Source organism: Papaver somniferum, chromosome 1 (assembly GCF_003573695.1).
Source record: "Papaver somniferum cultivar HN1 chromosome 1, ASM357369v1, whole genome shotgun sequence".
Taxonomy (NCBI): Eukaryota; Viridiplantae; Streptophyta; class Magnoliopsida; order Ranunculales; family Papaveraceae; genus Papaver; species Papaver somniferum.
In genome coordinates, this window is record NC_039358.1 from 63058483 (window position 1) to 63130571 (window position 72089).

At 37.1% G+C, this 72089-nt stretch overlaps 3 protein-coding genes, 1 long non-coding RNA gene and 3 pseudogenes across 6 annotated transcripts; 3 read left to right on the forward strand and 4 right to left on the reverse strand.

Moving 5' to 3' along the window:
• LOC113323204 overlaps positions 1-3197 on the forward strand; it is a 7492-nt pseudogene extending 4295 nt beyond the window's left edge.
• Positions 3198-30166: 26969 nt separating this feature from the next.
• LOC113323377 (CTD small phosphatase-like protein 2-A) lies at positions 30167-34988 on the reverse strand. Its single transcript, XM_026571701.1, has 2 exons — positions 34936-34988; positions 30167-30707 (listed from the first exon to the last, which is right to left on the reverse strand). The coding sequence occupies exons 1-2, from the start codon at positions 34986-34988 to the stop codon at positions 30167-30169; spliced, it is 594 nt and encodes a 197-aa protein (XP_026427486.1).
• A 92-nt stretch (positions 34989-35080) lies between these two features.
• On the reverse strand, positions 35081-37874 carry LOC113289205. 3 transcript variants are annotated; one of them, XR_003330920.1, is made up of 4 exons: positions 37747-37874; positions 36259-36388; positions 35710-36175; positions 35081-35403 (listed from the first exon to the last, which is right to left on the reverse strand). It is a non-coding gene; the product is annotated as an uncharacterized LOC113289205 (long non-coding RNA). The 3 variants fall into 3 exon arrangements; XR_003330917.1 differs by having other exon boundaries at positions 35700-36175; positions 37747-37873; XR_003330919.1 differs by lacking the exon at positions 37747-37874 and adding an exon at positions 36919-37101 and having other exon boundaries at positions 35700-36175.
• Positions 37875-37914: 40 nt separating this feature from the next.
• Positions 37915-40760, forward strand: LOC113323451 (annotated as a pseudogene).
• A 482-nt stretch (positions 40761-41242) lies between these two features.
• Positions 41243-43081, reverse strand: LOC113323531 (UDP-glycosyltransferase 91C1-like). The gene has a single exon (XM_026571881.1). It carries the CDS (start codon positions 42890-42892, stop codon positions 41243-41245), a length of 1650 nt encoding a protein of 549 aa, XP_026427666.1. The 5' UTR covers positions 42893-43081.
• A 9314-nt stretch (positions 43082-52395) lies between these two features.
• Positions 52396-52481, forward strand: LOC113341321 (annotated as a pseudogene).
• An 8079-nt stretch (positions 52482-60560) lies between these two features.
• Positions 60561-66781, reverse strand: LOC113289217 (V-type proton ATPase subunit a3-like). The gene is made up of 18 exons (XM_026538419.1): positions 66456-66781; positions 65855-65899; positions 65469-65591; positions 65281-65388; positions 64686-64796; positions 64418-64591; positions 64131-64268; positions 63802-63909; positions 63612-63719; positions 63343-63491; positions 62874-63027; positions 62581-62741; positions 62213-62419; positions 61935-62118; positions 61759-61842; positions 61463-61662; positions 61190-61249; positions 60561-61072 (listed from the first exon to the last, which is right to left on the reverse strand). The coding sequence occupies exons 1-18, from the start codon at positions 66594-66596 to the stop codon at positions 60868-60870; spliced, it is 2460 nt and encodes an 819-aa protein (XP_026394204.1). The 5' UTR covers positions 66597-66781; the 3' UTR covers positions 60561-60867.
• Positions 66782-72089: the final 5308 nt, after the last annotated feature.

The following is a 72089-nucleotide window of genomic DNA, read 5'->3' on the forward strand; positions in this document are numbered from 1 at the left end:
GGACTTAAAGTTTCAAAGGCACAAGAAGAAGCTGAGATTGATCCAACGAGTTATAGAAGAAATGTTGGATGCCTTAGATACTTGTTACACACAAGACCAGACTTGGCTTTCTCTGTGGGAATAGAAAGCCGTTATATGCAGAGTCCACGCAAGTCTCATGGTGATGTAATAAAGCAGATATTGAGATATCTAAGAGGAACAATCAGATGTGGATTGAAGTATGGTCGAGGAGGATCAAAAGGAATTGTTGGGTATAGTGACAGCAGTCATAACATTGACCAAGATGATGGAAAAGGTACAACCGGTCATATATTTTATCTAGGTGAAGCACCTATTACATGGTGTTCACAGAAGCAAGACATTGTAGCCCTCTCATCCTGTGAAGCTGAGTTTATGGCCACAACAGAAGCAGCTAAACAATCAATATGGCTTCAAGAACTGTTGGGTGAAATCAAAGGAAAAGAACCTGAAAAAGTTCTCATCAAGATTGATAATAAGTCTGCAATTGCACTTACTAAAAATCCAGTGTTTCATGGGAAGACGAAACACATTCATAAAAGGTATCATTTCATACGAGAATGCATCGAGAAGGAGGTCATTAATGTAGAACACATACCTGGAACTGAGCAGAAGGAAGATATATTAACAAAGGCATTGGCTCGGATCAAGTTCTATATATATATGATCACCAAAGTTGTGGTTGATCATATGAGCAAGATTAGAGCTTTGTGTTTAGTTTTGAGTGATTTTCTAAACATCAATAAAGAGAGTTGTCTTTATATAAGCTAAGTTTCATCTTGCAGTTGCCATTAATTGGTATCAGAGCTTGTATACACCGAGCCATGGGAGACGAGAGCACCATCATACGTGCAAAAGATTTTTCACAAGCACAGTTGAAGCTTAAGGTGGAGAATGTTGGTTAAACTTCAACATAGAAGTCACTAACAAGCTGGTTAGGACAAGATTACGAAATTGATGTAATCCTAAGGGAATTAGAAGTCATCTAGTTCTAAGAAAAGGGAAGACATGTAATAAGGTAATAGGACTAGGAAAAGGAATTGTTGGGTATAGTGACAACAGTCATAATATTGACCAAGATGACAGAAAAGGTACAACTGGTCATATATTTTATCTAGGTGAAGCACCTATTACATGGTGTTCACAGAAGCAAGACAATATAGCCCTCTCATCTTGTGAAACTGAGTTTATGGCCGCAACAGAAGCAGATAAACAATCAATATGGCTTCAAGAACTGTTGAGTGAAATCAAAGGAAGAGAACCTGAAAAGTTCTCATCAAGATTGATAATAAGTCTGCAATTGCACTCACTAAAAATCCAGTGTTTCATGGGAAGACGAAACACATTCACAAAAAGTATCATTTCATACGAGAATGCATCGAGAAGGAGGTCATTAACGTAGAACACATACCTGGAACTGAGCAGAAGGCAGATATATTAACAAAGGCATTGGCTCGGATCAAGTTTGAAGGGATGAGGAAATTAATAGGAGTACAAGATTTTTCTCAAGCACAGTTGAAGCTTAAGGGGGAGAATGTTGGATAAACTTCAACATTAAGCCTAAGATAATCTCTAACAAGTTGGTTAGGATAAGAAAACGCAATTGATGTAATCCTAAGGGAATTAGAAGTCATCTAAGAAAAGGAAAGGCATGTAATAAGGTAATAGGACTAGGAAAAGGAATTCATAGTTCTATATATATATGATCACCAAAGTTGTGGTTGATCATATGAGCAAGATTAGAGCTTTGTGTTTAGTTTTGAGTGATTTTCTAAACATCAATAAAGAGAGTTGTCTTTATATAAGCTAAGTTTCATCTTGCAGTTGCCATTAGTTGTTTCCGATTTAAAATGGGTTCTTATTAGTAATTACTGCCAAAAATATTCTTCAATTTGGTACAATATTAGTTCGATTGCTCTGTTTTATGTACAAAAATCGGAATCCAAAGAGAAAACCGGTTGTCCATAATTGAATTAGAAGCAGTGAGCAATGACGAATCTGTTTAGGCTTTCAATTATAGAAAGAACAATGGGTTTTCAGTATTAACTATTAATTTCTTACGGCGAGAGGTGTTTGTAGTTTTTCAAAGTAATCTGTGAGTGTCACAGAGTTTCTAACTTTGTTTTAATGATGCATTGGTTTGGATAGTTGCCAAGGTCTATTGTAACTTCAAGAATTTCCACATTTGCTTGTTGTCTTAATTTGATTGTAATTCTTGAACATGTTCTTTAGATGCATTAACCGAACGGTAGGGTCTGAGTGTTACTTCTGCATGTTGTTGGCGTATAGCTTCTTACCCATGATATATATATGCCGGTGTATCATGAAAAATGAATGACTTAAAAGTTTACTCTTATAGCCACCAGCATTTATTGCTTAGCAAGTTAGCATGGGCTCTGCTGCCTGACAATACCATTTCGAAGGAGTTTCTCTTTTTTAACTTAGGTTTTTATGAAGTCCAAGATTGGTAATCTCTCCTTTGATGGTAAATTCAAGCTTCGTTTCTTTTTTTTTGTTGGCTAGTGTGATCCAGCAGAAGCCGGTTCATGTGATTCAGGATGCAAAGGCGGGTTGATGAACAGTGCATTTGAATATATGGTGGACTTCAATGCGAGGAAGACTATCCTTACACTGGAAATGATCGCGGTCAATGCAAATTTGACAAGAGCAAATTGCTGCATCAGTAGCGAATTTCAGTGTTGTTTTTATAGATGAAGATCAAATTGCTGCCAATCTAGTGAAAATCGGTCCTCTTGCAGGTAAGTTTAATTATAAGATCAAGCTTATAGGCTCATACTATTAGTTCAATGAATACCAATATAAGCAAAATCATTACACTCATAAACCATAATAACCCCATTGGTGTGTGTATGCAGTGGCTATCAATAAAGTTTACATGCAAACCTACATTGGAGGTGTTTCATGTCCTTACATATGCTCGAAAAATCTGGATCACGGTGTATTGTTGATGGGATATGGTTCTGGATCTTATTCTCCCATCCGCTTGAAGGAGAAACCATACTGGATCATTAATAATTCATGGGGACCAACCTGGGGAGAGAGAGGATACTACAAGATCTGCAGAGGTCCTAGTGTTTGTGGAGTTGAGACCATGGTCTCAACTGTGGCAGCTGTTCATGTGAATCATTAGTAAATCTCAAGTCACAGTTCCCTGACATTCGTTGGTGGCACATCTAGCTTTCTTGTAAATAATAAAAATGTTGATGTGTATGTATATCACAAGTACCATCTCAGAGTCTTATCCTTGTTGGTTAAACTTCAGCATAGAAGTCACTAACAAGCTGGTTAGGACAAGATTAGTAAATTAATGTAATCCTAAGGGAATTAGAAGTCATCTAGTTCTAAGAAAAGGAAATACATGTAATAAGGTAATAGGACTAGGAAAAGGAATTCATAGTTCTATATATATATGATCACCAAAGTTGTAATTGATCATATGAGCAAGATTAGAGCTTGTGTTTAGTTTTGAGAGATTTTATAAACATCAATAAAGAGAGTTGTCTTTATATAAGTTAAGTTTCATCTTGCAGTTGCCATTAATTGGTATCAGAGCGTGTTTCTGAGCCATGGAAAACGAAACCACCATTGTGGGTGCAAAACAGTTCAGCCACCATCAATACAAGTTCCAATCCTCAACGCCACAAACTACACAGTATGGGCCATGAGAATGAAGGTACTGATGAAAATCTACAAAGTTTGGGAAACAATTGATCCTGGTACATTGGACCCAGACAAAAACAATGTTTCCATTGGATTACTCTTTCAAGCAATACAAGAATGTCTTGTTCTACAAGTTGGTGAACAGGAAACTTCAAATAAAATTTGGGATGCAATAAAGGAACGTAATCTCGGAGATGATCGAGTTAAAGAAGCCCGTCTGCAAACCTTAATGTCTGAATTTGAAAGAGTGAAGATGAAAGACACTGATACTATTGATAGATTTGCAGGAAAGCTATCAGAGATAGCCTCAAAAGTTGCGTCACTTGGACAATCCATTGATGAAGATAAACTGGTAAAGAAGTTTCTCAATAGTTTACCAAGATCCAAGTATATTCATATCATAGCTTCTCTCGAACAAGTCTTAGATTTAAAGAAGACTAGCTATGAAGATATAATTGGAAGATTGAAAGCATATGAAGAGAGAATCCTTGATGAAGAAAACAATGAGAAACTCAAGGAAAACTCTTGTACACAAACTCTTACCAACAAAACTCTGCGACAAGAGGAAGAGGTCGTGGAAGAGGTGGTAGAGGAAACAGAGGCTGAGGAAGGGGAGGAAGGTTTAACTCACAAGATAGAACAACAAGTCAGAATGATCAAAACCAAGGGAAAGAAAAGAAGGATAGATCAAACATTATTTGTTACAGATGTGATAAACCAGGACACTTCTCCTCTGAATGCCCTGAAAGAATACAAAAGATGGAAGAAACAAACAAGAATGAAACAAGGGAAGCAGATACAACTCTTTTCATGCACGAAGTTGTATTCTTAAACGAAGGGAAACTAATACCAAAGAACTACGAATCAAAGGATGGAGAAGAAGGAATCATGTATTTAGATAATGAAGCCAGCAATCACATGACTGGTAAGAGACACTACTTTTCTGAACTCAATGAGAAAATCAAAGGACAAGTGAAGTTTGGGGATGGATCTTCTGTAGAAATTGAAGGGAAAGGATCAATTCTATTTCAGAGCAAGACCGGAGAACAGAAGCTTGTCACAAACATCTACTTCATCCCAAACTTACAAAGCAACATTCTAAGTTTAGGACAAGCTACAGAAGTTGGATGTGATGTTAGAATGCGACAAGATTATCTAACAGTTCATGACCCAAGTGGAAGACTTTTAGTTAGAGTCTCACGCTCACAGAATAGACTCTACAAGATAAGTCTCATGATTGGAAGGCCACTGTGTCTGAATATGAGACTGGAAGATCAGACATGGAAGTGGCACGCAAGGTTAGGACACATAAGCTTTAGAACTTTAAAGGCAATGTCTCAGAACAAGATGGTTCGAGGACTACCACAGATAAATGATGAAGCAAAAATATGTGAATCATGTTTAGTTGGGAAACAAACTCGTCAAGGTTTCCAAAAGGCAACAACATTCAGAGCCTCAAATCCATTAGAGCTTCTTCATGTTGATTTATGTGGTCATATTACACCACAAACCCTTGCAAATAACAAATACATACTTGTTATTATAGATGACTTCTCAAGATATATGTGGTCTATTTTTATGAAAGAAAAGAGTGAAGCATTTGACAGATTCAAAGCTTTCAGAAATCTGATAGAAAAAGAGTTAAAAGAGGAGGTCAAATGCTTAGAACTGATAGAGGAGGATAGTTCACTTCCTTAGAGTTCAACAAGTTCTGTGAGTCAAATGGAATCAAAAGGCAACTCACAGCACCATATACACCACAACAAAACGGAGTGGTGGAGAGGAGAAACAGGACTCTAATGGAGATGACAAGAAGTTCTTTAAAGGCTATGCAGGTACCTAATTATCTATGGGGAGAAGATGTACGACACTCCACATACCTAATAAACAGGATACCTACGAAAGCTCTGAAAGACATGACTCCATATGAAAGTTTGCGAAAGAGAAAACCAAACATAGATCATTTAAGAGTGTTTGGTTGCAAAGCATACGCAAAAGTTGATTCTGCAACTCTTAAAAAACTGGATGATGAATCTCAGACTCTTGTGCATCTAGGAATTGAGCCTGGATCCAGAGCTTACAGATTATTCAATCCAACAACGAAAAGAGTGATAGTAAGTCGATATGTGGTATTCGATGAAAAAGCAAACTGGAACTGGAAAGAAACTAATGATGGACCAAGTAGGGATCCAGGAATGTTTCACATGAGATGGGGTCAAGTAATTGATGAAGGCGAAGGACCCATAATCATCAATACCAATGGAAACAATGATGTTAATCAAGAAGAAGAAGAGAATAATGAAAACACTGAGAATAACGAAGAAGTAGAAGAAGAAGAAGAGATCGATGAAATAGCTCAACTCATTCCACTGCGAATATCAACAAGAGACAGATACAAAAGCCACAGTATCTGGAGGATTATGTTCTTCAAGCTGTAGAAGAATGTGAGATTATGCTACTTTCTGTTAATGATGAACCAAGGAATTTTCAGGAAGCAAAGGTCTCGACTAAATGGACACAAGCATGTAGAGAAGAAATTATTTCAATCAACAGAAACAAGACTTGGTTTCTAGTTGATAAGCCAGGTGGGGTAAAAGTGATTGGTCTTAAGTGGATCTTCAAAATAAAACGGAATGTTGTTGGTACTGTCAATAAATACAAAGCAAGGCTTGTAGCTAAAGGATATGTACAATAATCAAGCATAGATTTTGATGAAGTTTTCGCACCAGTTGCTAGACTAGAGACAATTCGTCTCTTAATAGCAGAAGCTGCATCAAACTCTTGGGAAATACATCATTTAGACGTAAAGACGGCATTCTTGCATGGCGAACTAAGTGAAGATGTGTATGTTGAACAACCAGAAGGTTTCGAAGTAAAGGGACAAGAACATAGAGTTTACAAGTTGACAAAAGCTCTCTATGGTCTAAGACAAGCCCCTCGAGTGTGGAATACAAAGTTAGATCAAATCTTAAAGGGAATGAGATTCATAAAGTGTTCTAAAGAAACTTCTGTATACAAAAAAGAAGAAAAGGGGACACTACTAGTAATTGCAGTCTATGTAGATGATCTATTTGTGACTGGCAATTCTCTCAAGGTGATCTGTGAGTTCAAGAGAGAAATGTCATCAAAGTTTGAGATGTCAGACCTCGGAAAACTCGCTTATTACCTTGGCATAGAAGTTCATCAATGGATAGATGGAATTCAGATCAAACAATAAAGCTATGCAAAGAAAATTCTACAGGAAGCAGGACTTGAAACTTGTAATCCAACAAGAATTCCAATGGAATTTGGACTGAAATTTTCAAAAGCACAAGAGGAGCCTGAGATTGATCCAACGAGTTATAGAAGAAATGTTGGATGCCTAAGATACTTATTACACACAAGACCAGATTTGGCTTTCTCTGTGGGAGTAGCAATCCGTTATATGCAGAGTCCACGCAAGTCTCATGGTGATGTAATAAGGCAGATATTGAGATATCTAAGAGGAACAATCAGTTGTGGATTGAAGTATGGTCGAGGAGGATCAAAAGGAATTGTTGGGTATAGTGACAGCAGTCATAATATTGACCAAGATGATGGAAAAGGTACAACTGGTCATATATTTTATCTAGGTGAAGCACCTATTACATGGTGTTCACAGAAGCAAGACATTGTAGCCCTCTCATCCTGTGAAGCTGAGTTTATGGCTGCAACAGAAGCAGCTAAACAGTCAATATGGCTTCAAGAACTGTTGGGTGAAATCAAAGGAAGAGAACCTGAAAAAGTTCTCATCAAGATTGATAATAAGTCTGCAATTGCACTTACTAAAAATCCAGTGTTTCATGGGAAGACGAAACACATTCACAAAAGGTATCATTTCATACGAGAATATATCGAGAAGGAGATCATCAACGTTGAACACATACCAGGAACTGAGCAGAAAGCAGATATATTGATAAAGGCATTAGCTCGGATCAAGTTTGAAGAAATGAGACAACTGATTGGAGTACAAGATATGTCACAGGTAAGGTTGAAGCTTAACGGGGAGAATGTTGGTTAAACTTCAACATAGAAGTCACTAACAAGCTGGTTAGGACAAGATTAGGAAATTGATGTAATCCTAAGGGTATTAGAAGTCATCTAGTTCTAAGAAAAGGAAAGACATGTAATAAGGTAATAGGACTAGGAAAAGGAATTCATAGTTCTATATATATATGATCACCAAAGTTGTGGTTGATTATATGAGGAAGATTAGAGCTTGTGTTTAGTTTTGAGAGATTTTCTAAACATCAATAAAGAGAGTTGTCTTTATATAAACTAAGTTTCAGGCAAAGGGAGTGCAACTAGAGTGTATTGATGAGATAAATGTGAAGGAGTTTTAGAAAGTCTTTGAAGATTTCTAGGTGTAGAAATGAACGAAAGGAATATATCTATGACCTCTTTGAGCTAAACATTTTGAGAGCTCAAGGAAAGGAATGATATGACCAAAAGCTAACCATGGAAACATAACAATGTTAAGAGGTTTCTTATTGAGATCAGCCATTATGGAAAGCTCCGAAAAGACTAGGGATGAAGAGATATGAAATGATGCTTACAAATTTTTGTTGAGTGATATGTTAGATGCACCAAATGCGCATATATATATACATACAAGATTATTATTTTAGAGGGAGAAAAATAGGGTTTAGTCCAAAATCCAATCCGAATATACTATTTAGTCCTAACCCATTCAATTAGGTATAAATTAGTCCTTTTTTATGGAAATTACACAAATAACCTTTCTGGTTTACAATTTAGTCCAAATATTTGCAGTTTCGTTCAAAGTGACTCATGACGATGTCAGCCGTTTTAAATAATATAAAAAAAATTAAAATCAATTTATCTTTCGAACCGTTTGTCCAAAATTCGCAAATTTTATATATTCGGAAAGCTCTTTCCGACAGCTATAAAAAGAGTACTCATATAATTATATAATTCTCATTTTTGAAAAATCTTTGTTTATGCTGGTGTGCAAATATGTACACATCTATAAAAATCCAAGATTTTTGTAAGAGGGAGAGCAAAAACGGATTTATGGAGTGCAAAAATCGTAGTTGACTCGATGATCAGATCGATTTCTATATATACGTATGAATCGGACAGATTTACCCTTAATAACCATACAAACGCTCACCCTAACAACATCAAAAGAAGACTTAAACTGTGTCGCTAAATCCTAATCCTCTCTACCATTAACTAAAAAACATAAACCACATTGCCAACCCCCAACGTTCTCTGCCATTAACAAATGTCTTATTTAAACACATATCTGCTTTGACCCTTTATAAAAATGCGTGTGATGCATCACTGAGAAGGGATTTCCTATTATTCATATTGATGTTGTTGTATTATAATGAATGAGGATTTATTTTTTGTTTTCCTAATGTGATTGAAACTGTTAGTAGTAAATTGAAACTGTTAGTAGTAAAAATTGTTACATCCAATCTGGCATCTGCCCAAGTGAAGGTTTGGTCTCGATTAAGTTGCAGATGAGATAGTCTCAAATTTAAAAATAACTTACTCAATCAATCTCTGCAATTAGTCGTGATACTCATCATTTTCCTATTCGTTACCAAAGATTTCTTCGGTACTTCTAAAATGATTACGCATATCATCTCTAGGTTCTGTTTTTAGATTAGACTGACGAAACAATGCAAGAATAAGACTCGTCGCCATTAGCGGAAGTTTCAGTTTTGATGGAATGTTTATGGTTAACCAGTTTGGATTTTGGAAACAAGTGCGTGTTTTTGAAAATTGTGACTGCCAAATGAGGATAATTGTGTCTGATTTATACAAATATATAAAAACGGTTGTGAGTACCGAGTCGACTTTGATTTCTGCATTCCTCGAATCCGTTTTTGCTCTCCCTCTAACAAAAATCAAATTCAAAGACAAGACAAGACGAGGTGCACCAGTTTGTACAACACATACAGCTTGAATCGTCCACATAAGCACTAACAAGCATGCTATTAGAATCTTACACATAGCAAGTACCTAATAACATAGCAAGCATGCTATTAAAATCAGAAAATCCAGAAAAGCGTCCATCTACAAAACCTGTCCATTGTTCTTCTCCACTTTCTTAAGCTCCTTCGAAAAGTACCCAAACACATAACAAGCATGTTATTAAAATCATCTCACGATATAGAAAAAAACAACTTATGATTTCATCGAGAATTAGTTTTTTCTTTTATATTTTTGAGAGAGCACAATGTTGTGCAATTTTGTACACTCCTACAAAAATCTAATATCCATACCCACAAAACAGACCATATATTATTGAGATAGCACTATGGTGTACAATTATGTACACACCTAAAAAATCCAACTAATCCAACATCCATACACACAAAACAGGTCATATATATTATTGAGATCGTACAATGGTGTCCAATGGTGCACACACGCACAAAAATCATAGATATTAACGGTGTTCTACCGGTAACTTAGTCTTTAGAGAAGTATTCAAGGAAGACTCACACTACAGTTCAGTTATACTTCTGTCATCAAAATTAAAATGCATCCAAAAGTCCTAATGTCCACTAGCCGGTCGTCATTGTCGACACACTCCAGCAGCTAGACAGAGGTTCGAATGATTCAAGAATGAAAATAACCTTCAAATTAAACAACAAACTTGATCTGAAAATGAAACGAGGCTGCTCTAAACCAAAAAAATATACGTGCACACATTCTATAAAAATGGAAATACAACTATTAACATGAGTCTGTTCAAGTGAACTATGTGTTGATATGAAATGTAATGAGGTGAGAAGTTAAATTGAAACAACTTTGTGCACATCATAGTCTTTTGCTCATGAAGGCAGGAGGCACCTGCAATAATGGAATTTGCAGCAAAGATGCATCTGTGTAGCAATGTCATTAATCAACAGGTGTACAATTACGTACACATTGAAAATGAACAGGTGTACAATTATGTACACATTGAAAATCCAACCCATCATATGCTAAATCAGAAAACTTATTTGCCTTTGGATCTCTATTCAATACACTTTTATTGAAAGAGATGGGAACTCCACTTCCCATATATATAAAAAATAAATTCGGGTTAAAATTAGGCTGCAAGTCATTTTAAGAAATGACATCGTACACAACAAATCTTACCTAAAATGAATCTTTGGAAGAATAGGATGCACACAACTAATAAGTTTTCTTTTTTTATTTACTATAAAGGTTTTAGATCGTGTTGACGGTAGTTTTATGACCAAACATAAAATGAACAACAGTGGACCAAGCATATACCACAGCTCAAAAATAAAATCTTTCGTGTACAAACATGCATTCATAGATTCTGTGTTATACACCATATCTTTCAAGACACTACCAAGCCTCTAACTTAATAAAAGGCATATGTCACTTCATCTTAAGGTTCTTGCAGTCGGGAATATAAAATAATCTACCAATAATAAAGCAGCAGAGCATCTTTTCAAGAGAAAGAGATAGCTCTTGATACTCTTAGTAAGTTCTCAAGTTCACCTTCCAAGATAAGGGGCACCATCCATGTTGACCCTGGCATAAAAAGTAACGGAGGGAGTAGTTTTTTAGCGTTGAGTAAATTGAGGTGCTGGTAAGCTTCATTTTGGAGACGCAATACAAAAATCCTTGTAACCGCTACAAGACCCCTAATTTGTTCTCTTTGGTGTATCCTGATGTCATGCTTCATACATGCTCTAAACATAGATTTTGACCGCTATTAATACTCCAAATGCATCAAATGAATATTGAATATGAGCTTTTTTACTTCATATCTCTTGAGGGAAATTTGGTTATTTCTATGTAGGTCATCAGAGTCTTGATCCTCCTGCTGTACATGGAGTTACACAGTTTTCTGATTTAACACCAACTGAATTTAGGAAATCTGTGTTAGGGTTGAGGAGTTTGAAACTTCCTACTGATGCTCAGCAAGATCCGATTCTTCCGACTAATGATCTTCCTACGGATTTTGATTGGAGAGATCATGGGGCTGTTACTGATGTTAAGAATCAGGTATGGTTGAAATGGGATGCCCCTAATTTGTTTTGATTGGGTTAGAATTTCTAGTGTTCGATTTAATTGGTTGTTTGTTTTGGTGATTTTTAAGGTACTTGTGGGTCTTGCTGTTCATTCAGTACAACTAGAGCATCAGAAGGAGCTAATTTTCTTGCTAAAGGGAAACTTGTTAGCCTTAGTGAGCAACAACTTGTTGATTGTGATCATGAGGTTTGCATTTTTGTTTTGGTTAATTCATTTTTATGCTGTTGTTTCCGATTTAAAATGGGTTCTTATTAGTAATTACTGTCAAAAATATTCTTCAATTTGGTAAAATATTAGTTCGATTGCTCTGTTTTATGTACACAAATCGGAATCCAAAGAGAAAACCGGTTGTCCATAATTGAATTAGCAGCAGTGAACAATGACGAATCTGTTTAGGTTTCCAATTATAGAAAGAACAATGGGTTTTCACTTCAGTATTAAGCTATTAAAACTCTTTCTTATGGCAAGAGGTGTTGGTAGTTTTTCAAGCTATGGGTCTTTGTGTTGGCCAAAGTAATTTGTGAGTGTCACAGAGTTTCTAAGATTTTCCCTTCCTTTGAATGCTGCATTGGTTTGAATTCGATTGTAACTTCAACAATTCCTGCATTTTCTTGTTGTCTTAATTTTAATTTGATTGTAAATCTTCAACATGTTCTTTAGATGCATTAACCGAACGCTAGGGTTTGAGTGTTATTTCTGCATGTCGTTGGCCTGTAGCTTCTTACCAACGATATATATGTGCCGGTGTAAACGCTAGGGATAAGTTTACTTTTATAGCCACCGGCATTTATTACTTAGAAAGTTAGCATGGGCTCTGCTGCCTGACAATACCATCGAAGGAGTTCTTTTTTTTTTAACTTAGGTTTTTATGAAGCCAAGATTGGTAATCTCTCCTTTGATGGTAAATTCAAGCTTTGTTTTTTTTTTTCCTGTTGGCCAGTGTGATCCAACAGAATCCTGTTTGATGCAGGGGCATAATATGTCTCTGCAGAGTTTTTTTTATTTTAGGATACTTTTGCTAGTTTGTCTCTCAAGAAACGGCATCTCTGTCCGAGTATTAGTTTTCCTTATTTAGGTTTATTTCTAGTGCTTTCTTTCTAGTATAAATAGGTTGCTAGATCGTCCAAAGAGGACAACTTTTTATATACTTTTACTACGTTTTATAATATATTGATTATATCAGAGAATTAGGTTTTATCCCTAAACTCAATTTATCTGCGTTCTTATTGATTCAACCTAGGGTTCTAAGCGTTTATTGTTGTTCAATTACCTTAATTTATTGTTTTGATCTCTAGTTGTGCATTAATTGGCGCTAGAACAAAACAAACCCAAACCCTAACTAAAAGTAATGGCAGGAAGAGGTAGAGATAGAGGTAGAGGTGGAAACAATGATTATACTGAGTTACGATCCTTGATTGAAGGCATGTCGCTGCGGTTGCAAAACCTAGAGCGACAAGAATGTGCTGACGCCCATATGGAGAAACTGGAGGGCAGACGCAACCCTTTGGATTCACTAGAAGGAGAATCTGAAGATGATTAACTTAACGAAGATGAAAATTCTTTTCATGATCGTGTTGTTCATGGTCCACAACATGACAGATTGGAAGACAGGTTGATTAAGGCCCTGGATTTGAATTCTGGTGGCGTGAAGGTTGAAGTGAGTGATATGTCTGGAAGGATGAATGCTGAAGATTTCCTAGATTGGGAGACTAGCATAGAGAATTATTTCGAGTAGAAGCCTATGGCTGAAGCTCGTAAGGCGTTGTTTGTGAAGTTGAAATTGAAGGGAATGGCTTTGCAGTGGTGGAGAAAGATGGAAGAACAGCGTACAAGGCAAGGCAAAGAGAAGATCATGACATGGGATCACATGAAACAGAAGTTGCGAAAGCAATTTCTTCCACCTGATTATATGATGACGTTGTATGAGAATTTTTACAACTTTCTTCAGCGTGAACTCAGTGTTGAGGAGTATACAACAGAGTTCTATAATATGTTTTTAAGAGTTGGCTTGACTGAAACACCCGAGTAACTCGCAGCTAGATATATTATGGGTCTAAACATAGTCATTCGAGAACAGTTTGGTCTCCTAAGGATTACCAACATTGAGGATGCTTATCAATGTGCATTGAAAGTTGAGGATAGGGTGAATCGCCACTCTAAGATCAGGAGCTCTGCGAGCCGAGTGAAAACTACACCCAACTGGGGAAGATCTACATCAAAGGCAGCAACTTGGAGTAACAAGAGCAAAGAAGGCACCGACACCTCAACAGCAACTCCAAATGCAAGCGGAGTGCAAAAGGTCAGTACTCGTTTGGCAGCCAAGTATTACACATGTGGTGGAGACGATCACCTGACATACACTTGTCCAAAGCGGGTTAACCTAATTGAAGATGGTAGTGATGAAGAAAACTTTGGGGATCCAAAGTATGATGAATCAGAAGGTGAAGAAGAATACTTGTTGCCCGTAAAATGAGAGAATCTGGTGGTACGAAGAAATTCTTACATTCCCTAGTGTTGAAGACGAGGAGGAAGACTGGCTTCGGAAGAGTATCTTTCGCACACAAGTTTTCTATGGAGGTAAAGTTTGCAAACTGATTTTAGATGGTGGAAGTTGTGAGAGTATAGTATCTCAAGAAGTTGTAGATAAGTTAAGTTTGTTAACCAAAAAACACCCTCACCCATATAAGATTGCTTGGTTTAAGAAGCGAAACGCAGTACCAATCACGAAAAGGTGCTTAGTTAAGTTTTCTATCGGCAATTTTGAAGATGAAGTGTGGTGTGATATTGCACCTATGGATGCTTGTCATATATTGTGGGGCAGACCTTGGTTGTTCGACAAGAAGATGACACACTTGACTGAAGCTAATACTTACAGTTTTGTGAGTAACGGTAAGAAGATGACGTTGCATACTATGAAATAAGACGTGCAAGGAGGGAAAGAAGATAAGGGACAGTCAGCAAGTTTTTTTTAACTTGTAAACAGTTTCAGAATGAATGCAAGGAAACTGGTGTGATCTATGCGCTAATGTGTAAATCAACATCCAATGTTGTCCTGGACAGTCAGGAACAACCTTCTGAAATCACTGACTTGTTGAAACTTTTCGAAGAACTTGCACCTACAGAGCTACCTAATATGCTTCCTCCTATGAGAGACATACAACACGCCATTGATTTGGTGCCAGGGAGTGCGTTTCCTAACTTGGCAGCATATAGGATGCCCCCTGCACATCGATTGGAGATGCGAAGGCAAGTAGAGGAGCTATTGCAGAAGGGTTTTGTCAAGGAGAGCAAAAGTACGTGTTTTGTACCTGCCTTATTGACTCCCAAGAAAGATGGTTCTTGGCGAATGTGCGTCGACAGCCGAGCAATCAACAAGATCACTATCAAGTACAGGTTTCCTATACCCAGATTAGAGGATATGCTAGACATGTTGGCTGGTGCTAAGTTTTTCTCGAAGTTAGACTTGCGAAGTGGATACCATCAAATACGTTCGCGTTGGGGATGGATGGAAAACAATGTTCAAAACGCCGGATGGCCTCTATGAATGGCCTGTAATTACTTTCGGCCTTTCCAATGATCCCAGTACGTTCATGCGCATGATGACTGAGGTACTACGTCCTTTTATTGGTTCATTTGTAGTAGTATACTTCGATGATATTATGGTATATAGTCGTACCAAGGAAGAACACCTAGTTCATCTCAAACAGTTGATGGAGGTTCTTTTGAAGGAAAAATTGTATCTCAATCTTAAGAAGTGCTCTTTTTTGCGGGAAGAAGTAGAATTTTTGGGATATATTGTTTCAGATAGTGGTTTAAAGGATGATCCTATGAAGGTGAAAGCGATTGTGGACTGGCCTGTTCCTGAATGTGTAACTGATGTGCGTAGTTTTCATGGATTAGCTACCTTCTACCGGAGATTTATAAAGGGGTTTAGTACTATTATGATCCCTATAACTAAATGTCTTAAAGGGACAACTTTTCGGTGGACAAAAGACGCATCATTTGCATTCGAGAAGATCAAGAAGTTAATGACTGAGGCCCCAGTTTTGGTTCTTCCTGATTTTGAAGTTATTTGTGATGGAATGTGACGCTTCTCATGTGGGAGTTGGAGCTGTCTTGAGCCAAGAAGGAAGACCTGTGGAATTCTTTAGTGAGAGAAGCTCATTGAAGCGAAACGTAAGTACTCCACTTATGACCTACCGTTTTATGCTTTAGTTCGTTCTTTACAACAGTGGAGAAATTATCTTGTTCACAAATATTTTGTGGTTTATTCGGATCATGAAGCTTTGCGCTACTTACAATCTCAAAAGAAACCGAAACCTCGACATGCAAAGTGGATCGACTATCTTGAAGAGTTTACTTTTTCCCTAAAACATAAATCTGGAGCAACAAACAAGGTAGTTGATGCTCTTAGTCGTCGACATGTGCTGGTGACAACAATGCAAGCTCGTGTAGTCGGTTTTGAGGTGATTAAGGACCACTTTACTGATGACCCTTATTTTGGTCTAGTAGTACAACAACTAAGTATGTCTCCAACAGCATCAGGTATATCTTTTGTACTTCATGATGGTTATATCTTTCGTGGAAACCGTTTATGCATTCCTGTTGTCTTCTTAAGAGAGATTATTGTCCGAGAGCTTCATGGTGGAGGGTTAGCAGGACATTGGGGACGAGACAAGACCCTAAAAGCGGTAAAGAGCCGTTATTATTGGCCTTCAATGGAAAAGGATGTTGAGAGATTGGTCAAGAGGTGTCGAGTGTGCCAATTACCAAAGGGACAATCCCAAAATATTGGATTGTATACTCCATTGCCAGTTCCACATTCTCACCGGGTACACCTCAGTATGGATTTTTTGTTAGGATTGCCGAAAACTGCAAGACAACATGATTCAATCTTCATTGTGGTAGATAGGTTCTCTAAGATGACTCACTTTATTCCTTGCTCTAATACTGTTGATGCTTCCAATATTACGTCTCTTTTCTTTAACGAGGTGGTACGTTTACATGGAGTCCCTTCTTCTATCGTGTTTGATCGTGATGTCAATTTTTTGGGGAATTTTTGGAGGACTCTATGGAAGAAGTTAGAAACTGATTTATGCTATTCTACAACTGCCCACCCTCAAACTGATGGACAGACGGAAGTAGTGAACCGGACTTTGGGAAATTTACTAAGAAGCTTAGTGGGAGATCATATTAAGAGTTGGGATCAGGTTTTATCTCAAGATGAGTTTGCATATAACAACTCAGTTAGTCGTACGACTAAGAGAACACCTTTTGAGGTAGCATATAGTTTTCATCGGCAACATGTTGTAGAATTGGTACCTCTTCCGTTGAATACCCAAATCTGCAGCGAAGGTGAAGCTTATGCTGACCATATAAAGAGTATACACCAAGATGTGCGAGCAACTATTAACAAGAGTAATGAACACTATATGAATGCAGCTAATGCTAATCACAAGCATAAAGAATTTCAGGAGGGTGAGACGGTGATGGTGTTCATGCGAAAAGAAAGGTTCCCTAGGGGCAGATATCATAAGTTGGCTTCAAGGAAGATGGGTCCATATAAGATATTGAAGAAGATCAGTTCCAATGCTTATGTTCTTGAGTTACCTGATGACTTACAAATAAGTCCCGTTTTCAATGTTGTTAATTTGTATACCTTCTATGGGTTCGATGGAGATGATGATGGTGATACACCAGGTGATCAGCAGAAATTGACCAACAACCCACCTGATGTGATCCAAGAGGTACTTGACGTAAAGAAAACTAGATCCCAACGTGGAAATCCATATCAACAGTTCTTAGTAATATGGCTTGGAAAGACAGCTAAGAGTAGTACATGTGTAGATGGGGAAAAACGATTTGCTGGTTTTTAAGGAATTGAGGAGACGAACGTACGGAGGAGACTCCTCGAACCGAGCGAAATGGTAAACCTCACGCAGATGCACCGCTGCAAAGGGGGTGCTTTAGATTCGAGAGATCAATCTGTAGTACTCCGGCCTAAATCAAGACAATGACCATTCCAGAGTAAATTCGGTCACAAGAGAGGATGGGTTGATCTGTAGGAGGGAAGCTGGGAAATGTGTGGAATCAATGGTAATCAAAGATTGTGGGTGTGTGAATTATGAATATGATAAGCTCTGAATGATTGAAATTGCTCAATTGAGAGTAGTTGCTCAATTGATGAGTTGATGATCTCGTGTTGTCGATGAGACGTGAGATTGATGATACTGTTGATGCTCATCCCTCAATCATGATTCAGAGACTTATTTATATTGCTGGAATTTTAGACACCATGACCCCATGAAGTGTGACAGTTGATGGAATCAAGGAGTGGGGAAGTGGAGATCGTGTTTGAAACCAGTTGCTCAACGTGTATAGACTTGGTCGATTTTCCACCCACTACCTCGTGAATTCCTTCAACTGATTGCACGACTTGCTCACATTCCATCGTGTGTTTGAACACACGTGCCATAGACCTCCAGACCAAAACCCTAAGTGATATCCCCCAAAGTGACACGATTGACGTCTCGTGGTATGTTAGTCAATTGATGACTTCGTGGTTTGATGGGACAATGATCCCATGTAGTTGCTGAGTTGAACATGATGTTCTGAAACTCATGAGTTGAACATGTCATGAGACAGAGGTATAGTTCTTACGATGAAGCGAGCAAGTATTGCTCATTCGATGGATCGTTGAATATTGATTGTTGAACCAATACTCCTTGGTTTGAGAAAATTTATCATCTGAGCAAGTGTTGCTCATGGGATGAATTGTTGAATATTTGATCGTCTGAGCATGTGTTGCTCATCTGATGGATTATTGGCAGCGTACCAAAAATATTAATTAGAATATTGGTCGTTGAACCGAGCATAATTAATAAAATTCATGACCATGAGGTCGTCGTAAAATTATTAAGGTTGGAATCTGGAATGATGATCCTTGGATTCAGAAACCCTAATTTGATCAATTGATGATTAATTCATGGTTCGTCAGAATTTTAACCATGGGACGAAAGAGGGAGCGACTACATAGGACCGTGGATCAACCATGTAGTGTCCATATGCTCACGTAAGAAAATACAAAGAACTCCTGAAGATTTGACGATTTGTTGGTGAAAGAATGATTAAATGCTGGTTTAATCATTTATTTGAAAATGCTCATCTGAGCCTTTGGTGAGAAAACCTAACTAATTATGACGGAGTGAGGGACCGACCATGGGGTCGTGAAACCGTCCCTGGGTAGTCACGTGACCGCCCGATGATCACTTCATGAAAACCCAAAGTGTTTGGAAGAGTCTTGGACCTAATACGTGCAATTGTGCAAATTAGGTCAAAACTGTGAAACTTGATGGGACCGGCTTCTGTAAGCCAAAGATCCAATCTTGGTAGATCAAGATAGCGTGCTCGTGTCCCCAAGGCGTCCGCGTCTCAGTCCTGAGAATTTTGATATTTTCTGGCGTGCAATTGAGCATCCATTCGAGAAAATATGCCAAAATTAGGGTTTCGACGAAACTGAGGAAAACACCATGAGATGATGGAAAATAATTACAAAATAAGGAATAAGGAGGCGTGGGACCGCCGAGGCCAAGGCATGGCCGGCCGGTCGTGACCACGGTCCCGTGGTGCCATTTTCTTTAATTTTATAATATTTTTGATGATTTTATGAAGAATTCATGAATTTTAAGAAATTTGATGAATTTAGGGAGTTTCCATGAATTGAAGGAGTTTTCATGAGTTCAAGGAAGCAAAAAATATTAAAATAATAAAAAAACGGGCGTGAAGGACCGTGGGGGCATGGTCGGCCGGTTAGGGGCCCAGTCCCACGAGTTTTCATGATTTTTTATATTTTTTAAGTATTTTTCATGATTTGAGGGAATTTTTCCTAATTTGAGAGAAATACCATGAAATCAAGGAATTTGATGAATTCAAGGAAAAATAAAATAAAATAATAATAAAACAAGGGACGTGGGGACCGGCTAGGGCATGGCCGGCCGACCGGCTAGTGGCCCGGTCCCACAAGTTTTCATAATTTTATTTATTATTTGATGATTTGTGCAAAATACCATGAAATCAAGGAGTTTTTTCATGAAATTAGAGAAATAATAATAATAATAAAATAATAAGGAACAGTGAGGTGTGGGGCCGGCTGGGACCAAGGCATGGTCGGTTGGCCAACGGTCACGCCCCACACTTCTTTCCTTAATTTTATATTATTTTTTACGAATTTATGAAAATACCATGAAACCGAGGAGTTTCCTCAAGACGAAGGAGATTTGATAAAATGAGAGAATTTTCATCAAATCATGGAAAATAATAAAAATGCATTAAAAATATAAAACTGGCGTGGGATTGACCACGACACGGTCGGTCGGTCGTGTGTTCGTGCTCCCAGCACCCTGGTCAATATTTTTAATTATTTATTATTTTCCTATCTATTTTGCATAGGTTCATCGTTTCGTTGTATTTTGAAATACTCACTCGTGCGGTGACTGTTAGTGTATCGTCATTGAATACACCTTCACCATTTGAATCGGGGCTTACTTAGAGGTAGCTCAGACACCCGGTTGTTAATTATTTATTACTAATTGTGGAATTCGGTGGTAAATGATTCACAAAACTGAGTAATAAGATGTTTATTATTAATTCATAAGATCAGCTGAGGATTCGACTACGAATTCAGAATAATAAAGTGAGCATTACCATTCCATGGGATCGTAGATTCGACCATAGAATCAGAGTAATTCAGATTTATCTATTACCATTTATGAGACCAGTTGTGGATTCGATCATGAAATCGGAGTAATGAGATAATATAGTTATTGCTATTCTATGAGATCAAGTCGTGGATTCGATCATAGAATCAGAACAATTGTTTATTGCCATTCCATGGGACCAGTCGTGGATTCGAGCATGGAATAGGAGCAATTGTTATTTCCATTCCATGGGACCAGATGTGGATTCGACCATGGAATAGGAGCAATAATAGATTATTCTGGGAATTCAGTAGTGAATGTCACGGCAGAATTAATCTTAATTAGGAATAATCAACTTTGTGCCTTTATACTAGTAGAGCAAGCTGTCTAGGAGCATTAATTATCCCGATATGAGCTTGTCGGTAAGTCATATCCTTTATATAGTCAGGGTAAGCTCATTGTTTGTTCCTGAAGACGTTATCGCTCTATACTTGCAGAGCAAGTTGTCTAGGAGCCGTCCATATCGTGATACTATATAGAAATAATCACTGAAAGTGTTCAGTATTCATGAGATATGTCGTTGTCCAGTCGTGAGACTACTTATCTACATGTACTCTGAGAGAAAGTACTCCCCGTTGAGAATTCCATGAGAGACCCATGTCTCAATACTCACGTCTGATTGTTGGATCAGAGCTTTGTATAATTATGAGTTTACGATTTTAGCCCTTGTCGAAAATCCACCATCTACATGAAGTCCCCTGCTTACTGAGGAAAGTTGTGTTCCTCAGTCAGCACTAAATGGTGATTTTCCGGCCATAAATAATAATACCAGTAATTGAACTTAGTCGTAAGTTGAGACGTTTCCGGATTTAGAGAGCATGAGAAAACCATGACTCGATGAAGGCTTCAATGTCATGATTGGAGCATTGTTTGATGAGCATAAATTGGTGTTGAACCGCTGGTTTGGACGACATGACCTTGGTCGTTTTAGGATTCGCGGGTGGGCCCATGAAAACAAATCCTTGTTTTATGAATAGACGCTCGTTCGTTCGTTAGTTTAAGGAACAAACAAAATAGACCTGAGTCTAATGATATAAAATTAGTCTATGAGATTTCACGAAAACCAGAATTTTATATTTTAAATATGTGAGATTTCACAAAGTGGAATAAACTCTCGTTTCAAATGTGGATGCTCGTACGAGAGAAAAGTTTGTTTTTTTTTGATAGACGTGCGTCTATTAGTAATAAAATTTTGTTTATGAGCCTTCATGAAAATGTTTATCTTCGAGCTTTCGGAAATATTTGAAAATATACTCTCGCTTCAAAGACAGATGCTCGTGCGAGGGAGCAAAAATATATAGATATATTTTTCAAATTTACGTGAGTTTCACGTTGAATATATATATTTTGTAAAATCAATGTTTTGATTTTGAACAACTGTTGAAAGTAGACAATTATACATGGTGAAATAATGTCTATATGTGAGTTTTCACAATTGTAGAATGGACGTCTGTACAATTTTTGAAGATCAGTGAGTGTTCACATAGTAAAAATTTACGTGGGTTGTTCACGGCTTTATGAAAATCAAGTCATGATTTTTGAGCAATTGCTGAAAGTAAGCAATTGTATACGTGAAATAATGTATGTATGAGTTTTGCGATTTTATAGTGTATGCACACATGTAGAAAATCAGCGAATGTTCACATGAAAGGTTATGTGAATTATTCATAGTTTCACGCAAAGTCAGGTGTTGACTTTAAATAATGAATTTTGCTCGTCTTGGCAAGTTTGAAGAAGCGAGCAAGTTTTTCGAGGTTTTTACGTTATTATCACTAGGTTCTTGAAACCGTAAATAAGTAAGAGTTGAGGATTACCATTTTTGTTGCGTGTTTGTTATTGGTATATCCATGACTCCATGCCTTGCGCCTCAGATAGTGGTGACTTCTGGTTACAGCCACTCTTCGGGATCTTCCGTGGAGCGCTCCAAAAATATCAAGTCAAAGATGAAGACTTCTGCGGATGCTCATACTGAGGAAAATCAACCTTTCAGAGACACTGGAAGCTGACATATTGTATGTCTCTCGATCATCCGAGAGTCGTCCCTCATTAGCAGAAGCACCGCCGACTTCAGCAAGTGAGACTATCGGCTGAAGATGAAGTTCGGCTTTGTGTTGATGGTGTAGCTCCTGATTGGATGAATGAAGAATTTCGTCATCAGAAAATTCAGAAGTTAGGTCTTCGTTGAAATTGTTGTAGAATCTTCGTCCGATGTCGGATTTTCGCGGTCGACCCATGTATCCTCATGCCCAGGAAATTTCCAAACTTTCTCAAAGAAGCCTTTTGAGTTCCGAGCATGTTTAGGATGTGAAATCGACGAAACAGTAAACTTCCAGGAGACCTTCAGAAAATTTTCAGCTGGCATGTGGTCCAATGTTTTGGCCACAACTCTTTGCTCGTTTCTCCAATTTTTTGAATTTTGGATATGTTGTAGAGGACCTTCATACGAAGAGAATGGTATATGACCCATCCCTCGTTTCACCAATTGCTCCCAGCTCGTCGGTTTGTACAGGACAGTGTAAAATCATCTCAGCCGAGCTTGCTGTAAAACACTCATGTTGTGTTCTTAGACCATTCGCTTGTGTCTTGAACGGTTGGTGAAGGATTTTAATGTCGTTGATTCGTTTGAGATCAGGACCCCTTGATTGATACATGATCATGGTGCTTGCAGCGCCATCTTGCTTCTGTCAGTCGTAGAAACATCGCTTCTGAAACCCTGGTCATGGGACCATAGCTGAGGTTGCTCTTGAGAGGGGATGATGTAATGACCACCCGATGGTAGCATTACTTTTATGATGAATGATTAGCACATGAGAGTCTGGTGCCACGAGTCTTGGACTGTGAAACTGGTCGTCATGATCAGTGGATCGTCAGTCCCCAGTTTTGGTTAGATCTCTCCTCTTCGTTTTCTCTTCTTCTGGCAAGACTTGGATAGAGGACCCAGGTAGAAAAATTGATGTAAAGACCTAGATGGTCGAAGTTGGAGGTACCTTGATGAAGTACTTAGTGGAAAGACCTGGTGGACACCGATCGACTGTGGAAGTCATGAATACCGTCTAAGAATTGCTGCTTGCATATTGTACGCTCTGGAAGATGTAGGAACCTCATACGACGTCGGAATTTGATGCTTGACCCCAACTTTTGAAGCTAAGAGACTGAGTTATCCCATGAGACAAGAATCACTCAATTTGGAGTTGTAGAGGTCATCCAACGAAGCGTGCACATTTGTAATTTTTAATCCCGTACAAATTTTTCAGATTTCGTAGACCTGACGGTAAAGGCCATATCTTTCAGCTCGTACGTCCGATTGATGCGCCCTTTTGGTAGGTTGTATAAGAGACATAGACGAACATCTTTTGTTGAGGAAGTATTGTCTCATTCCTCACTCGTTGGTACGTTTTTGTAAACCCATTTGCTGAAGTATGTTGTATCTCATTTGTAGAGGTGATGAGAACATCTTGTAGAAGACTTTGGTGTTGTGCCCGCCCATCGTGCAATCTTCAGAAAGACTTTCATGTGAGCATATTTCATGTCTACACGCCTTGATATGAATAATTAGTGCTTCGAGAAGTCCGTTTCCTCGAGCAATACTTCAGAGAATGGTTAGTTGATGGAGCCTTGTCATGAGGATGTTGCTCCTGAGACCGTTGTTGGTGCTGAGACCATGAATTATTATGCTCCAGATATCCTTATCGATGCTAAGATCATGGATAGTGTTCCTCTAGAGATTATTGTTGATGTTGATACCATGGTTGAAGTTGCTCTAAAGACCGAAAAGGATTATAGATATAATTTTTGTTCCTTCATCCAGTGAGCCTTTTACGTTCACGAACTAGTTAGTGAGTTGAGAATCCGGTATACTGGGAGTTCAACCTGAGTGCTCTTGAAAGCATGACTGTATCATGAAGCGTCTTTGTAAGTGAATCCACGTTGTTGTGGAAGATAGCAGCAGAAATCTCCGTTCTAGATCGGTGAAGGGAACAAGTTCCTCAGTCATGTAGGGTTTTGTGATGTAGAGAAGTCCCGTCGATGAAGTTTCACGGAATCACCTCAGGTTTCCCAGTGTATGTTGAAGGAGTTGGTAACATTCATGTGTGAATGATGTTGCATCTGCTTCAGAAGTCTTATAATGAGATAATGAAGACTTATCGAATGTAGTGCCGTGCTGGTGTTGAATCAGTGTCGAGATATTTGTGTTGAAGCCAGAGGCGCCATTATCGAAGGTGTACTCTTTGATTGGGAGTACAATTTTGAAGGCTTCTTAGATGATTGAGCGTTGAAGCGTCATACCCCTTGAGCATGTCTTAGGTTTGATCGTCTGGGCCCCGACTTTCTTCTGTTGATTCAGCATTCCTTTCGTTGCAGCAGTGGGATTCAACACTTGTGCAGAAGTCAGAGCTTTCTAATTTTGTGGCACACATGGACGCTCCTGCAAGGCTATGTAGAAACTCCCAAAGTGTTCTTTGCCATGTTTGGACATCATCTCAGCAATGAACGTCTCAGTGATCGATTCAGAGAAATGTCAGATTCAACCACTTGGTAAAATACTAATGCGGTGAAGTTACCATTCATAACGTCTTGCAGATTCCGACGTGGAAATCCCACCTGATGTGATCCAAGAGGTACTTGACGTAAAGGAAACTAGATCCCGACGTGGAAATCCATATCAACAGTTCTTAGTAATATGGCTTGGAAAGACAACTAAGAGTAGTACATGTGTAGATGGGGGAAAACGATTTGCTGGTTTTCAAGGAATTGAGGAGACGACCGTACGGAGGAGACTTCTCGAACCGAGCGAAATGGTAAACCTCACGCAGATGCACCGCTGCAAAGGGAGTGCTTTAGATTCGAGAGATCAATCTGTAGTACTCCGGCCTAAATCAAGACAATGACCGTTCCAGAGTAAATTCGGTCACAAGATAGGATGGGTTGATCTGTAGGAGGGAAGCTGGGAAATGTGTGGAATCAATGGTAATCAAAGATTGTGGGTGTGTGAATTCTGAATATGATAAGCTCTGAATGATTGAAATTGCTCAATTGAGAGTAGTTGCTCAATTAATGAGTTGATGATCTCGTGTTGTCGATGAGACGTGAGATTGATGATACTGTTGATGCTCATACCTCAATCATGATTCAGAGACTTATTTATATTTCTCATGACCCCATGAAGTGTGACAGTTGATGGAATCAAGGAGCGGGGAAGTGGAGATCGTGTTTGAAACCAGTTGCTCAACGTGTAGAGACTTGGTCGATTTTCCACCCACTACCTCGTGAATTCCTCAACTGATTGCACGACTTGCTCACATTCCATCGTGTGTTTGAACACACGTGCCATAGACCGCCAGACCAAAACCCTAAGTGATATCCCCCAAAGTGACACGATTGACGTCTCGTGGTATGTTAGTCAATTGATGACTTCGTGGTTTGATGGGACAATGAGTCCATGTAGTTGCTGAGTTGAACATGATGTTCTGAAACTCATGAGTTGAACATGTCATGAGACAGAGGTATAGTTCTTACGATGAAGCGAGCAAGTATTGCTCATTCGATGGATCGTTGAATATTGATTGTTGAACAAATATTCCTTGGTTTGAGCAAATTTATCATCTGAGCAAGTGTTGCTCATGGGATGAATTGTTGAATATTTGATCGTCTGAGCATGTGTTGCTCATCTGATGGATTATTGGCAGCGTACCAAAAATATTAATTAGAATACTGGTCGTTGAACCGAGCATAATTAATGAAATTAATGACCATGAGGTCGTCGTAAAATTATTAAGGTTGGAATCTGGAATGATGATCCTTGGATTCAGAAACCCTAATTTGATCAATTGATGATTAATTCATGGTTCGTCAGAATTTTAACCATGTGACGAAGAAGGGAGCGACTACATAGGAGAAATACCATGAAATCAAGGAAAAATAAAATAAAATAATAATAAAACAAGGGACGTGGGACCGGCTAGGGCATGGCCGGCCGACCGGCTAGTGGTTCGGTCCCACAAGTTTTCATATTTTTATTTATTATTTGATGATTTGTGCAAAATACCATGAAATCAAGGAGTTTTTCATGAAATTAGAGAAATAATAAAATAATAATAAGGAACAGTGAGGTGTGGGGCCGGCTGGGACCAAGGCATGGCCGGTTGGCCAACAGTCACGCCCCACACTTCTTTCCTTAATTTATATTATTTTTTACGAATTTATGAAAACCATGAAACTGAGGAGTTTCCTCGAGACGAAGGAGATTTGATAAAATGAGAGAATTTTCATCAAATCGTGGAAAATAATAAAAATGCATTAAAAATATAAAACTGGCGTGGAATTGACCACGACACGGTCGGTCGTATGTCCGTGATCCCAGCACCCTGGTCAATATTTTTTAATTTTTATTATTTTCTTCCCTATTTTGCATTGGTTCATCGTTTCGTTGTATTTTGAAATACTCGTTCGTGCGGTGACTGTTAGTGTATCGTTATTGAATACACCTTCACCATTTGAATCGGGGCTTACTTAGAGGTAGCTCAGACGCCCAGTTGTTGATTATTTATTACTAATTGTGGAATTCGGTGGTGATAATTCACAAAACTGAGTAATAAGATGTTATTATTATTCATAAGATCAGCTGAGGATTCGACTACGAATTCAGAATAAAAGTGAGCTTTACCATTCCATGGGATCGTAGATTCGACCATAGAATCAGAGTAAGTAAGTTTTATCTATTACCATTTATGAGACCAGTTGTGGCTTCGATCATGAAATCGGAGTAATGAGATAATATAGTTATTGCTATCCTATGAGATCAAGCCGTGGATTCGATCATAGAATCAGAACAATTGTTTATTTCCATTCTATGGGACCAGTCGTGGATTCGACCATGGAATATGAGCAATTGTTATTGCCATTCCATGGGACCAGTCGTGGATTCAACCATGGAATAGGAGCAATAATAGATTATTCTGGGAATTCAGTAGTGAATGTCACGGCAGAATTAATCTTAATTAGGAATAATTAACTTTGCGCCTCTATACTAGCAGAGCAAGCTGTCTAGGAGCATTAATTATCCCGATATGAGCTTGTCGGTAAGTCATATCCTTTATATAGTCAGGGTAAACTCGTTGTTTGTTCCTGAAGACGTTATCGCTCTATACTAGCAGAGCAAGCTGTCTAGGAGCCGTCCATCTCGTGATACTATATAGAAATAATCATTGAAAGTGTTCAGTATTCATGAGATATGTCGTTGTCCAGTCGTGAGCCTACATATCTACATGTACTCTGAGAGAAAGTACTCTCCGTTGAGAATTCGATGAGAGACCCGTGTCTCAATACTCACGTCTTATTGCTGGATCAGATCTTCATATAATTATAAGTTTACGATTTTAGCCCTTGTCGAAAATCCACCATCTACACATGGATAACAGAAGAAGAGTTGAAACGGCGTCACCCACAAGTATATGTTGCAGCCGCCGCAGCAATCTCGTCAGAGCCGAGTTTTTTTCAAGCTGGGGTGGTTGATGCAGGGGAATAATATGTCTCTGCAGAGTTTTTTATTTTAGGATACTTTTGCTAGTTTGTCTCTTAAGAAAGGGAATCTCTGTCCGAGTATTAGTTTTCCTTATTTAGGTTTCTTTCTAGTACTTTCTTTCTAGTATAAATAGGTTGCTATATCGTCCAAAGAGGGCATACTTTTATATACTTTTACTACGTTTTATAATCTATTGATTATATCAGAGAATCAGGTTTTATCCCTAAACTCAATTTATCCGCGTTCTTATTGATTCAACCTAGGGTTCTAATCGTTTATCGTTGTTCAATTACCTTAGTTTATTGTTATGATCTCTAGATGTGCATTACAGTTCATGTGATTCCAAGTCTATACCAAATGATACACAATCCATGTAAGATGTTACTCGGCGATTTTCACATGATCATCTTTTGACTTTCGTCAAGAATATAAGATGAACTTGGTTGAAGCAAAAGCTTACCAACACATATTTCGAGAAATATGTAAGCGAGATAAACTCAGCTTGAAATCTCAAATGTGTATAATCGACAACAATATAGTAATACGACTTTTGTCTCAATATAGGAGATAGAGTAGAAATATATTTTCCAAGTGATAGATGAGCTTTAGTCTCCACATACCTTTTGTTGATGAAATTACACAAGCTCTTCTTAGTAGTTCTTCGTCTTCAATTGATAAACGCCGTGAAGTCAAAGGCTCAACTAAACAATCTATCCTAGTCCGAGACATCATTATAAGCAGACTAGAAATCAAGACTTATAGTTTTGATCACTAACATTGACAAACAAGCTTGAGATAGCAACGCTTGCGAGTTCGACCGAGCAGTGCTCTAACAACGAGCATACAAATTTTTCCGACACTTGAAGAAGCTTATTATTAATAGGAAAACAAAATAACAACAAAAGCGTGGAATAGTGGTCTAGTAAATCCTGAAGTCAAGGGTTCAACTTCGACCATTCCTGTTTGTAATTTTTCTTTATTTAAATTTTTTGTATAATGCACCTGGGAATACCACACCTGGACAGATGTGGGACTCATATGGTTTTTGCAGATGTCACTGTGGTACAGTGGTAAAGTCGTTGGATGATGATACCAGCGACCTGAGATCGAAACTCGTCAGTATCGGGGGTGAGGTTGGGGGTGGGGGATTTTTCCTTTTTTCTTTTCCTAGCTACATGTGCTTGTAGGTAGTAAACCTATTTCGGGTTTAAACTTTAATATAACCTTTGGCATTTGACCCAATTTTATTTTTATTTTAAAATAGGAAAACATAATGCTGCAGTTTTTTTAGACCCAGTTTGTGCCAAGGTAGTCAATATTGGTTGTACAGGCCGATATTAGAGGTTTTTATCGGGTATTGGAAAATACCTATATGATATTGAAAATATCGGCGATACAAAGACGGAGCGATAATTATCGGTTGTACATGCCGATATAGACGATATATCGGTTTTACTTATACACTGATAATATCGTTTTTCATCAATATGCATTTAGTTTTTACAAACAAATACAACGTCAATTGGAGAAGGTAAAAAGTCTTAATATATTTACGATATAAAATCAATGACTATATGGTAGAATATAAGATGAAAACAATATTTCGATTGCAAGGAAGGGAAATGTAAAATATAAAAGTGAAGGATAATATGAAAGATTTACCGGCATAATGGGACAACAATCACAACTCTAGATGGTAAACCACCTTATATTTTGAAAATTCGAAATATATTATGATTCTTATTATTTTTTACTATGGTTTTATAAATATTTGAGATTCTAGTTGTAATGATGTATCACCGATAAAAACTGATATTATCTTTTGTATAGGTGTATCGGACCCGGCCGATACGAGACCGATACACGATATTAACTACCTTGGTTTGTGCACAATCCCTTAAATCCCTTCCAGCCCCAATAATCGGAATTGCATGACGTACCTAATGTTTAAGATAGTGTTTATGAAAAATTTAAGCAGCTCATAAATTTGGAAATCACAAAAACAGTGTTAAGACGCAAACAACATAGTACACATAGCATATGTTCAAATTCTCCTCAGAGATGAGTCATTTTTTTAAAAAAAAAAACTGATAGTAATAACATGAGGGGGAAATAAATGCTAATCTTCCCAGACTTCAACTTATCCCCGATTTTTCCTTCCTGATGATACTGGCACATTTTCCTTGTTGCTTTTGTTTACGGGCTTCTTGGGAGCTTCAGTGCTCTTTTCTTGTTTGCAACCACATTTCTTTTCATTCTTGCAATGAGCCAATCTCTCTGCAACGATAGGCCTTACATCATCTGAAACAGCTAACCTCTCTAAGAAAGGGAGTAGTACAAGAAGTTCTTTATCTTGCTGGTCAAAATACCAGCTTTGAATCTTAATACCGTTGTCTTTTTGTAAGCGAAAATTATCTGAACAATTATCAACCAATACAGCTTTAGCAAGATCGACCCCAAGTCTGCGTAGATCCTTGACATAGATGCCATGATAATATGAACCTGAATTGCAATAATAACGTCTAATAATCAGCTTGGCTTGAGGGTCAAGAAAATCGAGTACTTGATCTGCATACTCTTGGTCACTTGCAGTGACGATGACCACATTAAACAACTCATACACCCTTTCTAAGAACTTGTGAACATACGGCCTCAAATAGACATAATAAGTGTTGGTTAAACTTCAACATAGAAGTCACTAACAAGCTGATTAGGATAAGATTAGGAAATTGATGTAATCCTAAGGGAATTAGAAGTCATCTAGTTCTAAGAAAAGGAAAGACATGTAATAAGGTAATAGGAGTAGGAAAAGGAATTCATAGTTCTATATATATATGATCACCAAAGTTGTGGTTGATCATATGAGCAAGATTAAAGCTTGTGTTTAGTTTTGAGAGATTTTCTAAACATCAATAAAGAGAGTTGTCTTTATATAAGCTAAGTTTCATCTTGCAGTTGCCATTAATTGGTATCAGAGCGTGTTTCTGAGCCATGGAAAACGAAACCACCATTGTGGGTGCAAAATAGTTCACGCCACCATCAATACAGGTTCCAATCCTCAACGCCACAAACTACACAGTATGGGCCATGAGAATGAAGGTACTGATCAAAATCTACAAAGTTTGGGAAACAATTGATCCTGGTATATTGGACCCATACAAAAATAATGTTGCCATTGGATTACTCTTTCAAGCAATACCAGAATGTCTTGTTTTACAAGTTGGTGAACAGGAAACTTCAAAGAAAATTTGGGATGCAATAAAGGCACGTAATCTCGGAGCTGATCGAGTTAAAGGAGCCCGTCTGCAAACCTTAATGTCTGAATTTGAAAGAGTGAAGATGAAAGACACTGATACTATTGATAGCTTTGCAGGAAAGCTATCAGAGATAGCCTCAAAAGCTGCGTCACTTGGACAATCCATTGATGAAGATAAACTGGTAAAGAAGTTTCTCAATAGTTTACCAAGATCCAAGTATATTCATATCATAACTTCTCTCGAACAAGTCTTAGATTTAAAGAAGACTAGCTATGAAGATATAATTGGAAGATTGAAAGCATATGAAGAAAGAATCCTTGATGAAGAAAACAATGGAGAAACTCAAGGAAAACTATTGTACACAAACTCTTACCAACAAAACTCTGCGATAAGAGGAAGAGGTCGTGGAAGAGGTGGAAGAGGAAACAGAGGCCGAGGAAGGGGAGGAAGGTTTAACTCACAAGATAGTACAACAAGTCAGAATGATCAAAACCAAGGGAAAGAAAAGAAGGATAGATCAAACATTATTTGTTACAGATGTGATAAACCATGACACTTCTCCTCTGTATTCCCTGAAAGAATACAAAAGATGGAAGAAACAAACAAGAATGAAACAAGGGAAGCAGATACATCTCTTTTCATGCACGAAGTTGTATTCTTAAACGAAGGGAAACTAATACCAAAGAACTACGAATCAAAGGATGGAGAAGAAGGAATCTGGTATTTAGATAATGGAGCCAGCAATCACATGACTGGTAAGAGACACTACTTTTCTGAACTCAATGAGAAAATCAAAGGACAAGTGAAGTTTGATGATGGATCTTATGTAGAAATTGAAGGGAAAGGATCAATTCTATTTCAGAGCAAGACCGGAGAACAGAATCTTGTCACAAACATCTACTTCATCCCAAACTTACAAAGAAACATTCTAAGTTGAGGGCAAGCTACAGAAGTTGGATGTGATGTTAGAATGCGACAAGATTATCTAACAGTTCATGACCCAAGTGGAAGACTTTTAGTAGAGTCTCACACTCACAGAATAGACTCTACAAGATAAGTCTCATGACTGGAAGGCCATTGTGTATGAATATGAGACTGGAAGATCAGACATGGAAGTGGAACGCAAGGTTAGGACACATAAGCTTTAGTTCTTTAAAGGCTATGCAGGTACCTAATTATCTATGGGGAGAAGCTGTACGACACTCCACATACCTAATAAACAGGATACCTACGAAATCTCTGAAAGACATGACTCCATATGAAAGTTTGCGAAAGAGAAGACCAAACATAGATCATTTAAGAGTGTTTGGTTGCAAAGCATACGCAAAAGTTGATTCTGCAACTCTTAAGAAACTGGATGATCGATCTCAGACTCTTGTGAATCTAGGAATTGAGTCTGGATCCAAAGCTTACAGATTATTCAATCCAACAACGAAAAGAGTGATAGTGAGTCGAGATGTGGTATTCGATGAAAAAGCAAACTGGAACTGGAAAGAAACTAATGATGGACCAAGTAGGGATCCAGGAATGTTTCACATGAGATGGGGTCAAGTAATTGATGAAGGCAAAGGACCCATAATCATCAATACCAATGGAAATAATGATGTTAATCAAGAAGAAGAAGAGAATAATGAAAACACTGAGAATAACGAAGAAGTAGTAGAAGAAGAAGAAGAAGAAGAAGAAGAAGAAGAAGAAGAGAAGATCGATGAAATAACTCAACCCATTCCACTGCGAAAATCAACAAGACAGATACAAAAGCCACAGTATCTGGAGGATTATGTTCTTCAAGCCGCAGAAGAATGTGAGATTATGCTACTTTCTGTTAATGATGAACCAAGGAATTTTCAGGAAGCAAAGGTCTCGACTAAATGGACACAATCATGTAGAGAAGAAATTATTTCAATCAACAGAAACAAGACTTGGTTTCTAGTTGATAAGCCAGATGGGATTCAGATTAAACAAGAAGCTTATGCAAGGAGAATTCTGAAAGAAGCAGGACTTGAAACTTGTAATCCAACTAAGATACCAATGGAGTTTGGACTTAAAGTTTCAAAGGCACAAGAAGAAGCTGAGATTGATCCAACGAGTTATAGAAGAAATGTTGTATGCCTTAGATACTTGTTACACACAAGACCAGACTTGGATTTCTCAGTGGGAGTAGCAAGCCGTTATATGCAGAGTCCACGCAAGTCTCATGGTGACGTAATAAAGCAGATATTGAGATATCTAAGAGGAACAATCATCTATGGAATGAAGTATGGTCGAGGAGGATCAAAAGGAATTGTTGGGTATAGTGACAGCAGTCATAATATTGACCAAGACGATGGAAGGAGTACGACAGGTCATATTTTCTACCTAGGAGATGCACCTATCACATGGTGCTCACAGAAGCAAGACACAATAGCTCTCTCATCCTGTGAAGCTGAGTTTATGGCTGCAACAGAAGCAGCTAAACAATCAATATGGCTTCAAGAACTGTTGGGTGAAATCAAAGGAAGAGAATCTGAAAAAGTTCTTATCAAGATTGATAATAAGTCTACAATTGCACTCGCTAAAAATCCAGTGTTTCATGGGAAGACGAAACACATTCACAAAAGGTATCATTTCATACGAGAATGTATCGAGAAGGAGATCATCAACGTTGAACACATACCAGGAACTGAGCAGAAAGCAGATATATTGACAAAGGCATTAGCTCGGATCAAGTTTGCAGAAATGAGACAATTGATTGGAGTACAAGATATGTCACGGGTAAGGTTGAAGCTTAACGGGGAGAATGTTGGTTAAACTTCAACATAGAAGTCACTAACAAGCTGGTTAGGACAAGATTAGGAAATTGATGCAATCCTAAGGGAATTAGAAGTCATCTAGTTCTAAGAAAAGGAAAGACATGTAATAAGGTAATAGGACTAGGAAAAGGAATTCATAGTTCTATATATATATATGATCACCAAAATTGTGGTTGATCATATGAGCAAGATTAGAGCTTGTGTTTAGTTTTGAGAGATTTTCTAAACATCAATAAAGAGAGTTGTCTTTATATAAACTAAGTTTCATCTTGCAGTTGCCATTAATAAGTGCACTTTACTCCAGGAAATGAGTGTGAATATGATTCTTGAAGTGATTTTCTAACGTGGACGAGGGTTTCGTCCAAGTCCAAAATCAACAGCTCTTTTCCTGGATTTTGTTTGGCGGGCTAGAACTAGTTTTGCCGTTATGCGCGAGACCACATGACCTTCTGATTGATTTGGTGGAAGCCCTTGCTGCTGCTGCAAAATTATAAACATAAAGTTATGGCATGACAGAATAAATCAAGGGCTTTTTAATAAAGTAACCACCTTTTTGAACCATATTTAAGAAACTGGCCGTTTTTTTGAATCTTTATATAAACTGGCCGATATTGACATTTTCCATCCCGTTTTTTTCAAAAAACGGATTTAGGTAGTTAACTGGCTATGTGGCAGTTAACCTGCTAGGTAAAAGACGACTTAACCCTCGTCTGAGTTCGTAACCAAACCAGTATCGAGTCAACTCGGTGACTCATTGCAACGGTCGGATTTGTAACGGTCAGATTCAGCTTCATTCATATAAATTAGGCCCTGCAGAGAAGAACCATAGTATTTGTCATACTCAACAGATCATAGCATACCTCACTTGTACAGATTGTGACGGTTTTAAATGGGTCTCAGATGAAGTCTTCATTGCTGCAAAAAACAGAATTATGCATTCAAGTTTACAACTTAATGCTATATGTAAGGAACTCAACAATCTGAAAATGTAACCTGCAAATGTACTAATAAACAACCTGCCACTTTTGATTCAGCATTAATTCAAGTCTACAAAAGAAAAAAATATTGTCTTCTTAAACACAAAAAAATCAGAAAACGGATCTCAAATCATTTGTTGTGGTTAGTAACATTTCCACATTTCAACCTCAACATCAATTTCCAGCGCCAGGTTCATGCTCAACTGTATCCATCGCAACCGTAACTAGTTCATTTTGCAAATTCTCTATGCTTCCCGAGGGTGGCAGGCAATCTTCTCTTCTTAGCAACTCCACCACAGTCATCAACATATGCAAGCATGAGGTTATCATACCATTATCTAGCAAGAACAACTGCAACAAGCGAAACCCAACATCGAAAACAGTTAATGTCATCTACCAATTGAAGGAATAGAGAATCATAAACACTAATTTCATCAAATGAGCAACCAAAAACAGCTAACTAAAAGGTTCAATGCCATAACTTGGTATTATGCTTAAAAAATATAAATTAACCATTTCATTCATAAACCATGCGTCCCAACATATGAGTGGCGCAGGATCACCAACATATAAGTGGCGCACGCATCTAGCATCATTACACAGATTACAAACTGATCATAGAAGGTACGTTGGACAATATGACATACCTTAACTTACTTATGTAAAATCCATAGCAAAGCACATTTCTTTTATGACCAGATAATATAACAACACCTTTCCTATTCTCATATCCAAGGCACTCAACCAACTGCATTAAGAGTTTTCCTAATCCTTTCCGCTGCACACTCAAGCTACATTCTATCTTCCTTCAACAAAATGATACTGTAAAATACAAAAAAAACGATTCCCATCTAGACTGCAGTATGTTAATTGGTTGTCCTACATGTAGAAAAACAAACATCTCCTAGATATCGAAATAACTTTGAACTGTCAGATAAAAAGGATTGCGAGAACTTACTTCAGCCCTTGTATGAATATCGATCATCTAAAATACGATATACTAATTGCCAGATGTAGGAAAACAAACATTGGCAACATCAATATGATCAGAAGTGAATGCACCATTAACCATCAGTAGGACCGAATCCGTAAATCACACTTGTAACACCCTTGGGAAGCCAACCTGAAAGGAGAGATGCAGAACTAAGAAACTTAATTCAAGAAAAGCCATTCTAAATGAAGACTAAATTACTAAAATGAACGGACCGAAGTAATTGGCGATATTTGTCACAAAAATATGTCTCCTCCTCTTTATATTCTTCAGTAGGTGCTTCTGTCCTCCTAGAAACCATTCATTTGAAAATTCCCACTTCTCTGAATCAACCTTTCGAAAACCCTGCAACCATTACACACCAAAGTCATCAACATATGCAAGCATGAGGTTATCATACCATTATCTAGCAAGAACAACTGCAACAAGCGAAACCCAACATCGAAAACAGTTAATGTCATCTACCAATTGAAGGAATAGAGAATCATAAACACTAATTTCATCAAATGAGCAACCAAAAACAGCTAAACCCCATAAACCCTAGAATTCACAACAAAATATGATCAGCTTAGAACCGCTAAAATATCATCATTCAAGAAACCCACAAACAGAATCATTAACTACAGACACCAAAGGTGCAATTCAAGCATTTTGAATACCTAATCCCTAAAACCCATGGCCAAAATATCAACAGAATACATATAAGACTGGAAACCGAAGCAAACCCCCAAAATCAACGAATCAATCAAATTCAGTTAAAAAGAGAGAATCGGAAAGTAACAGAAAGAATTTATGTTGACAAGATCTATAAATAGAAGCGAAGAAGAAGAAAATAAAACAGTGTGAACGGAAATCTTAGGGTTTCAGGATCGTACCTATGTTCATCAAAAGAAACCCATTAATGCAAGCACTTGTTAGATCGTCGACAACATCAATTCATACTATCTCTGAATCCCTAAATATGTAGAACTTTTCTTCCAAATACACTCTGGTCTTTCACTAACATCTATGTTTTCAACAAAAACAACTTCAATAACATCAGTTTTCTTTTTCTTTTCAAACAGCTTCAATACCTAACCCTAGTTTCAGAACTCGGAGAAGAGAACGAGGGAGAAGAGAGGACGAAAGAGAAAGTGTGGTGAGAGATTACATCACACGGGTCTTTAAATGGGCAAGGGCACAGTCGTAAATTCTCCTACCGAGTTTGACTTATTCAACACAGCTGACCGATCTGGTGGGCCCAGGTATCAACTCTAACAGAAAGGCCAGTTTCTAAAAGAATTTAAAAGCTTGGCCGATTTATTAATTATATGGTTCGAAGCAGGACACTTTATTAATTTGCCGCCCATAAATCAAAGGTAAAACATAAGAGAATATTCGATGAATTTCACTTTTTAGTCCCATAATCATATCAAAGGTAGTGATCCAAGATTTGAATAGACAGACTGATATCAAAATCGAAGATAAATACGTAAAAACAAAAGCAAACCCTTAATCGGCATATAATCGTATCAAAACGGAAAACAAGATCTTGAATCAGCATACACAAAATCATAGCCAAAGGGAACCCTAAATTAGCAAATAATCATTCATATGAACAAAAACAAGAGGGAATCATAAACTTGCATATAAGCATATATCCAAGGTAATCCTAAATTTGCATACACGAAAAACAGAAGGAAACCTAAATCAAATTAGCATACCTTTGCGATTGGACATCCTTTAGCTGCTTTCTTCTTCTTCTTCTTTTTTATTTTTTTTTTATATATTTTTTCTTTCTCTCCACAATTATTCGTGATCCTTTCTTAGAGTTGTCAAGTGTGTATTTATAGGGCAGCCATCTTCTTTTTAAGGAAACTGAAAAGAAGGTCATGGAATTGGAAATACAAACCATCGGCCATCCATCGGCTCTTTTCGCTCTAAAGTTTGACCTTACACCTAAAAAAACAGGATAAAGTTTGACCCAAAACATTCCATCGAATCAAAATCAGAACTAATGGTGAAGTAGAAGACATTATGATTCGTCAAGTTGTTTCTAACAACTACCACGATGACTTAATTCAAAAAGCAGAGCGTCACTTCAAAAACTTCTTCTTCTGCTGTTCATGGAGTTGCACAGTTTTCTGATTTAACACCAACTGAATTCAGGAAATCTGTCTTAGGGTTGAGGAGCTTGAAACGTCCTAGTGATGCTCAGAAAGCTCCGATTCTTCCAACTAATGATCTTCTTACAGATTTTGTTTGGAGAGATCATGGTGCTGTTACTGATGTTAAGAATCAGGTATGGTTGAAATGGGATGCCCCTAATTTGTTTTGATTGGGTTAGAATTTGCAGTGTTTGATTTAATTAGTTGTTTGTTTTTGGTGATTTGTAGGGTACTTGTGGGTCTTGCTGGTCTTTTAGTACAACTGGAGCACTGGAAGGAGCTAATTTTTTTGCTACAGGGAAACATGTTAGCCTCAGTGAGCAACAACTCAGTTGATTGTGATCATGAGGTTTGGGATTTATTTCTTCAGTACATTTTTATGTGGTTATTTCCAATTTAATTTGGGTTCTTATTAGTAATTACTTCCGAAAAAATTCCTCAATTTGATGTAATTTGTTATGGCTATAATAAGGTTTAGTCTGTTTGTCCGAATTCTCTGTTTTATGTTTACGAATCAGAATGTAAAGAGAAAACTGATTGTCCATAATTGAATTAGCAGCAGTGAACAATGACGAATCTGTTTTGGCTTTCAATTATAGAAAGAACAATGGGTTTCAGTATTAAGCTATTAAAACTGTTTCTTACGGCGAGAGGTGTTAGTAGTTTTTCAAGCTATGGGTCTTTTGTGTTGGCCAAAGTAATTTGCGAGTGTCACACAATTTCTAACTTTGTTTGAATGCTGCATTGGTTTGGGTAGTTTCCAAGTTCTATTGTAACTTCAACAATTGCCGCATTTGCTTATTGTCTTAACTTGATTGTAATTCTTCAACATGTTCTTTAGATGCATTAACGGAACACTAGGGTCTGAGTGTTATTTCTGCATGTCGTTGGCCTGTAGCTTTTTACGCGCAATTTGTATGTATATGCCGGTGTATCATGAAAAGTAAATGACTTAGAAGTTGACTCTATAGTAAATTCAAGCAATTTCGAAGTTGGTGTGCTGCCTAACAAAACAATTTCGATGGAGTTCCTTTTTTTTAACTTGGGTTGTTTGAAGTCCAAGATTGTTAATCTCTCCTCTGATGGTAATTCAATCTTCGTTTATTTTGTATTTGACCAGTGTGATCCAGCAGAAGCCGGTTCATGTGATTCAGGCTGCAAAGGTGGGTTGATGAATAGTGCATTCGAATATACACTCAAAGCTGGTGGACTTCAACGCGAGGAAGACTATCCTTACACTGGAAATGATCGAGGTCAATGCAAATTTGACAAGACAAAAATTGCTGCATCTGTAGCGAATTTCAGTGTCGTTTCTATCGACAAAGATCAAATTGCTGTCAATCTCCTGAAAAGCGGTCCTCTTGCAGGTAAGTTTAATTATAAAATCGAGCTCGTACAGTTAGCTCAATGAATACCAATATAAGCAAAACCAATACACTCATAAACCATAATACTTACACTGGTCTCATGCAAACCTACATTGGAGGTGTTTCATGTCCTTACATATGCTTGAAAAATCTGGATCACGGTGTATTGTTGGTAGGATATGGTTCTGGATCTTATTCTCCCATCCGCTTGAAGGAGAAACCATACTGGATCATTAAGAATTCATGGGGACGAACCTGGGGAGAGAAGGGATGCTACAAGATCTGCAGAGGTCCTAGTGTCTGTGGAGTTGAGACCACGGTGTCAACCGTGGCAGCTGTTCATGTGAATCATTAGTGAATCTCAAGTTACAGTTCCTGTAAATGTGAGATTGAGAATGGGATCCTGATGGTTAGTTTGTTGGATATCCTATTGGTCGAGAAGTTGAGTACTTTACCCTAGAAATTATATCATTAAGTGTTGTGACAAAGCAAAATGGTGGGGCAACTTGTGCATAATGAACAGCTTAGCTGATTGCAAGGCAACTGGAGCTACTAGATTGCGCAATGCGTGAGCTTCCTAATCCCAGCATATGCTGAAATAAACAGTTATCTATGCATTCTAAATATCTGTGTGTTTCTATAAACAAAGTATGGGAAGGTTATCGATTTGTGTTTTACTTTTTAATTTTGCCGTCTCTAAGACCTTTCAAGTAATGTATACTAATTTCAATGTTTAGTGTTATTGTGTATTTGGTGTAGCCTGCGATAGAAGATAAACCTAGTTGGGTTTGATTGTTCTTTTTGTTTTGTTTTGTTTTGTTCAAAGCAGATCGCTGTTCAGTTGGCTGTTCTAATCTCAAAAATTGCTCGCATTGATTATCCAAAAGATTGGTAAGTCTTCCATTCCTTTTCCTTCATTGTGATTACACTCTACTGCATGATAAAACAAACTTATTGAAAATTGGTGATGCTTGCTGAGCTTTTGTTTCACTTTCTTGTGAAGTATTAGCACAACACAATATTGACAATTAATCTGGTAGTGCGAATGTGATTTCGTTGGATTTCTGTAACATGCGAGTGTGAGAACTTATTGAAAATTGGTGATGCTTGCTGAGCTTTTGTTTCACTTTCTTGTGAAGTATTAGCACAACACAATATTGACAATTAATCTGGTAGTGCGAATGTGATTTCGTTGGATTTCTGTAACAGTCATCTTTCTAGTTTGTTGTATAGCCTTAAAATTTACAGCTACATGATTCCGTGGAAACTTTTGAGATACGGGTACCTGAGGCTATTGATTCATGATATGTTAGTATTTATCTTAGTATTAGACAACATAATGATAGTTACTGTAAGAGAAAAAGACAAGATAAAAATTAGAATCATGTTATTAGACAACATAATGATAGTTACTGTAAGAACACAGAAACTTAGAATCATGTTATCAGGTTTGCCCTGGATATCTCCATTTCTATTCCTGTTCGGTTTGTTTAGCTTTGAAACAACACAGAAACTTTTTCAAATTCATATCTTACTGCAGAGCATTTTTTACAGAGATAAGTTCTCAAACCAGAGATCTTAGTAAAAAAACAACTAGCAAACCAGTCATTTAAAGGAGGAACAGAAAACAATAAACTGAGTAAGCTCCACCCATTCCTTATTAAAGCTTTTGATTAGCTACAATTTTAAGCAGTTTCCAATTTCTTCAGCATGCCATTGTTAACTGTTGGAGACTTGGTGATGTTAGAAATGGCATCGACACTGACATCTATTTTTTCAAATTTAGATGTGGTGATATTGGTATCAGTGCCATCGATCTTGGCATCCATATCTTCTTTTAGATGGCACTCAACATCATCAGTAAATGCAGTTTCTGGTTCAGTGGTATCAACGACAGCTGAACTGGCATTAATCTTGCCATTTCCATAATCTATCATGAAGCGCTCAAGATCATCTATGTATCCATTTTGCCGTTCCATATCGGTGAACACCTCTTTCATTTCCCTAGCTTTGATCTTAAACTTCTCACTCTCTTCACCCACCATTAAAATCCTCAATGACTCGGCCACCGATTCCCTCGTGAACGATCCATCTCGTTCATCCCTAGGTATCTCCAGACCAATTTTCCTACTATGTACCAACCTAGCAACCAATCCCTGATCATACAGCATAGGTAAAAGAAGCAGAAGTTTTCCCAGACCAAGACCCTCAGTAGTTGAACCCCAACCACAATGTGTCAAGAAACCACCAACTGAGAGGTGACTTAAAATCCTAAGCTGAGGCACCCAACCTTTCCACAGAATTCCACGATCTTTGACCCGGTCCTCGAACCCAGATGGCAACATCGTGTTAAAATAATCCTCCTGAGTTGAACCCAGTGGTTTTCTTATCACCCAAAAGAAAGGCAAATTGGACGATTCTAATCCGGTTGCCAACTCGTGCATTCCTTGTTGAGTTAGTGATGCTTCACTACCGAGTGCAACATAAACAACAGATCCTTCCTTTTGTTTTTCTAGCCATTGTTTTATTTCCACCCAAGCTTCATTCTTTTCTTCTTCCTCTGAAGGCAAGGGAGGCAACATACTCCCCATTTGGATAACGGGCTTCTTGTACACGACATTTTTAAGTAGCTCAAACCACTCTCCTTCAAACTCAGTACAGCTCCGAACGAACACAGCATCCGTGTTCTTGAGAACACTCCCGAACCGTAACGAGTCGGACACACCAGAAGCATTTTCCACGATATCAAAAGCCTTATTGGCTTCAAATGGACGGAAAACTATGTCAGAAGGAAATGGAACCCATGGAGGAGGAACAGTAAAATGTTCAGGAAGTGATCTGGAACCTCCATCTTCACCCATCAAAACTGCTGGCGGACCATAGAATGTCATAGACGATGCATTGAAGACACTCAAATAAGCACACGGAATGCCGAACTTTGCAGCAATTGGAGGTAACCAGTGATGAGCAAAATCATGAATGATCCAATCAGGTGAAGTGTCACAAGTTTCCAAGTACTGAGCAAATGGTAAACTAAGGCCATCAAATGCAACCTTGAGATACTGGATTTTATCATGAGGACAATCTGTTGTGGCTTCTGCATGTTCAGGCAGGTTTTCATTTTCAGGCAAAGGGAGTGTAACTAGAGTGTATTGATGAGATAAATGTGAAGGAATTTTAGGAAGTCTTTGAAGATTTCTAGGAGTAGAAATGAATGAAATTTTGTGACCTCTTTGAGCTAAACATTTTGAGAGCTCAAGGAAAGGAATGATATGACCAAAAGCTAACCATGGAAACATAACAATGTTAAGAGGTTTCTTATTGAGCTCAGCCATTATGGAAAGCTCTGAAAAGACTAGGGAGGGATGAAGAGATATGAAATGATGCTTACAGAGATGCACCTAAAGCTCATATATAGACAAGATTTTCTAAGTGTATATGTATTTAGGGTGCATCTTTAATATCACTTTTAGCAAGACGTAATAATGAGTTCAAAAGATTTGGTGAAATCCCACGTACATCTTGCTAGTAGTAATAATAATAATGTAATAAACAAGTAAAACATAACAAGACTTTTAAATGTAAACGAATATTGTATCTTTTTATAGAAAGTTTGTCGTCATTTTTTCTGTGATCGGCTGGGGAGTGGGGAGTTGTTATCTATGGACTACCGCGTGACTAATTTGGAGTACAATGAGATCACCATTTTCACCACTAGTTGTGTCTCCTTTCTCCTAAGCAATTTTTGTTGGTACTTATTTACTCAAAATTTACTGCATCAGATTATGTTACCATCTCTTGGTGCTAAACAGTCCGGCGGTCCATCCCACAAGACACAAAAACAGGGATCTCCCGACCCGGCGGATTTGCTGGGAGTGGGTTAAAGGCGGGACCCACCCCCTCTCTCACAATCCCACTTGTCGGATGGCCCGCGGGATGTTAATAACTTCCGGCTAAACAGTTGCATGCAACGGACGCTACGTGATGGGGAGAATGACAGGAACGCATTAAACTTGCTGGTCCATCATCCATGTGCAGCGTAGGGGTGTAAATTCGGGCACGCCAGGCCACCCGGCCCAAAAACTAAGACAGGCCGGTCAGGCCAGGCTTAACATTTGTGAGTCCGTAAATAAATTCAGGCCGGGCAGGCCGGGTAAAAGTAGATAATTTGCTACCCAAAGATCGTCCAAAGCCCGTTTTTATACGGGCAGGCCAGATCGGGCCAGGCCATTATTTTGAATTTTTTTTTCTTTTATTTTAAATTTAAATTTTCGAATGAATGGTATTAAATGTATTTATTTTTAATACAATATCCTTTCCTTTCTAACATTGCATACCGTAAATGATAGTATTATTTTATATTTAAATTACAATGACAAACTTTTAATTTCAGCCTATAATAAATAATTAATTAGAGTACAATAAACTTTCTAATAAGAAAATTTATTACCATTAATGTTTTTAAAAGGCTAATTATAAGTAAAAACAACTATATATTTTATTTTTCTTGACAGAAAATTGACAATTATAAAATGGTAACTTCTAAGTCTTTTTAAGAGGATATTAAATGATTAATGGCACATAGAAGGTTTTCAGGCCGGGTATCAGTCCGGGCATCATAATTAATAGCAAAGCCCGAGACCGCCCAATAAATTAATCCAGGCCAGGCCCGGTGGCCCATAACGGGCCATAACAGGCTTTGGGCTACTTCGGGTACATGCGGGGTCAGGCGGGTACAGGCAGGCCGAGTATTTTCGGGTATTATTTACACCCCTAATGGAGCGTATAGAAATGTTGGAGATATATGGACGTATAGTCTGCCATGTGTAGGGAGAGATGCGGCACAATATTTGAGAGATATTAAATTGCATTTAAACGACAAATCTACCCGTACCTAAATTTCTCCACATGCTATTTTGGTGAGCAGCACAAACAGCAAAGGAAGAATTAGGCAATTCTCATCTCATTTTAACATGAGCCAAGCCATCTAGGCAGCACTTTCTCAGTTCTACTCGGGACGAGAGGCAGGATAGTGGGTGGGGGGTAAGTTGGAAAATGTTTCAACACAAAAGTTAGAATCTCCACAAAACAAAAAACGGGGCGTCTTTGTATTTCAATCCTTGGAGTTGTTTGTTAGTACCACACGGCCTTTCGATTATGACATATGCCTCTCAGCGGAGCTGTCGGCTAATACCGCAAAAACAGAAAACAAATTGTACAGAGAAATGGGAGCTTACCTACCCACCGTAGACTAGAGAAGGCCTTTCCTCCACCACTATCAAGTACAGAACCCAAACTTACATTACACCCCCTTACGAATTAATCCGCCGTAAATTAAAGGGCATAACAGATTAATAAATTTCGTGGGTTTTGAATCGGGGACTAGGTGTTAAGTTAATATATCATCTGTTTAGACAACTCAAAACAATCCTCTCACATAACTTCCAATCACGGGGCCAACAAGTGGACCCCTGTTAACTCTAAGAATGGAGTGACCCATCCTATGTGAGGAGCTTGTTTTTGTGTTCTTTAAAGAGGCGGTATTTATGAACTTAATAAAAAAACTCAGACTTTCTATAGGTTTTCTTACGATATATTGCTTATAATCACTCTCGAATTTACATAAAGTTACCTTTTTATATTTATGTAAATTTGGTAAATAATGATTCAATTGTGATCTGTTTTTTCTTTTTTAAATTTATGTCACATTGAATATCATCTCAGATTTTTCTTAACATTAGAAGAGTTCTTGGTATTGTCGTTTGGTGATGCAATAAAATAACTATTCAATGTCTTCACAGTTTCGGTAGCTTTTTTACGTGAAGGTGGCTCTATAACCACATTTTTGTCTTCGGCTTCCACATCATCACTTTCCTTACTTCCCATGGTATTCTCAATTATTTTCCTGTCGGTAAAAAATTTGAAATAGTATTCTCTTTAGAGTATTTTAAAAGGTATTCAACATCCATTCCATTGCGATAATTCAATCACTTGAATAAGGTTTGAAGTTCTCTAGTGCCTTCATTATTTGAGAAATTTTTTGATGGGGGCGAAATCGGATGGGGCATGGGGGACTAATGAAACACCGCCATTTGTCGTTCTTAACTAACTGATTTTAGTTAGTTAATTTTTTAAACAAGGTATCTTAGGAATTCATTACTAATAAATCTTTCTTGAAAGTGCTAAAAATTAGGATATGAAAAGTATTAATCTTAATCTTAAGATTGTAATTCTTCGGTTGATTAGAAAAACCTAAAGATTTACTAATTTTATTAATGATATTCCCAGACTTCGATAGTCCCAAAACTCATGTAAATCCAACAACAAAAATCGTTCAGTTTGATTTGATAAGATTCAATGGCTAAATGTAGAAGAAAAAAGTAACTTCTGGTTCTTTCCCTGTTGGCGATGCTGATAAGATTCAATGGCTAAATGGAAGCAACTGTTTATTTGCTTTTGTTGTTACAAGGACCAATCGCAAGCACATTAGTCTTTTATATTTTAGAAGTAAAAGTATGGTTTGGTATTGGTCCAAAAATAACCAAAATCATGAATATCAAAGATCTGTTTATGATGCAATTGCAATGGTTTGTGTGGTTGGTGACTATGACGATTCGGGTTTCATTAATATGAAAAAGTACCACTCAAAGGATTCGATGGAATCCGAGAAATCGTGTAAACATTAGGTATTCTTGTTATCCTGAATTAACATCACATGTGGAGACATGTTTTCTGTTCCATGAATGATTCTTTCAGATTCTTTTTCATCGGTATAAAAAGAAAAGAAAAAAAAACTAATGAAGGATTATATTTCCCTAATCACCCTCGGTGCAAAAATCAGAAGACTGATTAGTTAATGCCAGATGTCGGTGTTTCATTAGTCCCCCATGCCCCCATCCAATTTCGCCCCCATCAAAAATTTTCTCTCATTATTTAGTATATTACTTGAATTCTCTGATGCGGTGCCATCCATTGAACGAATATCTTTTTTCTAAGCTGAAATTGTAAGGTTTATCGCGTCTAAAAATTAATCTTCTCGGAATTTGGTTCTCTTGTTTCATAACCCTTTAATAAACAATGATAGAATCGATGACGATAATGTATCTTGAAAGTTCTTATAATCCCTGCATCATAAAGGTTGAATGTTTAATTTGATGTAGTATTTAATGTAAAGAATTATACAATATTTTGTCGGTCCAGCCGAGTTATATTGTAATTTATTTATTTTTTTAAGATAAAAAGGATAAATATATTAAAAAGAAAAAAGTATTTACAGGAGTAATAGGATAACAAAAACCTCCCGGAAAGTGCAAAGCAATTACTTATTGACTATCTCATCCCATTGAAATAGAACTTGATTAGCCGAGTAACCATTAAAAACACCAATTACATAACAATAGGTTGAAATCCTCTTTTTTTATATCCATTGATAAAGTCAAGAGCCTTTTAAAGAACGATTTTCTGGCGACGTTGACCAAATTCAAAATCTAGGTTGTCGTGTTTTCTTCATTAATCTCAAGTGGCTTTTGTATTAATTTCAGGTAATTTCCGTCTGAATTTTACAAATTCTTCTCGATTTAGTTTCGATGATAGGTGTTGATTGAATTATTATGGTTTTTGATTTCTGAGAAAATGATTTTTGATATTTGTGGTGAAAATGAATGGATTTAGATGAGTCCTCCTTCCCAACAACGAATGGTATCTCAAATTGATACTTCCACTCTTCCTAAAGATTGAATAATGGGTAATGATCCTTCAATAGAGTTACGTGAGGAGTTATTGGAAAGTAGTTTGAAAGAATGGAAGTTTAGTTTGATTAGAAGGTTAGACTTTCAAAATCTAAATTAAATGAAGTTGTTGTTTCTCTTACGGAGCAACATAAACTTACTTGAGATTGTCAACTAATTCCGCTAGGTAAACGTTTTTTATCATAAAGTTATCAAATGTGGTTGACAAAAAAAATATGTTTGGAGAGATAAAATATGGTGGATTGGAAATTAAATTGTGAGTATCAGGGATTGGGAACCTAATTTCAAACCTGAGGATCAAAAGATAATTAGTGTGAGAGTTTGGGTTAAATTTCTAGGATTGTACATTGAGTATTGGAAGGAGGAGATTATTCTTTCATTGGATAAAGTTATTGGTAAACCTATTAAGGTTAACGAAACCAAATGTATGAAGTGGTAGAATATTATGCTAGTATATTAACAGAAGTTTATTATGCAAAATGAATTCTAGAAAATATTTCGGTTAAAACTAAATATGGTGTTTCTATCAACCAATCGAGATTCTTAAGGTCCAAAATACTATAATCGTTGCAGGATTATTGGTCATTTAGTATGTTGATGTAGATTACTTTGCAGAAAACTCCATGAAAATGATGCAGTATTGGTAGTTCATGTTGCCCAGAATAGTAAAAGGAGGAATATAAACAAAGACAAAGAAGAGACTGGTAATAGCAATATGCATGTTAGTGAAAATAATATTTTTAGTTTACATGAAACTGGTACTTCACATGGAGTGTCTAAAACTTTGGTAGATACTACGACAATAGTGGAGGGAAATATTATAGTTATTCCTAGCATTCTTACTACTAACGGCAAGTTTCAAATACGTATCAAAACTGACAACGTCGGAGATGATTCTTCTTCTGATGAGGAAATTGAGGTAATTCTAAATACATCTCAACTTTTGAATACATGGGAATCATCCTTTGTTGAAATTCTACAAAATAATGATGGTGTAATTTGTGAAAGAAATAGTAACGGGATCAGCAAGTAAACAAGCTCATGGAGTTATTATTGAAGAAGTAAAAAGTCCACCGGATAAAGATACTAAAGTTATAAAGTCCCAAGTTGTCAGTAGAAGGCAAGAAAATAAATCAAATATTAGAGTTGATTCAGAGAAGGGGAGCTCTACTACTTTCCAATCTTCTAAATAGATGAAAGTGATATATCGTAATGTCAGAGGTTTGAGAAGATTTAAATCCACATACAAACTTTGATCACTAGTTATACAAAATAGTCCTTCTTTGTTTTGGGTCTCTGAACCTAAAGTTTGATGTAGTGCAGACTTTAGAAGAAAAAAAAATACCAGGTATGAGTCATCTGATAATTTATAATTCAAGAGATACAATAAAAGGTAACATTTGGCTATTTTGAAATAAATCAATATCAATTCCTCAGGTAGTTTCAATAACTAGTCAATGCTTAACAGTTGAAGTGAGTGGTATTCTAGTATCTTGGATACATGTTGCAGTTCTTACTGTTGATAAAGATAATTATGAGAGGAACTGGAATCTAGTAGCTCAGATAAACCTTGGCTAGTAATAGGTGACTTTAATGTTATTTTGTCAATTGATGAGAAATATGTGGAAGAAATCCTTTAAGAATTTCAATAAGAGAATTTTAAGGAGTTTTAAATGTGTGTGGGCTTATTCAAATTCCTAAACGTATAGCTGAATTTTCTTGGTCTAATGGCAAGGTTGGAGATAAAAGAATTATCTCTAATTTAGATAGAGCCGTTTATAACATCAAATGTGTTAATACTTATAGAGGATGGAGTTACAAGGTTGGTTCTATAGAAATTTCTGATCATAGTCCTTTAGTGGGGTGAGATACGGATATTCTACACCAAAAAAACATACCCTTCAAGTTTAGAAAATATTGTTATCTCATCAAGCTTTTCTTCATATTGTGAAAGATGGTTGGGAAGAAGTTATTAGTAAAAATCCGGTTAATATTTTACGCAAAAACTCAATACCTTAAAATGTTTTAGAGAAATGGAGTTGGGAGATTTTTAGATATCAATGTTAAACTCAATGAAACTAAAAAAAAAAAATAAAGACAATGATTCCATTTGACACTGATCCTTCCAATATGTAATTATTCAATGACAATATTATTTCCAAAGGTCAACATGAAGTTATGACATTGAAGCATTATATATTTCTTTGCCAGAAATCAAGAACTCAGTGGGATAAGAATGGAGCTGCAAAATCGGACAAAAAACTAAAATATGACAATAACCATTTAACATTGCCCGTTCCAGAGTCTTGATAACAACAAGGACTTCTGCTAGATAACGTCTAAAGAGAATATATATATATATATATATACTGGAATGAGCCCCTATTGCTATTACTTTAAGATGAACCAATAGATCTAAAGAGCATAATTCATGGGTTTCCTTTGGAAGCTCCATCACAACAAAGTAAGATTCCAGGAGATGGAAGTTTAGATGCAAAATCTATCATTTGTATACTTTTGATACTCCTACACCCCATTTTAAAATTCTTCAAAATCAACAAAATCATATACCTCATTCCTCGTATGACCTTTCATTCTGATACTAGTATACTACATTCAGAATTATCCTCTTCTGAATAGATGGGATATTTGGGATCCATTTTATAAAAACCATCTTATTTCTTGAGAACCAAATTTTTCTCCATGAGGCAAAAAAACTGTAACCATTCATATCTATTTCATATATTTTACTATTGAACTTTTATTTTCACAGAAAGTAAGAACAACAGTGAAAGAAGTAGGATTTAAATAGTAGAAGATGCCACCAAGCCAATTCTCATACATTTGAAGAGATATATGGATGGAAATATGTAACCAAATTTGTTTGAAAGCATTAATAACATGATATTTTCTCCTTATATTGTGATAAGCAAAAGCTATGTCGCACAGACACGGACACGGTTACGACACGACTCGGTTACGGGAACACGTCAAATCTCAAAAAAGCTGATTACGGGGACACGTCATATGTATTACACACACCATTAAAATGAGATTCTACAACAATCTACTCAACATAATAATTATACTTATTTTCAAAATACTTGATTACTAATATAAGAAATAAACAATAATGAAACTATGATCAGGTTTTTCATTAGTAACGTTTGGATTTAACTAAAAGGTGTATAAATTAGCTTCACATTTAGTTTACTTTGATTTTTCAAACCAAAATTAATCATTTATGGCGTGTCTTAAAGTGTCCCATTAGTGTCCTCAAAGTGTCTAATGTTGGTTTTTACGGGACACGTGATATGACGTGTCCGTCGCGTGTCGAGAAGTGTCGTGTCCGACACGATTACGTCATCTTTCTAGACGTGTCCGTCCAACATAGAGCAAAAGCATCATCTAAGTCTTCCAACTGATTTCCACACCAAGTTATTTTTTCTTCACCATCATAAAGAACATGTAACATTTTCACAAAGATAAATTCAGAAAGTTCATCACGAATATCCACCGTCCATTTAGAAATAAATTAAAAAATTCCAAGTTTGCATTTTGTCTTATGAAAGAATTGTCTTCTCCAGTAATAACAATGAGAGAAATGTCATTGATCCAAATGTCATACCATACAGAAACTTGAGTAACTTTCCCCACTATCCATCTTGCATTTTCTTCTAGTTATTGCATCACCCACTTAATGCCATACGACACTGTAGATTTTTTATACGCAGATATCCCTCTGCCATCTTCATTTTTAAATTTTTCTCTAAGAAATCTAGCCCAATCTCCCTCTTTATTTTGTATTTTCCAAAGAAGTTTCATCGATAAATATCTGGTTATATCTTTAAGACCTCTGATTCCCAAACCACCTTCTGCAGTCAGAGAACATACTTCTTCCCCTTTTAATGTAATGATTTCTTTACTTAGTTTCTGGGTCACCTGACCATAATAAATTTCTGATTTTTTTTTCACAATCACTTAGGGAAACTCCTTTGGTATTGACGTTAAAACATCCACATCTTAAGGAGAATCCATATAAACAGGGATGATCAGAATTTTATGGAGATATATTCCACTATAGAGATCTAGATAAATATCCACTAATTGGGACCCATATATTCTTTTTCTCGTTTTAATTATATAAATATACTAAAAAAACTTGTTATCCCGTTAACCAATGATCGGATGAGGAGAAAAAGAAAAAAAGAAAAGATATACATTCGGTCACTAAATGACCGGATGAGAAGGAAAATAATATATATATATATATATATATATCCAGACATTAAGTGTCCGGATGGGGTATCCAGTCATCCTATGAACGGGTGGACTCTCCATAGTTACCTCCACATATTTGAGGGGTCCCCATTGGACTTCACACACATATGGATGTTTAAAATCATTCGTAGTGGCATTTTTTTGTCCATAAAATGTGGATCATCACAAAGATATGGATTAATTTTGGCTCCATAAGAGTTACTCTTATAACACTTTTTAGCCACTAAATAGCCATACTGAAAACATGAACAATGCAAAGCACACGTTTGATGAAAGTTACTCTCGGTTGAAAAGATAATTGCATACCCACCCAATGAGCTAGTTTACTTTGTAACATTTCCACATAAGAAGAAATACGAATAGATTTAACCCTTCCTGGTATGAGAATTACGCCTAAATACTTGTTAGATAAAAAAAGCAAGTGCCATAACTAAATTTCTTATTATTATGCTTCTTCTCCCTTGGATTACTCCCCCATTTTTTTGTTTTTGCTTTTTTCTCTACTCAGAAGAAGATTGGTCATTATTTAATATTTTCAATAGATTCCTTAAACTTCTTTTGTTACCATTACAGAAAATGAAATATCATCTTAGACTTCTTTTGTTATCATTGCAGAAAATGAAATATCATCTGAAAATAGAAGATGATAAGAATGCTCACCTCTTTGACACCATGGCTTAAATTACTTCGTCATTTATTGTTTTTGATAATCACCTGCTAAGTACATCCTCAGCTATAACAAATAGAATAGAAGATACATGATCTCCATGATTTAATCTTCTTCTCACCATGACTTGGCCGAAACTTTTGTCCCTTCTGGGATATCCAATAAAACTGAATGATACAGAGAAGATTAGCATGACCTCTTCACATGAAAGAATTTTTTCCCTTTTGTCCATTCGAGGACATCCGATAGAATTGGAACGATACAGAAAAGATTAGGATGGCATGCAAATCGAGAAATGGTCCAAATTATATCAATTGTTCAAGTCTCGACTTTAACAAAAAATTATTATTATTACTTGTAACCTTTTTTTCTTGGCAAAAAAAAGATTTGGTAATATAGAAACCTTAGCAGAAGTGAATAATTTCAATAACCATGATTTTTTTTTTGGAGAAACCAAAGTGTTTCAACACTTCTAAAATGAATTCACAGCTGATTGTATCAAAATCTTGAGTGGTATATATATAAATGGTTCAGTCAAGAGAAGATACATTTTCATTAAGCTAGAGAAAAGATACAAACACGCAGTTTATACTCGACAGAGTTTACATGACAGACAGAAGGTGTGACCTACATACACCAATCACCGAATAACACGTACATAATTACAGTTGTAAAGAACAATGACTTCGAAGGGGATGTTTGGTTACTACCCTCCCGCAAGCTGAAGAGGGGAGTAAACTCGAATCTTGTGCTTTAAAAACTCAAACCGAGGAATGGCAAGGCCCTTAGTGAAAAGATCTGCAGCTTGATGGAGGGAAGATATGTAGATCACCTGAAGATGCTTGGACCGAACCAGTTCAAGAACAAAGTGGTAATCAATAGCTAAGTGCTTCAACCGGCTATGAAAAACAGGATTTGAAGCTAAGGCAATAACACTTTTTTGTCACAATCTATGGATCGAGGATCAGAAATAAATACATAAAGATCTTTCAACACTTGACAAATCCATAAAAATTCTGTTGAGGTGAAAGCAAGAGATATATACTCTGCTTCAGTGCTTGATCGACACACAGTTGGTTGTTTCTTGGATGACCAAAAAATAAGAGTATCACCAGAAAATACACAGTACACACTGGTGGATCTTCCATCATCATGACACCCTATCCAATATGCATCCGTGAAGCCTTGTAGAGTTGTAAAACCTTTATTAAAGTACAAACAATATCATATAGTCCCCTTGACATATCTGAGGACTCTCTTAGTTGAAGTAAGATGAGCAGATGTAGGAGCATGCATAAAATTACATATCTGGTTTACAATAAAACTAATAGATGGCCTGGTCCAAGTGAGGTACTGTAATGATCCTACAAGAGATTTATAAGAAGTAGTATCTGTCAGAGGGTCACCATCTGTGGCTGACAATTTGAAATTTGCTGGACAAGGTAAGCTGCAAGGTTTCAGTCCAACAAGATTGGTTCTCTAAATTAAGTCAATAACATATTTGGATTGAGAAAAAAACAATCCTTTAGAATTTCTCTTCACCTCCAAGCCCAAGAAAAAATGTAAGTTACCCAAATCTTTGACAGAAAATTTAGAACTAAATGTGCAATGATAGAATCACAATGATCTAGATCATTCACTGTGATAATAATACCATCAACATAGACTAAGATTGTATAGTCAGTTTAGCACCAAAACGCTGGACAAATAAAGAAGAATCAGCAACAGAAAGTTTGAAATCCAATACAACTAGAACATCAACTAATTTCTCTTTCTAGGATCTTGTGGCTTACTAAAGTTCATAAAGAGGTTTGTTTAATTTACAAACATAGTATGGTTTGGATGGATCTTGATAACCAGGAGATTGAGTCATGTAGATAGTTTCCATGAGATCTCCATGTAAAGAAACATTACTCACATCAAGTTTTTTGGTAGGCCAGTCAAAATTAACATCAATAGATAGAACTAGTCTTTTTGTGACTGATTTAATCACATGACTGAATGTGTCAGTGTAATCAAGTCCCTCAAGTTGATTAAACCCTTCGCAAACTAATATTTCTTTGTGCCTCTCAATAGTACCATCAGCATGATGTTTAACTTTGAAAACCCAATTGCAACCTACCATATTTTGTAAGGGATCAGGGGGTACAAGAGTAAAGGCGTCATCATCCGTAACTGATTTATGTTCTTTATCCATGGGAGTTTTCCAAACTGGAATTTTAAAAGCTTGGGAGTATCAAGTGGTATTGGTGGAGTAAGGGTAGTAATCAAAGAAGCTGGAAGTACATGTTTGGTTGAAAATAGAATTTTAGGTTTATAAATGTGATTTTTTGACCTAGTGGTCATGTTGTGAGAACTGACAGAACCATGAGGAGGTGTAGTGGTGGATGTAGAAGTTGTAGATGTGGAAAAAGATGAGGTGGAAATGACAGGTGGAGACCCAGAAGTAATGACTGGATGAGTGGAGGATGAAGTATCAAGTAGAGTGACAGGCATGTCAAAGTACAATCAGGTACATTGGAGTTGACTAGAGTAGAATAAGGAAATGAAGTTTCATGAAAAATGACATGTCTGGAAACAAGAGTTTTGCCAGTGGAGGTGTTGAAGCATATGTATCCCTTTTGAGCAGCGTTGTAGCCTAAGAAGATACATTGAGCACTTCTAGGATCCAGTTTAGTAGATGTATAAGGCCTAAGCCATGGGAAGCACAAACAACCAAAGCTTTTAAGAAATGAGTAATTAGGTGTCTTATTGAAGAGTTTCTCAAAAGAAGATAAAAAAATAAATTTATTTGGTAGGGAGTCTGTTGATAGTGTAGCTGGAAGTACTTAGAGCCTTATACCAAAAAGAGATCTGGGGAGAGGCATGAATAAGAAAAGTTCTAGTAACATCTAAAAGGTGTATGTGCTTTGATTCAGCAACACCATTCTGCTCTGGTGTGTGTGCATAAGTAATTTCATGGGAAATACCAAAAGTGGAGAGAAAGGATTTTAATTCATTGTTGACAAATACACCACCTCCATTAGTCCTAATAGTTTTTATAGTGCAAGACAATAGATTCTCAATATAAGACTTGAAGTCAAACTTAGCTGTAAAAGGGAAAACGTAACAAAACTTTGAAAAATCATCAGTGATGTTCACATAAAACTTAAACCCAGTTACAGAAGTGACAGGAGCAAGGCCTCAAACATCCATATGAAGAAGTTGTAAAGGTAAAGTGGACATAGAATTAGACATACTAAATGGTAATTTGTGACTCTTGCCTAACTGACAAGCAGTACAAAATACCAGTTTTGACTGAGCAGTAACAAGCATTATAGACTTACAGACTCTACTAAAGGAATAAAAGGAAGGATGTGTCAATATCTTATGCCACACTTCGGATGAAGCTTTAACACGAGATATGGATGAAGCTGATGAAAGAGTTATAGCTGAATTTCTTGGGAATGGATAAAGGCCATTGTCATTGGGTCCCTGGAAAAGGATTCTGATCCCTGATTTGAGATCCTTGACACAAAAATGAGTAGAGGTAAAGGTTAAAGAACAGTTGTTGTACTTTGCAAACTTATGAAAAAGATCAAGTTATGAGAGGCTTTAGGAACATGAAGAATATGATGCTGATAAAATTTGTGATTGGCATGTGAATAGTAGATGTACCATGGCTAACAATAAACATACCTTCTCCACCAGCAGTGTCTATGTGATCATTCCCAACATAAGGAGTAGAAGTAGTCCAATCAAAATGAGTAATATCATATGTTAAGTGTTGATTAACACCACAGCCCATAAACCATGGATTTTCCCCAAAAATATTGGCAGAGGAAAGCATAGCTTGAAGGTTTCTTGGTGGTTCTGAAAGCTTCAGGCTCATATTGGTCATGGGACTCTGTGAGCTCGAATTTCACGTTGTTCCTCAGTAGCCCAGTGGTAGAGCGGTCGGCTCTACCTTGATAAGAAAAGTTCATACGATTCCAACATTTATCTGCATAGTGACCAACTTTATGACATATCTGGCAAGATGGGCGATCATTGGAAAACAAGTGAGCAGGAGGTAGAATAGATGTTGGTGATGGTAAAATGCCTGAAGTATAACCAGAACCTATACTATACTGTTGTTGAAGGTTGGTGTATACAAGAGAAGATACATTTTCATTAATATGGAGAAAAGATACAGACACGCAGTTTATACTCGGCAGAGTTTACAGGACAGACATAAGGCTTGACCTACTGTTGATGGTGGTTTTTAGTTCAGGGAAAAAATTGTGAAACACTGTATTTAATGTGTCGTCATTCTACAAAGAAATAGAGTCATTTAAAAGTGACGAGAGCTTAAGCCTCTTTACTTACATATGTATTGAGCAATTCAGTATACTTGTATATAAAGTTCATCCAGAATGGTGCATGTAGCAACAATCCCAAATATTCAGTAAATTTTATTAATCTCCTGCGTGCATTATTCATTAATGTATGACTTATTGAGTATTTTTCCTATGTTATGTTCCCCGGCTGAACTCTTAATATTGATATGACATGACAATTAGTGTTCACTCGCAGCTGAGTAACATGAATTTCCCGAAGTATCAAGATTAAGATCTGCATGAAAGTACTCAATCAGAAAGCACGCTGGCTGTTCTCTGAGAATAAAATTAAAGAATTTTGTGTCAACACACACAATTCATCAAATTTGATCAATTTTGTGATAGCTCACAAAATTCAAATTTTAACCTAATTAATTTGCAAAAATTTGGTTTTTGCGGCCTCCGCAATATCTCGAACCCTGTTGGTCGAAACTAAACCTATGCAAACGAGGGAATTGGTCCATCATGGAACTAGTAGGATTCGAATCCTACCAAAATTGGGAAAAGGGGAATTACGACAAATAAAACTAGCCGTAAAAAAGGCGTGGTTGTGCCACTTAAACTGGTCGGTTTACCCCAATTTGCACCGTCCATGCCCATATTATTGCTTGCCAGCCACTCTTTCCCATTAAGAAATCAAATCGCTCCAAAAGTGTCGCATACACTTTTAATTAAAACTGGAAGTTGGTTGGTCGATACACCTAATTCCTTAAGGAATCGAATAAAGGCTGGTCATGACAGTCTCAAACTCATCGCATCCCTCCAACGTAGTCGGCCTAATTGGATGGCTTGGATTTTGTTTGGAGCGACCAATGAGGTGCCGATATGCTTACCGGTGACTTGCCTTCAACCCTGGCCAATCAAACTGCCCACGACATGCCAGCAACACATCAAACCGATGGCTCAAAGATGGTTGGTTGCACGGCTTTGAAAACCCTAATTTATGTTACCAGCAGTACATTATTGCCGCAAAATGATCTCGGCCGTCCAACTTCGCTAGCCGAATCGACCGGCCTAGATCTGGCTTTAAACAACCAACAAGATACGGCTACGCTCACTGGCGGGCCTGCTATCATTCCAACCGATCGGAATTCTTATGGCACGCCGACAACAACCTTGATCGCCAACTAAAATATCCCATCCGCGCGGATGAAAATGGTTCAATAGTATTAAGACCGCATATGGAAGTCTTAAATCAATCATGGTCGTCAAACTTCGCCGGCCTAATTGGACGGCCTAGATTTAATCCTAAAAGACGGGGAAAGTATGGGTAAGCTCACCAGCGACCCGGCTACAAACCGGCCGATCGAACAACTCCCAACTCACAGCTAACACCAAAATATTTAGCTCAAAATAGGTTGGCCACGCGGTCATCATTTCGCATGCGGCAGAACATTACTGCCGCAAATCGTCTCGGTCGTCCAACTTCTCTAGCCTAATCGACCGGCCTAGATTTAATTTCAGGTGACCAATAAGATGTCGTCGTGATCACCGGACACCCCCCTTCCGTGAAGAACGATCGGTCAAGCCGCGTCTTGCCCATATGGCTCCCAAACGATCGCCCAAAAGTGGCTAGTCGCGCTACCTACAAGTTATTTTAATATTTCAACGACAGCTATTAATTGCCGCAAATCATCCCAGCCACTCAACTTGGCTAGCCAATTTGACCGGCCTAGATTTATCTTGGGCCGACCGATAGGATGTTAGTTAGGCTACCATCCCTCACTCCTATAGGGACCGATCGACCTACCTTTGGTATGCGTGCATAGCTCCTAGCAGCTCCCTGAAAACGGCTGGTTGTGCTCTTTTTTAAGACATTAAGCTCCGCGACTAACATAAACGAGCTTTACACAACGATGCTTCATGAACATCGATTATCTTGAGCTGCTTGCTTAAAAGCGATGCTTTATATGTATCGATTACAAACGATGTTTTATAAATATCGATTCCACAAATAATTTAATCTAAGAAGTATTGCACGTTATTTCTTGCGGCAAGTCTCATGACTTGTCACATATGATCACCTGTTGCGCGTGATGGGTCAGAATAATTAGGTCTTACAAGCAAGACCCACTTAGCAACTTGCTTCATATTTTCTACGAAAACACTCGAGACATCAAACATGTCACAAACTGGGGGATGTTCACCAGGGTATTGGTTTGGCGGATTACAACATGCGGCGTGCAACACGCCCATTACAAGAAAGTGACAGGAAAGACGGACGGTTGATAGCAGTAGAGGAGTAGTGGGTCAAAGGCTGATCGGTCTTCCCTCATGATAAAGACGTGATTGTCACCACTTTTGCACGATCCCCACTCCTCCACTACTTAACTGCATCCACTTCCTATGAGATCAAGCTGCGCTCAATCATAACTTGTATAAACAGGATTTCGACCTATTTCGACAAAAAATAAGTGTTATCAACACAAGTATTCAGAAAAACACCAAGAAGTGATAGCTTACATTCTGCGAGCCAGTTCCATATTCGGATACAAGTCATAAAACAGCCACACCTTCATAATTCGACATTCTGATCTCACTTTATTCGCTTCCCTCCCTAAGATTAACCCTTCTCCTTCATTTTATTACCGAATTGAATCTGGAACGGCCATTTCTTGATTTAGGCCAGAGTCTTACAGATTGATCTCTCGAATCTAAAGTTTTCCTGTGCGATACATTTGTTTAGGGTTTGAATTCGTTTCTCATCAACACACCCAAATTTACCAAAACCAGCAGAATCAATTTTTACCCCAAAACACCTACACACCAATCACAAAATAACACGTAGACAATTACAGTTGTAAAGAACAACGACTTCTAAGGAGATGTTTGATTACTAGTATCCACTTTAAAATCCATGTTTCCAACTTCTCTTTTGATAGACATCTCATTTACTAATTCAGATGCTAAAAGAATATTTCCATGTATGCATCTATCTTTTGATGAAAGCCAGTTGTTGAGGTGATACAGGTTTATGCATAAAAGAGTTGAATCTAGATGTAATTATCTTGGTGAAGATTTTAAAACAGAAGTTGGTGAGACCTACAACTTTAAATTGAGCAGCTTTCTTTGCACCATTTACCTTTGGAAGTAAGACTAAGAAGTTAGAATTGATACATTTTGAGATGAATTGAAATTGCCAACAATACTGAATTGCAGAAAGCAAGTATCGACTGATAATTTGTCGTGTTGCTCTATGGAAACATCAAGAGATAATTTGCTTGTGGTAGTGCAAGTTGTGTGAGGCTCGGACAGGCCGGCGTAAAATCTATGTTCGACTCTTAGGAGATATTCTCTAGCCAACCCGGCACTTGCTAATGGAAAAGACTTTGGATTTGGCTCTATGGAAACATCAAGAGAAAATCGGGACATGGGGAGCTGTCTGCTTTCAAATCAAAGATTGCCTTTTTGATCTCCAGTTCATCAGGAACGTGTTCCATTAGTTTGTTGTCATCAAAAGTGAAATATTATCCGCAATAGTAACATGTTGAAATTTAAATTTATTTTCAAAGTGATTGATAAGAACATTACCAGTGTCATGTTGATTTGTCATAATGCTGTCATGTAAATCCTCAAGTTCCAATCAGATTCTGAAGCTGTGATTTGTGCTCTTCTTTGTAATTTTTCTGCCTTGGATCTTTCATGCAAGATGGATCAGGTTGAAATCAATTCTGCAAGTACTTCATTTACATGGTTCCGTGAGATAAATTTTTCAGCAAATCTTCTACTACTGAAAAAAGGTTGCAACTAAGAAAGCTAAGAAAAGTTGCAACTTAGAAAATGGTTGTCAGTCTGTTTACTCCACTAGGCCTTTTATGTCAAGAATGGAATGACATACTGAGAAGTACTCGATTCTAATGAGTCTTAGTTTACTGGCTTTTTGGCCTCTTGATGTATTTTAGATGCAACTTAGGTTTTAAATTGGCAATAAAAATTTAATAAAAAAAAATAATAATCAAATAGACATCAACAGACCATGAAAAATAATGTTAATTCTTACAAACATACATCAGCCAACCTCACTCTGGGGACTGTTTTATTAACTTGAAAAACTACAAGCAAAACGATTTCATAAATTACAAGGAGTACAGGGCCGAACACAACCTCACTCCCCAAGTTACTGACTGGGAACACTATATTATCCCATTTCATTTCCATCTCTAAACGCCCTTTTGTTTGAATAAATGAATAGACGGATTTTATAACATTTTATAACACAAATGTGAGACAGAACTCAAACAACAGCACGTCACATCTCATTCGTCTTCATCGCCAGTCAATGCAAATGAAAATGGGCTGAACTTGTAACCATCTCCCTCATAAAACTTGTTCTGGAACTCGACCCAATGAAGACGTAAAGCGTGCAGGAAAGCACTCAATGTTTCCATGACAAGCAAAACTCCGACAGTTGCAAATATAAATACAAGGACACCGATGGCAAGAATAAAAATGTTGTTGTACCTATGCATTAGAAAGAGAACAGAACGAGGGGTCAAAATTCTACTTCTTTTTGTTCCATCAGATTGGCTAAGATTCAAGCCGGTATTAAAAGTTCGATAATAAATTAGTGTTACTCACCCCCATGCAAGCATTAAAACCTTCTCATAGAAAACAGTTGACAACTCCGAATGTGCAAGACTGAAATCATTTCAAACCAAAATAAATACATCAGCAGTATATAGCGAAAGAGGAAAAAATGCTAGACGACTACTCTCTTTTTTTCGTTTTTGCTGACTCGGAAAGAAAGACAAAAAATTCGAGATTGGACGAAAAGAACCGTCTGTACCTAAGATATTTATCGAACTGCAAAATAGTCTCTACTGGTATTATCAAGTGGGAAATTGTGCCTACCTGAGAGCCCATAATCGAAGATATGAAGCAGTATTTGAAACCGCCCCGAGCACAAACTCTATTGTATGGATGAGCTGGTGGACAAATATTTCACTGAATTCAAATTCCTCATGGCCATGACCATGTGAATCATGACTTGCCTCTACTGCGACAGAATCGTCATTGCTGTGAAGAAGTTCATAGGATTCACCCTGGTGCCTCTGAAATAAAACCATCACAATTATGAAAAGATGAAACCAATGCATTATAAAGTAATGTAATAATCAAGTAGGGTTTAAACAAAATAATCAGCTAACCGCTTCATGTTGTTTCTTCAAAATAAATGGTTTTGGCAAAAGCATCCATGGTACAGCAATAAGGGCCAACCCTAGCAACACAAGCTGGTGATTAACAGAAGAAACGAATCAGTATCCTGTACGAGTCTCAAAATACAGGAATAAGGCAACAGCTGGGGAGAAAGAATCGAGTGAACCTGAAGATTTCTTTGGTAAGGGAATAGCTGGTTCTCCCCAAGATCGTCTGTTGGGCTCAAGAACATATATATCATAAGATGGTACAAATCGGCTTTGGAACCAGTGCACCACTTCACAATGATAAGGACCGAAAGGTACCCAAACAGACTGTTTAAGAATATCATCTGGGGAATAAATTGAAACCTGGAAAAGTACAATGTGTCATAAGAGAATGGAACGACAAACAAATACCGAACTGTTTGTTCAACATGCATGTATGGATCCAAGCCCAACTTACCAAGTATTCACACTATTCTTAAAGAACTTAGCATTAGTGTAGCTCATTATAATTCCAAGATTCATTTGGGCAACCCCAAGAAGAATAGACATTTTCATCTTCAATGAGTTCAGGAATGGCAATTCAGATCGAGAACCATGCCACTCTGGATCCACACCGAAGGGATAGGTGTCGCGCACCTTGATCAAGCCCCACGTAGTAGTATCACTGCAATAACAAGGCCGGGATGGGACTGGGATAATAAATAATTGCAAGAGTTTTGCAGCAAAGACAATTTAAGGCACCTAGAGAGTTGGCAAAAACCTTAATATTGAAAAACTCAGTTCACTTCCTAAATGACTTTAAACTAGATAACAACTTATCCAGACCTGCAGCTGGCATCCCGGCATGCATAGGCAGAAGGTCCAAAAAGCTCAAATGGCACAGAGAAAAACTCATTATAGATCAATCCAGTGTAAATTGAGAACACCGACATCATCAAAATAATATAGCGACCGCCAAAAGTCATTTCCATGATATCTCCAAGTTTCTGTTAACATAATATAAGAAACAAAAGTGAGTACTGAAACCCTAGAAATTGTCGACATTCATCTGCATCAGAAACCTTGTTCACTGGACAAAATGTCGGAAATCATATGCAAAATTTATCTAGTAAATTTACCTGACTAGAATACTTCTTTTCTCGGATTATTAAGAATAATGATGCGAGTAACAAGCAGATTCCATGGCCCCAATCACCAAACATGACCGCAAACAGAAAGGGGAATGTAACAATAGTGTATAGACCAGGGTTTGCTTCTTGATACTTAGCCACCCTACAATGACAAACAATACGCTATCAATGAGGTTCTCGTTCAAACTGCGGCATTAAACTCTACAATAAGATAACGGGAGGCAGAAAAAGAACATCTGTTTATAGGTTGCACATGTTCCCATAATGAAAAGATAAGACTACAGATGAGCTAATAAGAGACCAGAAATGTTTTCTATATGTGTTCCCATTATGGTTTCATGCAGCTTTAATAAAACAAAGAAATTTATTTTATACAGCATTATAGATTTGTAATGTATGATGCATTCAATCATAATAAATTACTCCCATCATAACTATTACCAGAACAATGACTTACCCATAAGCATCGACAATTTCTTGAAAAGAGCTAGTAAATTTATTTGTCCTGAAGTATGTAGGGGGAGATTCCTTCGTATGCAAAATTTGAAATACTGCTCCGACTTGTGAATTGCTGTCAAATGACGCTCGCTGCAATGCGTCTTGAATCTGCATAAACAAGACTACATTTGCTCAGAAATATATAATAATAACATGCTTGCTTCTGGTGTGTTTACAAAAAAGACAAAGTCGACCAAGATTATACAACTACAGTATCAGGCAGCATACCTGATGAGTTGCAAACACAGGGCTCCATCCCTCTGCTACGAGACATTTCTTCGTCACGTCAATGCTGAGCATGTTTAGAGTGTGGTAAATGGATTTCTCCTTCCTCACCTTCACAATTTTAGAAGTTTCATGGGTGGACATACAAATAACGGTTATGCATTCCATAAGCTTTAAATCAACATTAACTTACCAAAAGATTCCACTGCTCATACTGACTGCCAATGGATGACAATAAATTGTAACGATGCATTAGCCCAAGATCAATGGTAGTTTTCAGCTCTGAAGTTCTTCCCGAAACCTACAAGTAAGTTAATCGTATTCACATTTGAACATGAGAGTATATCAAATATTTCAACAGTTTCAACCAAGACAAGGTTACAGCAAGTGAAGCACAAATGTAAGATAGTAAAGCCAAAGAGGGTACCAGAACAGGTATCTTTTAACTAATCCATGAAACATAATAAGTTGCAGTCAAATGGACAGTGTAGGTAGAAAGTTACTAAATATTCTGATGCATACCTCTGCTATCATCTGGGCTTGTTTTCCCATTTCCTCAGTGAATGGGTAACGGTTTGCTCCAAATGCATCACATATCTTCATGATTTTGGCCTTAGCTCTTTCTCCAGAATAGAAGACCACAAAGACATTTTTCTCAACCTACAAATGGATAACAATAATCCATGAGCAAGTACAAACACCTCAAAAATAGTTGAAACAATAATATAAAGTAGAATTTTGTGATAATCTACTCAGCTATAAAGCTTTGTTAAACTTAAATTACTGCCACAGAAAGTTGAATCACTGACCTTCTCCCCAGAGACGGGATCGGTGACAGGATCTTCAATCGTTGTTTGCTTAATGAATACGTTACCCCTGGTAGCGCGAAATAGAATCCTTTCGAACGCCATCAATTTATCCCTTGGTATAAGGCCACTGACAAACCCCAGCTTAACTTGTTTAGCATGATCTGCTGACATTTCCTGGACAACAACCAATATCAGAGCATTATTGAAGGGGAAACAAAATGTTTCAGCTACTGAAATAAACAAAAATTATAAGGTGTGAAAATCTTACTTGCTCCAACAACAATGGGCTATCCAAGGAACCTTCACCAAATTGGCGGGCCTCAATTTCTCTTTGCTGTGCTGTAGCACTACTTCGGGCTGTGTAGAAAAACTCACCGGCCTACAAGGTGAGAGGAAAAAATGCATGAGAAAAATAGCATTTTGTCCAGTGACATTGTATTATTGTATACTCACTAAAAGCTATTTTACGATGACAGGCGTGAAAAAGACTAACTTATGATAGTATTTGCTATAAGGGACAAAAGATCTATGAGCTTAAATAGTTAAAGTGAAAACATATAGGTAAAAGACAATCGTGAAAAAGATTCTAAGCTTGTGATAGTCTTTGCTTTAAGGGACATAAGATCTATGAGAATGAGCTTGAATAGTTAAAGTCAGAACGTATAGGTAACTGCTGAAGAACCCAGGGAACTATAACCACATTGCAAATACTCCTACAGTCCTGCTTTATCACTAACTCCGCAATAAAAATTGAAATAGTAAAATCAATGAGACAATATGAACGAACAAATCCCCTGCTAAATCGAACCATGAGAATAGCTACAAAAAATCTGTGTACAGTAAAATTATGAGCGTGGTCATACCTTTTGCAGAACAAGCTTATATTCAACAAGCTCACTATATGCACGTTGCAACTTGTCACTGTTCCCGTTGATTTCTATAAGCTCAGATTCAAGTTCTCCAAGTTTTATCTGATGTCATGAGAACAGACAGGTTAACACAATAAAAAATGAATAAGCTATTCTTGGAACTTGGTTAAGAGCAGTTATACCTCCAAGTCATCCATGTCAATATCAGCTCGGGACATAGCCCTTGCTGAAGGTACCACGCCACCCTTTGACATTTGTTCCTTGAAAAATCGTAGCTTCCTTGCCATCTCTCCACATCTTTTGATCTGCAAAATATTGTAATGTAAAAAACACATATAAATGAACGATCAGAATCACTGACATTCATGACTAGAAAACCAGCAAAAAAATTGAAGGCTAGGTCGATCCTCAAAAAAATATACCCTTTTTTGAAGGCTTATAACTTATAAATGTAAGTAAAAACTCTGGAGCGGAGACGGAATAAAATTCAACCCTGAAACCTTGCCCCGGATGCCAACAAAAGCAAAAAAATGTAAACATTGAACTAGGAAAAATAAAAATTACTTACCTGGGAAGCATATGTCCGCTGGAAAGGACTTTTATCCGAATTCAGCTGGAATTAAGAAAAAAAAATGAAATCAACAGAACTGTTAAAACTAATGAATCCATAAAGAAATCAATGAAGTTATTAAAAACCACGACTCTAAAATTACACAAATTCGACATACAGAACAGTGTAAAGATCCAAACTTTATGTTTCCTGATCCATAAGAAGCTGAATCTAAGTAAAATTAGCAACTCAATGACCAAACCCAAATTAACTTATCATCAAACTAATCGAATCCCAGTAACCTCATAGCTTAAGCAATAGACAAATCAACATCCCCCTCTCGGAGCTATCAATTGAATTCTACTCAGAATTAACTTAAAAACCCAATCGCATAAACAACAAATTTACGGATCCGTAATGCATACTAAATTTCCAGTAAAAACATCAAACACATTTGCTCAAACCCCTAATCAGCTGAATTATTCATTGGAAGATACATAAATTGAGCGAAAATCAATAATTCTTTGCAAATTTCAGTATCACCAATCAAATCAACCGAATTACAAAGAACCCAATAAATTGCAGAAGAAATTGTTAGAATGAGAGGAAAAAAGCTTACATCTTTGAATTGAAGAAGACCAAGGTCACCAAGGTAAGAAACAGTTTGATGGGCGGATTCAATTGGAATGATAAGCTGTACCAATTGCATCGGTTCCGACCGAAACAGATCCATTGACGGAATACATCCGCCTTCTCCCATCTTCTTTTCTACTTCTTCTTCTTCTTCGACTCCGTTTCCTTCCACTACTTGTGAATTTTCTCGATCAATCAATCAAACAAAACCAAAACCCTTGGATCGGCTCTGTTTGACCACTCAAAAGAACAACCTTTTTAGATCTCTCAAGCACCTCTTTTATTACTCTCTTGCCTCTCCCATTACACGTAGGCCATAGAAATTGTTTTTCTCTAATATTAATTATTGTGTCAATTCTGGATATAATAATTATTTTTCCAATCCCAAATTCCCAATCGGTATATCTGTAACGTAACGTGATACATGTTGGTTTCGGTGATTTACTGGCTTTATGTAGTTTTGTTCACTCACGTCTCTCGATCTGGATTCTTGATCAATGGAGATGGGTTCTGGCACCTGACGTTATCTCAAGAGGGTGTTTGGGACCTTTGGGTACTCTTTTTAACAGTTTTTTCCGTTTCAGAAGCAAAAAAAAAAAAAAAATCAAAAATAAATAGAGTGTTTGTATATATAATGAGAAGTTGCTCTTCAATTTATAGAAGTCGAAAAATCAAGAGTTAGTTTGGCAATAATTTTCCAGAACGATTTCCTTTATAAGTTAACAAGTCAATTTTTTTGTGAAGCAAAATAATTTTACTTCTGGCTTCTGTTTCTGGAGAAGGAGAAGCACTTCTGCTTCTGGTACCCAAACGTTTTGGGAACAATATATGAGAAGAAATTCTTGGAACAAAATAGTTAACTTTTCAGATTATGGTATCAAATGCCCTTTAAGGTCAGTTCCTATATACATTTGTAAGAGCAGTGTTATTCTTTGTAAGAGCGGTGTTATTCTTGAAGATTCAAAGACAACATCATGTCTTCAGAATTTTTCACTTATAAGAGCAGTGTTATTCTTTTCAAGGAATTTAAACTGTTCTTGAGCCAAGAGGAGATCAGATTTGACATTTTCTTTCTCAACACGAAGTTCATTCATTTTTGATGAGTGAGTCTCAATTAGATGTTTCTCTCGTAGCGCATCTTCCCTGACAGTATCCTCGAGACTACTAACCTTTTCCCGATTAATGTTAGTTTCTTGTACGAGTCTTTTAATATCGTCAGTGAGAGAATTGATCATGTCAAAGAGACCACGTTCTCTATCTAGAGACTGTTGAAGCTCATCAGTATACTGAGCCTTTTCCTTTTCAAGATTTCTGATTCTAGAAGCTTGAAAACCAATAATCTCAGCAGCCTTTTTTAAACTTCTGGTAAGCTTCAATTCAGGTTCCGATATGGAACCATTTTATGTGCTTGGGAGTTGTATCATCAGAACCTGACAATATAAGTTTATCTCCTCCGAATTCGGAAGAATCATTCAAGGAGTTATCCTTTGAGGAACGTCCCAAACACTTGGTGTAATCAAAATCATTAGGAGACATGCTGGTACGTGAATACAGATTCCTAGAGTGTTTCAAACACAGACTTATTAGGTCTTAAACGTGTTTGCCTGCTTTGATACCAATTAAAAATGTGGGGGTACCAAAATACACCACCGACTTTTTCTTAAGCAACCTGTATGGACTAAACTCAAATATAATTCTGAAAGTTCAACTTAATGAATCTCAATCGGGAAAGATATGAAGAATTTATATCTCTATCTCTCACAATCAAAATGCTACAAAAACTAGTATGTGAACCTGGTTATACCGTGAGAGTACTTGGACGATTCCAAAGATCAATATCCAAGAATCAATCAAGTCGTATCCAACAAACAAGGAAGGATATATCTACTTTGATTGATTTATGTGAAACCCGTGATATTTCAATTATAAAGATAATCAATATAATGCGGAAAAGAAATAACACAAACACAATAAATTTTGTTAATGAGGAAACCATAAATACAGAAAAACCTCGGGACCTAGTCCAGACTTGAACACCAAATTGTATTAAGCCGCTACAGACACTAGCCTATTATCTGAACTTCGGACTGGAATGTAATTGAGACCAAATTAAACTGTCACATCAATTCAGTTACAATCGCGCTCCTCACGCCTCTTGAATCCGAACAGGACTCCGCACAATTGATTCCCTTAGTTGACGTCCTTTACATCCTAAGAGTTGTTTCAACTCAATTGAAGACTTTAAACAAATCTTCGTCCCACTTATAAGCCTATATGTGATTTTCGTTCTGATCAAAGATCAAGGTGAGGTAGGAAATCGATTGCAATAGACAAAGTCTAGCAAACCTCAAAATCTGGTTTTATGACTCCCGAAGAGCAGCCTAGATTATTATTCACCTCACAAGTCGAAACTTGTGGAATCATAAAGTCTGAGACGAAGACACTTTGTGATTTCTATTTATCTTGTTTGTTAGAGAAATCTCAACAAAACAAGATCAGGATACACGAATTATCAAGATAAAGAGAGTTGGACCTAGCTTCATCAATATTATAAGGGTTTTAAGGAGAGGACAACTCTAGTTTACAACTAGGACACAAAAGAATAGTGTCAGGGATTCAAGGATCCCAGTTGTTTGAGGTTCTCCTTATATGGACTTTAAGATCAAGATTTGCTTTAGGTTTAAGCTAAGATAGCTTTGGAACCAAGCAATCAATAATCATCGTTTGATGAAAAACTTGACTTGAGATTAACATAATAGAATATACACTCTAGTTAGGATGAACCGTAACCGAACCATGTATAATGACATGTTCATGAAGGTTAGCCGAAACGAGCCAATTGAACAATAAGCTTAATCATTTTCATATAACACTTTAAGACTTTCTTGAATCACACATATGGTCAAAAATGTCTAGATAGTGCTTTGAGAGAGTTGTTCAAATTCCGATTATCTCAAAAAAATAATTTTGATGCATCTGAAAATATTCGACGGGGTAAGTACGTGTACCTGGTACGTGTACTGTACCTGTTCGTGAATAATCTGTCATAGTACGTGTACCGGGTATGTGAACCTTTAAGACAGAAACAAGTTCAGAAACTCATGGATCTTTTATGGTATCATACCTAATTCGATTTTGAAATATCTTTCCCGATGTGGTACTAGGTATGCGAACCTTTCCTGGTTCACGAGTTCACAGACTTTTTGTGGTATGGATACCGGGTATGCGTACCACAAAGTCCCTTCCGAGTTATAGCTACGTCGGTACGTGTACTGGGTACATGTACTACGACTCCGGACCTATAACAGTTCTCCTAGTATGTCAAATGGTATGCATACTGTCCTATATCCAGATTTACAGTAGTTTTATATCTCTCTAATAATCGATTCGAAACATTCCCCGAATAACATCAATGACACATATCATTGTTCCAGACTATTTTCAAATAATTAAATCTTGAATCATAATTAGGTCATAAACAATAAATTTCTTTTCACAAAATTCATCAAGTATGAACAAATGTTTTTAAGCTTAGTCATATTTCGAGAACGATATTCATGATAAATTTGACTCGAAATTTCTATTATGCATGTACTGTCTACTTTAGTCATGCGACAATGTCTCATAGATAAAAAGGTAAAAACTTGAGAAATAGGTGGTTCAGTCTTCATTTACCTTTTGATGTTGAAGTTCTCCAAAGCTACTGTTGATCTTCTCCTTCGAACGGTAGAACGCAGTGATATCCGAATCTTAACTACACACTTATTTCTTAATCCGAGACTTGACTAAATGTAGACTAAAAATCAAGATACAGTTTTGATAACTAAATTTGACAACAAGCTTGAGATAGAAACACTTGTGAGTTCGACCGAGCAATGCTCTAACAGATTTTATATATTTAACATCTTCTCAACCAGTATGTATATAAACAAGAGTCTGTGAACCTGATTGTTAAGAAGAGTACTTGGATGATCTCAAAAATCAATATCCAAGATCAATATAGTCGTATTCAAATAATCAAATCCGAATTTTTCCAAGTAATTAAACTTGTGTATATCTTTCAAGATACGAATTCTACAATAAACGATTCTCGTCATCGATCACAATTAGATGGACATATCTACTAAGATTGAATACGTAGAACTTGCGTCAATCCAATTATAAAGATAAATAATATAATGCGGAAAAGGAAAAACACAAGACACGAGGAAACCGCAATAGCAGAAAAACCCCGGGACCTCCTCCAGATATAAACACCAAACTGTACTAAGTCGTTACAGACACTAGCCTACTATCAGACTCCAGACCGGAATGTAGTTGAGACCGGATCCACCCTCCAAGTGATTCAGTTACAGTCGCACTTCTTACGTCTCTTGAACCTTTCAAGGCTCTTTGCAATTGATTCTGTTAGCTGACGTCCTTTACAGCCTATGAGTTGCTTCAGCCGAAGTGAAGACTTTTGATGCCAATCTGCCTCTAACAGATAAACCAATTTGATTTCCATTTAGATCAAATATCAAGGTGAAAATCTATTTACAACAGACAAAGCTAGCAAATCTCACAAATCCGGAACTTACGACTCCCGAAGAGCAGCCTAGATTCTTAACCACCTCTCAACAACAATCTTCAAAAGATCAATTAAGATCAATTTTCTTATATGTATCTTGAAAGAGATTATGAAAACCTCGATAAAAGCAAAAACAAGATCAAGATACACAAACTATCAAGGTAAAGATAGTCGGACCTGGCTTCACGAATCCCTAAAGCGAAGGGTTTTAGTCGTAGACCTAATTATGTTTCTCATAGAAAACCTAGGTCTATAGAGGACGACTCTAAAATCAACTAGGACACAAAGTGTTAGAGATTTATTTTCCCAGTTGAAAGAGCATCTTGAATAAATAATAGAAGAATATACACTAGGAACGGGTTTTGGAATCGTGTACAATGATTGTTCAGTTTGACAAGTATGCCAAAGAACTAAAGCAATTTGATATTCATTTAAACACCTAAATTTAATCATGATGCACAAATATAAGTGTTTGAGTGATTAATGAAGTCTTTGAAGTGTTTGAGAGAGTTCTAAAAATGCTAAACGTATTTAAACAATAAGCCTCTGAGCATTTGCTAAAATATTAAACTGGGACGGTTGGTACAACGGTTCGTGAACCGTTAGGCTTGTTCAGGAGTCAGGGTGCAATGGTTCATGAACCGGGTTCGCCAACCTACAAGACTACCAAACTCAGTTGACTAAGACTCGTGAACCAGGTTCGTCAACGGCTAACCTTTAATACTAACTTTCAAGTTTCAGTTCACAATGGTTCATGAACTGTCCCCATCTGTACTTGCGGTTTGCGAATTGGTTCGCCAACCATCCTGTATTTATGAAACTCAGATATTTATGGTATGCGAACTGGTTCTTCAAGCTAACATGTGCAGAAATATCAGATACTTCAATATTTCTCTCATATGATGTTTAAAACATTCTCGCGTGATAAAATCATCTGCATGAGAAATTTTCAATTGATCCATAAATTAATTCACATAATAAATTGTTTAGAACTAATATTGTTAAGGATCGTTTAACATCTTTGCTTAAAATCATATTTCGGGATTTTAACAA

Excerpts from the sequence above, each read along its gene's own strand:
- LOC113323377 (XM_026571701.1), bottom strand. The coding sequence starts at position 34,988 with ATGAAGACTTCATCTGAGACCCATTTAAAACCGTCACAATCTGTACAA. Across the intron at positions 30,708-34,935 it reads TCACAATCTGTACAAGTGAG|TTTAACCAACACTTATTATG; the intron begins GTATGCTATGAT and ends TCTATGTTGAAG.
- LOC113323531 (XM_026571881.1), bottom strand. The coding sequence starts at position 42,892 with ATGGCTGAGCTCAATAAGAAACCTCTTAACATTGTTATGTTTCCATGG.
- LOC113289217 (XM_026538419.1), bottom strand. The coding sequence starts at position 66,596 with ATGGGAGAAGGCGGATGTATTCCGTCAATGGATCTGTTTCGGTCGGAA. Across the intron at positions 62,119-62,212 it reads AAGAATAGTGTGAATACTTG|GTTTCAATTTATTCCCCAGA; the intron begins GTAAGTTGGGCT and ends GTACTTTTCCAG. Across the intron at positions 61,073-61,189 it reads GTTTTAATGCTTGCATGGGG|GTACAACAACATTTTTATTC; the intron begins GTGAGTAACACT and ends TCTAATGCATAG.